The 70,871-nt window shown below is 53.5% G+C and overlaps 1 protein-coding gene across 1 annotated transcript; it reads right to left on the reverse strand.

Annotated features, from left to right (window-relative positions):
* Positions 1–13,642: 13,642 nt before the first annotated feature.
* On the reverse strand, positions 13,643–38,730 carry PXDC1 (PX domain containing 1). The gene is made up of 5 exons (XM_057700227.1): positions 38,469–38,730; positions 25,614–25,705; positions 25,144–25,261; positions 18,590–18,701; positions 13,643–14,642 (listed from the first exon to the last, which is right to left on the reverse strand). The coding sequence occupies exons 1-5, from the start codon at positions 38,722–38,724 to the stop codon at positions 14,525–14,527; spliced, it is 696 nt and encodes a 231-aa protein (XP_057556210.1). The 5' UTR covers positions 38,725–38,730; the 3' UTR covers positions 13,643–14,524.
* Positions 38,731–70,871: the final 32,141 nt, after the last annotated feature.

Raw genomic sequence — 70,871 nt, forward strand, 5'->3', positions numbered from 1 at the left:
TACTAAGTTCACTAACCACATTATCATCCGTCTCTCCAAACTCCAGCATCCACAAAGACGTAAAGAGAAGCTTTGTCTTCTAGAAATCCGAATGGTATGCCCACATCACTCCCCTCAGCTGTCAGTTTCCTAATGTTATCCACGTGGGTCGGTGGTTGGTCTGATCTTCTTGTTCTTGGGTGAGACCGGGTTGGCCGCTGTGGTCTTAGTTCTCTCTGTAAGTGTCCACAGACCTCTGATGTGATTGTGTCAGCATTTTCCCTTCGAGCCATATCAAGCCCATGGTCTGTAACCCGTGGCACCCGCACCCTCCTCCACAATCTGCTGCTCCCATTTTCGTTCTTGTTCTAAACACAACGCAGGTGCCTCCATCTCAGCTTGCCAGGGCACAGCGCGTTCTAGGATCAGACCTCCTGACCCTGTGCTCAGGGATCGTGGCTCTCTCTCACGTGCATCCTTGGAATATGTCCTTCCTCCATCTGCTCTGTTCATTTTCTTTAATAACCTGGCATGATTTTAGATTTACAGAAAAGTTGCAACTGTAGTAGATTGAATTTCCATGTACCACCGCCCCCTCCCCCGGCAACCCGGTCTCCCGTGATGGTAGCATCTTATACAACCATGGCACAGTTATTAAAATGAAGACATTAACGTTGGCATATGACTGCTGAACTGCAGACTGTCGTTGGACTTCATGAGTTTTCCCACTAATGTTCTTTCTCTGTCCCAGGCTCGAGTCCAGGACTCCATGCTGCATTTCGTTGGCACTCTTATTTAATCTCAGATATCAAAGTCCCTTTAACAACTTTTTCCTTCCTCATCACAATTATTTGATTTGGACCAGAGGGAGCCCTCTGTCTTCCTTGTAAGTAATTTTGTTTAATTTGCCAGGCAGTAGAGTTCTTTCTTGAATGCCATTGAGTGAGATCTAGAAGTTAATCTGTTAGCACCAGGGTGTCCACCTCTGTGATAACTGAGAAGGTCCCTTTTGGCTCAGAATTTGTGCCAAAATGGTCAGCTTATCCCAAGTTTCTTTTCAGCAATCGTTCAGCAACTCTTCCGCCCTGTTGGCTAAAAGCAGGTCTTGAACAGGCATCCCTTCAGCGAGTCCTAATCTTCTAATAAATTGTCCTGAGATCATTTGCTCTGAGCGGGAACTCCGAGAGACACGGAGATGCCTGCATGCAGCCCAGCTGCCCTGTGTGCGCGGGGGGTGGGGTCCCTCAGCGCCTGGGGACAGGTGTGCGTTCTGAGGTGTCCGAAGAGAGTGGCCGCTCTTCAGACACAGCACGTGCATCCCTGGGCTGCAGGCTGATTGTCACTGAAAGAAAAATCTTTAGCCTCACAAAGTTGATAAAACTTTAACTCGGTTAAAAAGTAAACCAAGTGGTGATGAGCATGGCTGGGGGGTCTGATCCTGTCAGAGGCTTGCCGAGCTTCCTGCCAGGACAGGTGCCAAGTCTGTGACTGGATGGGACAGTCTGCCTGTGTGATGGTTTCAGCAGAAACAGAGCAAGTTAGCGCAAAATTGGTGCAGTTATTAGATGATAGCTTTAATGTTAGTTAGGGAGTGCCCGGTCACTTCATATGACATTTCTTTTTAATTACTTAATGCTATGAATGTACAAATTGTTGAACATTTGTTTAAGTATTTTTCTCTATTTAAGGCTATCTCTGTACCTCAAGACAGGTGGAACTCTGAACTGGTTACAGCTCATCTCAAAATACAAATAGTCTCACAGACATAGAGAACAAATGTATGGATACCAAGGGGGAAGAGGGGGGGTGGGATGAACTGGGAGATTGGGATTGACGTATATACACAATTGATACCACTATGTATAAAATACATAATTAATGAGAACCTACTGTACAGCATAGGGAACTCTACTCAGTGCTCTTTGGTGACCTAAATGGGAAGGAAATACAAAAAAGAGGGGATATATGTACATGTATAGCTGATTCGCTTTGCTGTACAGTAGAAACTAACACAACATTGTAAAGCGACTATCAGCCAATAAAAAGAAAAAGAAAAGAAAAAAAATACAAATAGTCTCAAACTGAACTAAACTGAGTTGAATCTCTAGCACCTAAGATTCTTGGTGGTGACTTTTAAAGGCCCCTAATGACAATTTTTTTAAGTGAATGTAAACGTCACTTGGTGACTGGGAGTGGCCACAGTCCCAGCATTGGAGAACAAAGCCTGACTAGTGGACAATTTACCAACTGACTAAGAGTGTGTGCGTTGAAGACTCGCACCATTAAATTTCTATGCACGGTTTCTAGTCCCGGTAAATCATCCCATAATCATGAACAGTTGGTTCAGGAGTCATATTTGTTTGAAAATAAAAGATTTTGATGTAAAGATGTCAGAAAAATTTCAGGATCCTTTCCTAGGATTTAGGTCCACCTAAAGCTATGTGGATTTGCCTCTTCTTTTTTAAAATTAATTTTTATTGTATACGTGTAACTGATTCGAATCTTCTTTTGAAAAACAGAAACCAGAACCAGTTGGAATTCAACGAAGCCTGGGGGTGTGAGGCCAGGAGAAGGCTCTCTCCTGCCAGGTCACCCAATCAAACAAAGCAATTGCTCCCGGCACCCGCGTAGCCCCTTGGGGATTCCACGTGAGCCTCAAGTATCTTCTGTCAGGGGTGGGACAGCCCTCTCCTTTAGCAGCGACCCTGAAATGTTACCATCCGTGAAAGTGGAAAATGTTTTCCTAGACGCAGACCTTTCAGGTAGCTGGTACCTCCAAGGAGCCTTCAATTACCTGTAATATCAGCTTCTAAGAACATCACACCCAGAGTTTGGGCACTGATCTTAGAGAATAAGTTGAATAATCATACAATAAAGATGAAAATAACAGTAAGGGGGAACACTAGGCATATTAGTAATTTTTTCGCTGCCGTGTCAAAACAGATACAGTTATTCATTGAAGAAATTTTTAAAAATTGAGATATTTGTTGGGATATTAAATTATTGCTGGCATGACTATTCAAACAGTGTTAAGAAATTCCAGCAAAGGAAGAGACATTGGCCAGGACTTTAATTCTCCTTTGGAATGTGGTTCAAGAACAACAACAACACACACATTCTCTTTATTTTTATAGCAAAGATGATGCAGAAAGTTGGTCCCAGGCAGGTGAATGGGATGAACACACAGTTTGGCAGGTAGGGTCCAAAATCCACAGCTGAGAAATATTCAGATTCAAGCATTCATAGCGGCTCTTTAGGGTCATATTTAGTTTATTTCTTCAAACTTATAACATCTTTATTAAATATTTAAGATGATGAAATTATTAACTCAACCTAAGAACAAAACATACAGTAAAAATAAACTGCTTAATGTAAGTCAAGCATATCAGTAAAAAAACAAAGAGAGAGAGAGAGAAGAAAAGAAAAGAAAAGTAAAGAAAAGCTGTATGTTTCACTTCTCCAGGGATGTCATTGTAACTGCCATCAGTTAAAGCCTCGGCCTCTTTCCATCCTAATCGCCCCCCACACCCCTCTTGTGGGGTGAGCGGGGTGCTGCGGCATTGCTTGGAGGCTCTGAGGGAAGCTAAGCTGGGATTCGTACAGTTTAGTCCGGACTTAGTATAATACAATGGACAAGGCTGGCAGCTACTTCCGTGTATGGTTAAGATGCTGCTCGCCGCCCAAATGCAGAGAGATGGCTTCCAGAAGGAAATAGAGAGGATTCCATTTAGAGCAAGATTTTAAAAGATGTGAACACTAAAATATAAACAGTTACCTTGAAAAGCCTACGTGATCATCTAGACAGTAATGACCAAGCAGTTCCATCCTGTTCTCTCAAGGCCTTTGTTCTCCAGCCTCACGTGCCCTGCAGGGCTCTTCCGAGTCACTTGCTTGGCTTTCCTAGAGGAAGGAACGTGCTTCTCTTCCTTTCTTTCCTCCCTTATTGCTCTTTCCAACCCCCGCCTGGCCTCTTTGAGGCGGTGGGACTTTCTTTTATCGCTTTACGTGTATTCTCTTTAAAGTGTGCTTCTTATCATTCAGCCACGAAAAAGAACGAAATGATGCCATTTGCAGCGACGTGGATGGACCTAGAGGTTATCAGACTAAGTGAAGTAGGTCAGACAGAGAAAGACAAATATATGATAACACTTACATGTGGAATCTAAAAAAATGGTACCAATGAACTTATTTACAAAACAGAAATATAGTCACAGACGTAGAAAACAAACCTACGGTTACCGGGGGGAAAGCTGGGGGTGGGAGGGATACATTGGGAGATTGGGATTGACATATACATATGACTATATATAAAATAGATAATAAGGACCCACCATATAGCACAGAGAACTCAACACTCGGTAATGACCTACATGGGAAAAGAATCTAAAAAATAATGGATACATGTGTATGTATAACTGATCCACGTTGCTGTACCGCAGAAACTAACACAACATTATAGATCACCTATACCCCAATAAAAGTTAATTTAAAAAATGTGTCTCTAAGTTTATGGGCTTAAAAAATTTGAATACTATGTTTTTATAGTATTCATATAAAAATATTTTTATTTTTTTTGACAACATAAGACTGTTCATGCTCGCTTACTGTACGAAGAGCTTCTGTTTCTGTTTGTAATAAAAGTACGATGAAGCTGAAGAGTGGGCCAAGCCTAGTTGAACAGATAACGTGAAGGATGGAGGCCTTTACCTGAGTATGTAAAGGCCTTCAGTTCTGCTCTGGAAAGAGGGTGCATTAGACCAACAGCCAATCTCACACCACGATGTCATCAGGCTCCACTGTGCTGTCTCCTATTTTCATGAATAAACGTCAATATGTTTCTTAAATGTTTATATGTTTTCAATGTGTTTCCACATTCGGCTTGGCCGTCAGCAGGGGTGCTGGAAGCCGTGACCTGAGCCTTCATCCGTCCCCCCGGAGGACCCAGATCCCTCCCGGCAGCCCCTCCTTCCCCTCTGACCACCAGTGATACTTTGCAGGCACCAGGCTCATTCCCGACGTCCCATGCGGGCCCCAGCACTTTCCCTCTTCCTCCGCCTCTTTTTTTTTTTTTTTTTTTAAATCACATCTCAGGCTGTTAAACATGAGAGAGATAAATCTTACCACCTTTTGTATTTTTGGCCCTTTTCCCTGACTTGGAGCAAAGTCACACCCCGCACTGCAATGAAGCCATGAGTCACCCACCCGTTCCTGCCCCACCCCCACCCCCAGCCCCGCCAAGACTTCATAGGACCCTATTGCAAAGGGGCTTCCGTGGAGCAGGACCCTGGGTGACTTTACAAACCTTCCCGGCAGTTACTGAAATGAAGGGCGAGAAAGGCTGGAAACATGCAGGTCACGGAGCACGGGGGCCTGCAGTTCTGGCCCCGAGAGCCTCCCTGGCCTCACGCCGCACTGCGCGTGTGCTTTGTAACCATCTAGTGAGCAGACCTGGGGGCCAGGCATCGAGCATGGGCCAAGGTCACGTCCCAGCGGGAACAACAACCCCTGCCCGTGCGGAGCTCACAGTCCAGTGGGAGGAATAAACGGTAAACCCTGGGCCTCCCCGGTGCTCCAGGGGTTGAGACGTCGCTTTCCGCCGCAGGGGTGCGGGTTCCATCCCTGGCTGGGGAGCTGGGATCCCACCTGCCTCACGGCCAAAAAACAAAACCATGGAACCCAAGCAATGTTGTAACAAATTCAATAAAGACTTTAAAAAAAATGGTCCATATCAAAAAAAATCTTTAAAAAACAAACAGTAAAAACTGAATTATGTAAATAATCAACTTCAGTCATGGAAAGGGCTCCAACAACAGTGCTGTAATGAAAACCATACACAGTCCGTCCCAGGCCCCAGCAGAGTTTTAAAACCCTCTGGAATTTCCTTTAGTGAGGGGAGGGTTTCTGTTATGCTAATGAGGTGATCCTGGGGTTCCCTAGAGAGCTTCAGGTTGGGGTCTGGTCACCAAAAAGACCCACCTCGTGATTAGGGGCTGGAATATTCCGCAGCCCAAGCTGGCAGGGGTGGTCCACACTCCTGAGGGCCGCTGTCCTCACCTGAACACCAGGCTCTCCCAGAAGGGGATGGAGCCCAGCACCTGCTGTCCTGTCTTCAGAGACTGTCCTGCCAGGAATCCCAGGACAGCGTGAGGGCAGCGAGGACTCCAAGGTCTGCCAGACCTCGACCGCAGGTCCAGGTGGAGTCAGACAAGCCCTTCCCGGCCCTGTCCTCCAGGGACAGTGAGAGCTCCCTCCAGTTCCAGGGCGTTTTTCTGAATTAAAAAAAAAGACAAAAACAAAAAAACACCCCCCCCCACAGAGACTCTGATGTCCACGTGCTGAGTATCTGCGTGAGTGTCCGTGTCCGTCGGTGTGTGTTGGAAGAACGAGCAGGCACAGAAGTCACCTATTTGGACACGTTCCCCTCCAGCTGTCCCTCGAGTCCCTGTCTCTGGATACACCCATGTGGGGGATGACTTGACAACCCCGGCAGGCCCTGCAGCCCGGGGTCAATCCACCCTTCAGAGGAGGATCTCTCCTGGAAACAGACCCCCAAGTAAGTTCCTCTTGGCTGTTCCCCTGGACCCCTGGAGGTCCAAAGCCTCAGGCAGCCAGCCACTCAGATCAAGAGAAGTGAGTTTGGAAGCATTTAGACAAGCTTGGGTTAAAAACTCGATTTGATTCAGATAGAATAATCCAGATTCCCAGCAAAGAAAAATCTGCTCTATTAAGGGGCTTTCAAGGCCAGGATGGACCCTGGCGCCCACTCCCACCCCTGCCCTTGGTCTGTGACGGACTCCTGCCGTGCTTGGAGGGGGCATGGCGGTGTCCACCCGCTGGGAGCCAGTTTGTGGACAGAGGTGCCTGGCTGGGGCTGAGCTCAAACCCTGAGATCCAGCGGGCTGGGACTGGGACTGAGACTGGGACTGGGACTGGGACTGGGACTGGGACTGGGACAGGCAGGTGGCAGGTGGCAGCAGGGACGGAGTGAGAGGTAATTTGGAGGTGGGGTTTCACGACGGCACGAATGTAGGTGTGGGGACGGGGGGGGTGTCAAGAATGATTCCTGTGTTTCTGGACGGAGATCGCTGGGAAAGAGTGGGTTTAGAGAAGGAGAGAGATGGCTGTTTTGGACGTGTGAAGCCAGAGGAGGATGAAACAAGGGAGAATTTGTAGGTGGCTGAGGGGCCTGGACCGGCACGGGGACCAGGACGGGAGGCTCTGCTCATCCTGGAAGGATGGCTCAGGAAATCCCACCACCTCATCAGGCCAGGAGTCCACATTCATCTGGGACCTGAGCTCTGTGGATTTTCAACCTCACACCCTCCACACTGGGACGAGGTGTGCCAAAGGTCTGTTTCACGACTCCTCGCGAAGACATTTCACAGCAGACGATGGAGAAGGCAAACACAGAAGAAGTCTTGGCAGAGCTCGGGCCACTCTGAAGTCAAATGCAACCTGGCTGGGAGCCAGGCCCGGGGACAGGGCCTTGCCACACTGCCGGCCCTGCACCTGTCCGGGGAGGGCCTGTGGGGTCCCTGCCCCCTCCTGCGCGAGCCCTGACGTCGGGGCGAGACACGGCGCCATCTGCGAGGGGCCGGCGGGGCCTGTCTCTCCCGCCGGGCACTGTTCAGGCCTCTTGTTTCCTAGCAAACCCGCACCGCACAGGCCCGTTCATCACCCTGAATAATTGATCCAGCAGGCGTGAGCAGCTCAGGCTCCGCTGGGACCCACGGCGGAGAAGCCCTACGGTCCTTCGGCTTTCTCACCCTGTGACAGAGCAGGGACAGAGCAGGAACCGCCCCCGGGAGCAGCCCCGCGGGGACCCGGTGACCCCCCCCCCAGCCCCCCCCAAAGCCTGCCCGCGGCCGGATGACAGCGTCTCCCGCTTCTGTCACAGGCCAGGCCTGGGGTGAGTGGCGCCTCCTGCTGTGCGGGGCGTCTGGCTTCCTGGATCCCTGTTGCTGCAGAACAGTCCCTCTTTGCGAGGGGAGCAAGAGTTTCTAGGGCTTTCCTAAGAAGATGGGCACCCACAGCCTTGGAATGGGCGAGGCCGCCACGTGCCAGCCCCGTGAGGTCTCACTGTTTCCCTTCCCTCGTTGCTCTCGGACAATTTGGGGAAGAAGCTGGTTAACAGAAGCACCCGGTCGCTCAAGGCCAAGCTCCTGCTCAGGGGCTTGGCCGTGCTGTTCCCTCTGGGCTGCTCTTCCGCACGCCCCTCCCCACGTATCCTCCCTCCACGTTTCAGCTTAAGCACCACCAGCTCAGGAAAGCCCCTCCAGACCCCTGGGCACGGTACCGGCTGGCTGACTGCATGCAGGCAGCCGTGCGGATCTCAGCCCACATCTGTCAGCCTCCAAAGCCCGGACGCCTTCCTTCAACCCACAGCAGAAGGAAAGACGGGGAGGACGGAGGGCTTCGAAGGTGGTGGCCACAGCTCATACCACCTTATATAAACCCAAATCTTAGTGTCCTAACACTTCCCAGAGCTGCAAGCTGGGGATGAAGCAGAGCGAGGGCTCTCCTAGCCCACTTGCCTCCGGCTCACGGGCCCCGAGGCAGAGCCTGACACGCCACCACGGCTGTGCTGAAAGCAGTCAGGGTCCGCACTCGACCCTCCATCTCAGGGCAGCTTCTGGATATTATCCTGACATTGAACTCCATCCTTCTCCCGCCCACAGCTGAGTCCTGGAATTCAACCATCAGAGCCCTTTCCCTGGGGCCGAGGTTCTGATCCCTGGTCACGGTTCCGGTTCCCAGGGAAGGGATGCCTTGTTACCTGTGGTGAGGCTTCTGTACCTCGGGGTAAGGAAGCGGTCAGGTGGCAGGTTTGATGGGAGACTCACTCTGCCCGTGAGAATGTCTGGGGGGGTTGGGTGGGGGGTGGGTCATACGGCAGCTGAACTGCCAGGTGGAGAGACGTGCAGCCAGCGTTCACCTGCGAGGCTGCAGTTCTGCGCAACCCCGAAGGCCGTGCTTCTGTGGGTTTGAATAGTGACGAACAACGCTGATTAAATCAAGTCAAAGCGCCCTTCACCCTTTTCTCACCTTATTTCTCTCTGTCCTGTTCCTCAGGTGTATTCCTCACACACCTACTGGGCACTTTCATCTGAATTATCCGTGAAAACATGACACGCCCGCCGGTCAGGCCAGGGATCCGTCCAAATTGCGGCCACCAGCTCAGAGCCCAGCAACGCCTTGTGCCTGTTGGTGAAGCTTCCCTCTGAAACCAGCCGCGGACGCACCCACTGCAAGTCGCTCCAACCCTCCTTGTCCTCACTCAGAACAGAAACGTGTATCTGGGACCTTGAACACGAGCAGCCTGCTTCGTCTTTAAGGAAACAAATAAGTTGTTCTAGACCAAACTCTACTATAAATTGCTCCAAAAACGGACGTCCAGTACCAGAATCCATCATGTATTGAACACATTGTTTTTCAGACGCTGCTAAGCATTTCCCATCCCTTCTTTCATTTAATCCTCGTAACAGAGTGTGAAGGACTTGTGATCCCTCCTGCTTCCCGCTGAGGAAACTGAGGCGCAGAGAGCTCATGTGACCGGCTGAGAGCTACCCGTTCGGTGGTGTAGCTGAGATCTGAACCCCCGTCTGTCTGGCTCCAAAGACAGCACAACGGCTGCACTCTACTGCTGCCTAGTGATTTATCACGGCTCGGACCCTCATCACTAATACACAACGATCAGAGGAGAGTTACAGCCAGAACCACTTCACTCCCGAACTGTAATAACAGTTATGAACAGTGATTAGCAATAGTAATAGCACTTGAACCTATTCTAGGTGGATAATCAGGACAGAGAGTAAGCGCAGGACACCGTGAGCGGGCTTGGCTGCTTCGTGGAGGAGCAGGAAACAGCCAGGCTCCACAAAGGGCGGGTGATTCCCCAGCATCCTCCCAAGACCAGCATAAGCCCGGCCCTGGTCAGAGCCAAGAGGATAATAAAGTAAATGCTGAATTCTAATCAGGCTCCTTAGATTTTTGGAAAAGATTTGTGAAGAGAGAACTTTCTGGGATGTTCTCTTCAATTCATCACCCGACCTGGTTTTTACCTCCCTGGGAAGAGCCAGCCACGCAGAATGGATCACGTGGACTCTGAGCTGAGAGTCTGGGGGCTGGGGAGACAGTTCTGTAAACAAAACTTGGAGGAACCGGGTCTGCTGGTAACCGGAAGCCCCCCTGGTGATGGTGGAGGAGGTCGAGACTCTGGGGCTGGGAGTGGACGGAGCTGCAGCCACAGGTGGGAGCAGGGCCCTGCCGGAGGAAGGCAGCTGTCAGGGCTTCACAGGGAACGGGCGGGATGAGGAAAAGCAGACCTGCCAGGGGCCTGGGTGCTGCAGCAAACCCAGACTCAGTCCAGGCTCCACTGTGCGCAAACAGGGCAGGGGCGGAAGCAAAGCCAGCAGTTCTGTGGGCACCCAGATCACAGCCCACCCGCCGTGGGGAGCCCCCCCAAATCCAGCTGTTCCACCGGATGAGCGGGGACCTTCTGAATCCAGACGTCCCCCGTGCTTCTAGGGACCGAGGGACCCAAATGACGCCTCCTCGGGGCCCCAGGAGAGCACGGCCGGGTGGTCCTCGGGGCCCCGCCCCCACTGTCCTCCTTTGACACATGCTCCAGACTCAGAGAAAGGGTCGCTCACACTTCCTCATTCTTTGTTCTTATTTTCTCCCTGGGGAGGGACGGGTGCAACCACCCCCACTGCCGCCCTGCGCCTGAGGACCCGGTGGAGCCTGACTCCCAGAGGGAGGGAGCACTGCCCGGGCTGGGTGCGGGGCGCTGGGTGCCGGGCGTGGGGACGGACCTGTCCAGCTGGGGGAGCAGGCCCTGCGCTGCATCTTTGCAGGGATGGGACGACGGGGGTGACCACGCCACGCCAGGTCTCCGAGCTCATCTGCCCACATCCCAGGGGCCCTGGAGGAGCGCCTGGTCCCCAAACGGCTCAGCTCCTGTCCGGAGGCCGAGCCCAGGCCCGGGGAGTCTGGCTCTGAAGAAAACAGCTCTAACGTAAGTCCGAGCTGGGACCGGGGTGGATGGCAGAGGTCACCCAGGCCCGTGCGTCCCGCCCCACAACCAGGCACGGACCTAGACGGTCCCGTGAGCCGACAGCCGTGCCAAGCTCTGCGGGGACTGAAGCAGCCGGGCCCCGTGTCCGCAGAGTCCAAGAGGACCCGCCGGTGCCCCCGCGCTGTGAGCCTCACGCTCGTCTCCCTGCCCTCACTGCCCTGTAATTCCTGTCCTTCCTGCTCACCCCCCGCCACCTCCTCGTCCTCCTTCACACGCTGTTTCGTGTTTCTCCACCCGCTGGCTGGTGTCTGCTCAGGCCCCTCACACAGCCCTGCACACGCAGTGCCCCCACGGGTGCTCGGTGAAGGCCACGTCTCTTCCTCCTCCTGCTGCCCCCCGTGCCTGGTCTCCAGGCCTGCACCCTGGTGACACCAGTCCCGTCCCAGCAGCACATGCCTCAGGGCTGGGACCTCTCGGCAGTTCTGCCTAAGCGCTCAGAGGACTAATTTCGTGGATTTTATTGCAGGCTTCTCTCCCCAAAACAGCAGCTCCCCGGCTCACTCAACCACATTAACTCCACTCATGAAATGGAAAAAACAACAGTGGGTGGAGGACAAGGGTCGACCCGACTGTTCTCAGTGAGTCAACACTTCAAGTCACTGGAGGACTCTTCACCCCCGTCATCCAGCGGTTCTGGTGCGTCTCTCAAAGCCCTCGTTTTGATGTTGTCTGTTTCCATTAAACACTTGAGCAGCTGAAGTCGGCAAAAACCAAACCCTTCCTGCTGGGTGCGGTCGAATGCCAGAGGGGTACCTGGTCATGGAACTCCCTTTCAGGAAAGGAAAGCAAACAGTTCCAAAAATAAAAACATATTTTCAAAACCACAAGAAGGGGGTGCGTCCCGCGTCCAGCAGCAGCCCTGCCCCCGGGTCTCACAGGCCCGTCCCTCTTGCCAGACCTGCTTCTCTTCAGAAGAAATGAACTTCAGTGGAAAGACGTTCGTGTTCTGGACCCGAAACTGCGTGACCTGCTGCTCCAAACCCCACCAGAGGCCTGGAGACCGTAACTGCCCTGCCCGTCCCACACAGCACCTGGCTTTACCACCAGGAGGGACTAGGTGATAAGCCCAGACTCTTCAGGCAGAGATGTAAGATCAGCCCTTTATGGGACGAGACGGATTGAGTGCAACACGGCCCCAACTTGTCGGTACCTCCCTCCCTGTACCCGTGTCCTTGGTGGCGTCTTCTCACACTGACTCTGGGCTTAAGCCTCTGGGACAGTAGCCGACGGGGATGGGAGGGAAACACACGTGAAAATCACCTGCACGTTGGGGCGTGGCCTCTGTCTGCCCTGGAATCCCCAGTCACCGTGGGAAAAGCCTGGCTTAGCCGGCGGGAGGATAGAGGGCGGGGGTGCAGAGATGACGGTCGCGCCCGCCAGGCCTCCCACACCGGCTGTCCCCCAGCAAGCCCAGCCAGCACCACCAAGCCCGAGCCCGACAGCGGAACCGCCCAGTTAAGCCCAGTCGACGTCGCTGACCCCAGAACCCGCAGCTAAAGACAGCTTCCAGCCACTGAGTTTGGAGCCTGTGTTAGGCTGCAGAAGCTAAGTGATAAGAAGGCCAAGTTCCTTCATAAAAAGAGCTCCTATGTATCTTTCACGTCTAAAAAATCAGTAGGGACTTTATTCTACAAATTCATCCCCATTCATAAGGAGTTTTGTGTGTGTTCAGAAATATCCTTTGCTTCTTGTTTTGCAAAAATAGTTGAAAGGATCTCAATTTGCGTCAATAGAGGCCACAGCACAGACACTGCTGGTGGGTAGGACTCCCCTGGAAGACAACTTGGCAGCATCTTTCAAGTATGGGGACATAACAAATGGGTCTAGAAGATCATGTTTTTCCAGAAAAGAAAAAAAAACAAACCCCCAAATAGAAGCCAGAGAATGCTGTGGTGTGTTTTATAGGAAAACAAGTATCCAAACACCTGACCCCTACCTTAGAGATCTCACTGTGCACCAACCGGAAACACTGAAGCTTCTTGCATGAAAGCTGAGGGGGGACTTGGGGAGCCAAGCTGGGCCCTGAGTGGGTAACACAGCCCCCATGAGCAGATGAGCTCAGGGAGCTGCCCTCACTGACCCCAGAGCTGGGGAGAAGCCCCCTGTGGAACGTGGGTAACCAGGAAAGCCCAGGAATCGGCTGGAACTTGGATGGTGATTAGCTAAGCACAAGGCCCCGTCTTACACAAATGTGAATTTTACCCCCAAGAGAAGAAGGCAACTGGTCAACCCCATCAGCCGCCTGACGGCCTATTTGGAAACAGGCTGCACCCAATCAAACAGCTGGAGGCAGAGGCAGATGCAAAAGCCACGGAAAGTCCATCTGCTGTGCAGCTGGGTCACAGAAGGCGCTTCCCATGGCTGCCAGCAAGGAGCACGGAGAAAGGGAACACTCGAAGTCAAAAAAACCATGCTGTCTGTTTACTTTGCAGTTTGGACAGATGATGCCCCAGGGCGAAAAGCGCACACTTCCTAAAGGACACTGAGACGGGAGTGCTGGGGGCGGCCAGGAAGGGCAGTGTGCGGGGCCCACCCGCCCCGGGCAGGGAGTAACAAGAGCCACACCTTAAACCGAGGAAAGGAGAGTAATGTGTTTTATTTAATTAAAATAGATTAAAAAACAGACTGTGTAAAAGAATTAGGATTCTCAATAATTTACTATTATTTACATGAGCAAATTCTGGTCGTTAGTAGACTCTGTGAGGAGATGAAGGCGCAGGACCCTCCTTGAGGGCAGAGGGGGACTCGCTGGGGACGCTCCGTGGCCTCCTGACTCCCGTCCTCTCAGGTTGATGTGGCGATTACACCATCGAGAGCTTGGTGACCACAGGAAGGGGGACCCTCAGCTGCCGGGGGCCACCATGCTGTCACCCCTTGCAGGAGGCCGGGGGAGGGTGCTCCCTCCTTTCGGGAGAATTGTCACCTCTCAGTGTCCGTCACACAGGCACCTGGGCAGTGGTTCCCCTGTGCCTGCAGCCAACACCCCTATTCACGACCCGCCTTCCGCAAACACCCCCTTGGCTGACACGAAGCCCATCGTTTCCGGATAGAAGGTAAAAAACAGGAATGGAAGCTGCACGTTCTGGTGTTCAGGGAAATCCTGGGTGACAGAACACAACCTCCTGTGTCGTCCAGAACTCGGCGACTCACCAAGATGTCACGGGAAATGTTCTGTGTGCTTGTCGAGGGAAGGAGCGTGGCAGGCGGAGCAGGTGTCCAGCCCTGGCCCGGGACATCCTGCAGGCACTTGTGGCCCCTCCAAGCGCAGAGGGGGCATGTCCCGGGGATGCAGACACAGGCCGGGAAGACCCCTGGAAGCAGCAGGGGCACAGGACCCCCATGCTCTGACTCCTGGTTGTCGGGGACTTAGGGTCTCCACTGGTGCGGGTGGCTGGGTGACGTCCCCAGCATGGTGGATGGCATCAGAGCTGCAGTCACCGGCTGGGGAAGGAGAGGCCCAGCGGAGACTCAGTCCAGAATGTCTGTCTCGAAGGGCACGAGGTGGTAATAGGACAGGTTGGTGACATAAGCTGCGGGGTCATCCCCGTCCTCCAGCTCAGAGGCAAACTCACTACCGTTCTCAAACCTGAAACGGGAAAGCACAGAGGTGAGGCTGGGGCTGGCTCCCTGGACCTCGGCCCCGCTGAAGTGGACAAAGGCAGACGGTCACTGGCAGGAGGGGCTTCGGGTCAAACAGCATGGAAGGGCTCTCCACGACGCCAGTCCATCCACCATCAGGCTGTGTGTGGAGCGAGTGTGGAAGGCACCTGATTACAAGTTGATCAGTCACACGGGCCCAACTCCAACGATGTGACAGCTCTAGTTTTCACCACCTTAGAGACTGTTATCTACTCTCACTGCAGTATTTATTGAGGCATCCATCCACCCATCCTTCCACCCATCCATCCTCCATCCACCCATCCATTTATCCATCCATCCATCCATCCACCCACCCATCCATCCACCCGCCCATCCATTTATCCATCCACCCATCCATTTATCCATCCATACCTCCATCCCTCCACCCATCCATTTATCCATCCATCCATCCATCCACCCACCCATCCATCCACCCATCCATCCATCCACCCATCCCTCCATCCATCCACCCACCCATCCATTTATCCATCCACCCATCCATCCATTTATCCATCCATCCATCCATCCATCCATCCATCCATCCATCCATCCATCCATCTATCCACCCACCCATCCATCCACCCATCCATCCCTTTATCCATCCATCCCTCCATCCCTCCATCCATCCACCCATCCATTTATCCATCCATCCATCCATCCATCCCTCCATCCACCCATCCATCCCTTTATCCATCCATCCCTCCATCCCTACATCCATCCACCCATCCACCCACCCATCCACCCATCCATTTATCCATCCATCCATCCATCCATCCCTCCATCCATCCATCCACCCGCCCACCCATCCACCCATCCATCCCTTTATCCATCCATCCCTCCATCCCTACATCCATCCACCCATCCATCCACCCATCCACCCATCCATTTATCCATCCATCCATCCATCCATCCATCCATCCATCCATCCATCCACCCACCCACTCACACAGTGAGTATTTCTCTCTCCCTCTGGGGATTGTTCTGGGTCGGGCTCTGGGGACACAGAGTGGACCAGGCACAGGAACCTGCCGCATGCTGGGCCTGTGGACGATGGCGCAGACAGGTGAGGAAGGCCATGCAATCCCGGATCCCAGCCTGACTGCTTCCTCCGCCATGTGCACACGTGACCAAGGAGGCAGGAGGAGTCCAGGGAGGGGTTGGGTGAGGGCAGAGAAGGTTATCCGAGGGATGGGTCCTTCATCTAGGTGATGCGTTCAATGTGGGGGGTTACACAGGGGAGGGGGTGGGAAGAGCTTCGAGAGGATTTGTGTCCCAAATAGGAGGTGACCCAAATATCTTCCCAACATGAATTCCCCAGGAACGGAAACCATTTCCACACCGTGCCTAACCCAGCCTCGGCTTAAGCAGACTCCCTTAAGCTGGGGAAAACAGACCACAAATTTTACAAGATGCCTCACAGAGAACACAGTGCATGGAAGACCTTCTCCACAGGAGGGGAAACACGGTGTCTGTGCCTTTTCCATGGTCCCCTGATAAGAGCCGGTCCAAACAAAGGGGAGTGGCGAGGGGGGGAGGATGCAGGCCCTGCCCCGCGCTCACAGGACAGCAGAGAGGACCTGGGGCCACCGAGCACACTGTCCGCACGGCCCCTGCCCTGACTCCCAGTGACGGGGACGTCGCAGGGGCTCAGCTACAGCGGAAAGCGGAGCAGCGACGTGCGGGACACGCGCTGACCGAGCCACGCAGCGCCTGTCCTGGGCGCCCCCCCACCCCCGCCCCCACCACCGGGGCACACGGGGCAGATCCGCCTGCAAGCTCAGGCTCCCAGGGAGGCCTGCTGCCTCTAAGGTGAAGTGAAAAGCAGAGAGGAGGCAAAGACAGCTTTGAAATCAGACAGGAAGGGCACAGAGCTGGGCTTTCCTCTAACTCCACGCTGAGGGGTGCTAGTGGAGCGTGTGGGGTCCCTTGCATCTGTGCAGGGAGTGAGACCAAGAGGGAACCCTTGTGTGCAGGGAAAGGCTCAAGGCAGGTGAGGGACAGGCCCGGTGGCAGCCACGATGCGGCCCTGCCCCGCAGCTCCTGCCCTGCTACCCCTCCTGCCCTCAGATCCCCTGAGAACCGGGGCAGGAAGGGGATGCTGGGATGCTCGGTGGAGTCCGGGGTCCCTGTCAGCGCCCACAACCCTCAGAGGCCTGGCAAACACCCCCGCTCCTAACCGGTGAAGACAAGGTGGGGGCTCGCCCCAGGCCTGGGGAGAACTTTCCGGGAAGCTGGCAACCCCTCCTGCCAACCAGGTGGTCACCAGGCAGAGGCCCAGGTGTCCCACTGTCACACGCCCGCCAGGCACACGTCCCCACCACGCACACCCACCTGGTCCCTGAGTGCAGTGGGGCCTCTGGTCGGCGACTGTAGCTGCCCTCCCTGGGGACAGTGCGGGGATGGACAGGTCCTAACGGCAGGCCCAGCAGCACTGATCCACAGCCTCGGGGCCGCACGGTCACCATCGAGGACCACTGGGGACAGCTGCGGCCGGGAGGTAAGGCCTCTCTGTGACCTCCCGTCCCCTGGAGGGTTCGGACAGACTCTCCTGAGAGACGGACAGCAGCAGACCTTTGCTGCCAGGCTGCCCGAGGTCAGGCGCCTGGAGAAATGCCGGGCAAGCCCGAGTTCCCTGGAGATGCTCCAGGGCCTCTTGGAGGCCGTCACCTCCTTGTTAAGTTCTCCTGCGATCTGAGGTTTCCCTGCACTCCTTCTCTCCCGCCAGCCCAGCGTCCGATTCAAGTTGAACCTCCTTCTCAGATCTGGCCTCATGCTGTGCAGAGGGCCTCTCGGGGCCTCTCGGAGAAGGAAAGGGTACCCAGGACGCCACAGAGCCAGAGCCAGGATCCTGCAGGCCCTGGTGATGGGGAGGGTCCCCCGACGGCTCCACCAGGACAAGCCCAGCCGGAAGCTCCTCCCGTGAAGCAGGACCCTCCTCCCATCACCATTTAATCCACGTCCGCCTCATACCCACGATGCCAGCCCGGCGCTAGCTCAGAGGACCCGCGGGTTGGGAGCTGTCTGTGCACACACAGTGCGTACAATGCGCGAGGGTCCTGGTGGGACACACGGGGGACGGCGGCAGTTGCGTCGGTCCTGGTCCGTTTTCAAGTGGGGCTGACAGGGTGGGGTGGGACCCCCAGACTCTGAGAGGCCCCCGAGTCCTTGGCTCGTGCTGGTCAAGTGCCCACAGGAGACCCTGTGTGTCCAGAGCTGCCTGTGGGCCCCGAGTCAGGCGTCCAGGCTCATCACCTGAGCCCTCAGGAGATCCTGCGAGAGGGCGGGGGTCCCACCCGGGAAGAAGAGGCGCCGGGGGAGGGAGACTAACTCCCTGAGCTCACACAGCAGGGATAGCCCTGGCGTGGCCTGACCGTCACCGGAGCCAAGTCCTGCCCGTTAACCCCGAGGAGCCCCCGTCGTGGTCCAAGTTCCGTCGTCCGGAGAAGGAAGAATGGAGGGCAGGGGCTCTGTGGCCACCCGCCTTCCCTAGGCCAATGCATCCTCCCTCCCCGCAGGCAGGCCCATGAGCCACGCAGAGGCCACCTGGGAGGTGCCGAGAGGCCAACGTGCAGGTGATGCCCCGCCCCCGCCACAGGGGACCAGACCCCCGCGAGGAGGCTTGTGGCCCCGGACCCCTCAGGGCCCAGCACAGCCCACACCCGCAGCCGGGCAACTCCTCCGGAACGTCCGCCCTGCCAGCCTCTCAGTCAAAGGAACTCTGGCCCCGCAGTTTATGAATCAAGGTCGCCCTGTCCTGTGACTTCGGGTACGTCCCCAGGACTGGTCTCTTCCACCTCCTTCCTAGAGCGCCGTGTGGGCGGGGAACCCAGCCCAGGCGCTGGCTGCCAGCTCAGGACCCCGTGTGTAAAACGACGGTCCCATCAGTGCACTTACAGGTGGTCTGAGGGGTCCACGGCTGCGTGCTGGTCTTTCCCGTTAGGTAAACTGTGGTCAATAACAATTGTTTCCGTATTTGCTAAACAAAATCCATTGGACCTCATGATTTCTGAAAACAAAAACAATAAGGGAAGTGGTCAGAAGGGGGTCAGATTTTGAAGTTTTGACGTCTGGGGCTCGCACTGGTCTCCTCACGTCCCCCTCTTCCCGCTGTGCCGCTCCTCCCCAACCTTCACGCAACGTCCTGCCGCCCAGACGCGGGCCGCGCCTGCTGACCCGACGCCAGCCAGGAGGTGCACCTGGCTGTCCGAGCGCCGCCCCACGCGCCCGCCCGCCCGTGAGTTTGAAGCTGGAGCGGACGGAGGCCAGGTCCACCGCACACGCCGTGGGCTCTGCCCAGGTAACCCGATCTCTCTGCGTTCTCACCTGCGTCTCGGATGAGGGTGACACTCTGTATTGCCTGGGGTCTCCAAGAAGATCCGTGTGCACTTTCAACCAAATGGGCGATTTCACCTTGTATTTTATATAGTTCTGTATATAAATTGGCTTCTTACCAACAAGCACAATTTGGGGTAATTTTAAAAGGCCAACAAAGAAATTATCTCTGTGTGTTTACACTGGCTGTGTGGTGAGATTCCAGCCGCGGTCTGGTGCTCCGTGGGCTCTGGAAGTGGACCGGGGACGGGGACGCCGGGGCAGGTAAGGGCAGCCGAGGCAGCACCACAGCACAGCCCACAGGGGGACCCGAGACACTGGACGCAGCGTCCTGACCGGAAACTTCCCAATTGTGCTGGACGGTCTCCAAGGACCCTCCCGACTCTGAGCCTATTACCTCCCGGGCGTCGTCACGCCGTCCGGTCCATTTACGCATAAGTGCGCGGGACTCCCTTCTCCGACGTGGGGACTGTGTGACCGCCCCCTCCCTCAGTGGATCGCCGACGCTCCAAGAATAGACGGGGAGGCCGTTACCAGGGCTCCAGCTCACCCCAACCTCAGCCCCTGCTCAGCGAGCACCACACCATGGTCAAGGCCTTGTTTGTCCTGCCAAATCAGGCCCGCCACCAGCCTCACCCTAAAAACATGCTTAAGACAGACTCCAAATTCCTGTTGCGTCCTCAGATTCAGCGACCCCCATCTCCCCATCCAGGGCCTGGGGCACGGAGACAGCTCGGAACAGCCCTCCTCTGGCCCCAGCACGGCTGCCCAGCTGTCGGGCAACTGATGCTGTTGTCGTCTGGGGGACCGTTTTATTTCTTACATCGTACCATAATTTAGGTTATTTTATCCCCATGTGTGGATTTCCTTTTTTTTAAATAAATGAAATTGTAACTTCCTATTTATTTTTAATCTTTCTAGGTATTTGGTTCTCAGTTCTTTGAATTTCTCTCCATGTGAAGAGACTCAGGGAAACGACACAAAAAAGAAGAAAGAAAAGCAGATTTCCTCCTCTCCCTCCCCACTCCCAGGATAGAATGATGATTCCTCAATCGGATTTGCCAGGTAACCGCTGAAATTCCCACCTGAGTTTCGGGAGCGGTGGCAGCTCACGTCTCACGGGCCTCTCACGGCTGGTCACGTTCCAGACCCGCTTTCTTTACTGCTGTTATTAACTGACTCAAACCTGTCCCAGGAAGCACGTAAAACCCCAGGGACCTCAGGACGGCCAGCTGGCAGCCCCCAGACCCTCTCGCCGCCCCCTCCTTAGGGAATCTGCGGGGCGGGGGCGGGGGCGGCGGCGGGGGGAGGCCCCTACAAGTGAAAACAAGCCTCGGTGCTGCAAAACACGTGTGAGCATCGCCAGGGGCTGCCTTGTGGAGGAACTCCTAATCCTTCTTAAGTGTGAGATCTGGAGCTCCAGAAAGTGGAATCCGGAAAATGGAACCAGCCCCCAAAACAGATTTGTCACAAATCCTTCCTTAATTGTCTGTGCAGAGAAGCCAATCGTTTGCAAGGCCAGGGGGGCCCGGTAGGAAAGTCCGCGTCTGCCACGTGAGCCTGGGAGCAGGTAAGCCTTGCTCAGCTTTTCAGTCTGTAAAATGGGAAGAAGAGCATCGATGCTAAGGGGCACAGGTGTGATTAAATGAGGTGGTTTTATAAAGAATCTAACACGCGCTGGGCTCAGAGATGGTGGCGATGGCTCCAAAGGTGCTTGTATCTGTCGCATCACGCAAATAAAAAGAACCGAAGGAAATGTTGATTACGGAGAAACCACAGCATCTGAAGCCTGTCTGCAACCATACTGAAAATGTGAGTTTCTTAGAAGTCAGTTTAGTACCAACAGCCAAAATCACTGGCCCATTAAACGACTTTAACCTCATACACGACCAGTTCCACGAAATAGTTCCCTTTCAAGCTACTCTCTTGCATACACAATTTTCTCATGTGAAGAAGAGTCCTGTTTTGTCATTTCTTATTTAAAACTTTTCCTTGGAGCTCATTCTAGAATTACAGAAAAGCTGCCGAAACCTCATAGCGCTTCCATGGATGGCTCCCTGGCTTGTCCCGCTGTTACCATTTCACGTAACTATGGTTCAATGAGCAAATCCAGGAAATGAATGTTGGCACAATACTTTCAACCTGAACCTCCTGCACTTGAGTGTCACCAATGTCCCTCTGTTCTGGACCCGGCCCGGATCCCGTGGGGCAGGAAGATGCCATGGCTCAGCCCCCCGTAACCCCTGACGGCCTCGAGGGCCTCTGTCTGGCCTCATCTCTCCTGGCTGCAGCACTTGGGACGCGGACGGGTGAGTCTTTTAGTGACGGTGCCTCACCTGGCCTGGCGTTTCTATGCTTGGACCGAGGTGGTGCGGTCCGGCAGGAACCTGCAGGGACGCTGCCCTCCCTCGGGGCATCAGATCAGCGGTGCGAGGCCCACAGGCCTTACTTATGCCTGGGATGTCGTCTGGATCTCTTGGGCCAGAAGTCTTCTGCAAAGGCAGGTCACTGCCTCTCTCTCTGTAGCTGAGAACTACCTTGGTGGAGCTGCAGGTGCAAATCCTGTTTCTCCTTAAACTTTATGCACTAACCTCAGCGCCCACCCAACGCTCAGTGACCGTTCCCCACAACAGTGCCCGCTGTCTGCCTGGGGGCAGTCTGCCGTTGTTTTAGCTGTAGACCTGTTTCCACAAGCCCACATGCCACCATGACTCAGTTCATTAATTAATCTATCCCTTCTTTCCTGCCGTCTCAGCCCTGAAAGCATTCACACGCTTTCCGATCCCCTCTCCTATTCCACTCTCAACGTCTCTAGCAACGGAACAAAACCCAGAGCCGTGCCTTTTCATTAACTGGTGAACAGGACTCTCCCTGTGGTGAAAATTCAGGTTGAGACTGTACAGATGCCTGGTTAATAAAAAATGAAATTACATTTCTAGCCTTCCCAAACCTAAATAACCTGATTTTTGAGGCTGATATCAATTAACCCAACTAGCCAGACCAAGGCTGAGGTTTACGCTTTTTCTTAAGCTGCACAGACACAGCCACGGTGTAGAAAACCAAATTTAAGTTTTCCTAGACTTGGTAATAAACGTCTAGATTAACCTGGGATGGAGACTGTTTAAGGCCGCACTGGCCCAGAGCATCACCAAAGAGGCCAGCGCGCTCGCCAGGACACGCGGGAGGTGGCTGGTTCTCACGCCACGAGCGCCTGGCGCCACCTAGTGGCCCCTGACCCAAAGATGGCCCACCACGGCAGGAGGCCCTGTGAGCCAAGGTCAGGGCTGTCCCCCAGGGCACCGCCTCCAGTGACGTCATATCAGAGGCTTGAGAAGGCGCTGAGAAGTCTGGGGCGAGGGGGTGGCCGCGGGCGGGGCGTTTTCAGGAGCGAGTGGAGTTCAGCAGGACGGGCGTGGATGTGGACGGGCAGGGCTTGTGGGGAAGGAGAGGAGGCCAGCCGGCTGGAGGCCGAGGGCCTGGAGCCGAGCGGTCTGCGGTGACGTGGAGAGCCAGAGTGGCCACACCCCGACATGCCCAGGGTGACAGGAAGTTAATAAATTAACGAGTCAGGAAGACAGACCCGGGAGACCCAAGTCGGTAGTGAGAACACAGCCTGGGGCCGCTGGAGACTCAGTCCTCGGGGGCCCCAGCCTCTCCAGGGCCTGAGGCCCAGCGCCTGGGCCCCCGAGTCCATACACACCCCCGACACGGGCGGAGACTGAGGAGCAGGGCTCCCCAACGTGGGACCAGACCCGGGACGGGCGGGGGGGGGAGCACGGCACTCCTGGGAGGAGCAGCTTCATTAAGAGGATTTCTGAATTGACTGTATTCTTGTCTTAATATACCTCCTTCCTCCCTCAGGGAACCATGAAAGTACGTCCTACCTCCCCTGAGAACACCCCCCACACACACACTAATTCACGTGGGAAACACCAGCTCAGGCAGAGGGAGGGCCGGCGAGGCGGGATGGGGGGCACAGATGGGCAGGCGGCGGGGGGCGTCAGAGGGAGAACCCCTTCGGTTGATTAGGGCAGATGAAGAGGAGGGGCCCCAGGAGTCGGAGACTCTCAGCTCTGGAAGGGGCCACCCCGCCTGCCCCCCAGGTAGGGCTGCCTTCAGGCCATGGCCTCCGCCCAGTCTCCAGGCTCCCTGCAGGTGACTCGCAAGAGACGTTCACCAACCTCACTGTCAGGCAGCCCCGCTGTCACCAAGTGTCCCGCGATGAGCCTCCCCCGTGATGTCCCCAGGTGGGGAGCACACGCCCCGGGCCCCGGGCTCGCGGCCTGCACAGGGCGGCCAAGCCCCTGCCTTTCCAGACCTGCGCCCCAGGCCTCCTGAGCTCGGGGCAGGAGGGACCCCAAACCTCTGTCCTCAGTCCTCGAAACGACACAAGAACGTAGTTAAAACTTGGACGTGGGACCCAGTGTTACCCGTTAAATCCCATCCCCTTACTTTCAGTGCTTTGGGATAAACCTGGCTCATGCGTTTATTTGAATCAGCGATACAAACAAGGCACCAAGACAGAGGGGCCTGGGGACTCCACGCTGTGGCCACCAGAGGCACCCGCCCGCAGCGCCTGCTGGTCCCTCTCACGCCCTGGGGCCTTTGGGGTCAACCTGCGCCTGCCACCAACCCCAGGCCCTGAAAGGATTCTACGACTCTCTGCTCTCCTGTTCGCTCAAAACAGAAAGAAAGAAAGCAAAACAGAGATGTCAGTGCTGGGGCTCTTCTACTTGGGGACTCAAGGACAGGGGCCCACACCCCAGGTGACAGCACGCACAGCTCAACACGCTCTGGAGCCTCTCTGAACCTCGGACACTGGGGTCCCCGGACATCCAGCCGGGAGGGATTACCGCCATTTTCACTCTCCTGTAGAGAAGGTTCTGGACACGAGGCGCCAGGTAAGGAGGGGCCCCCAGCCCCCTGCTCATCTTCCTAAGGACACACACGAAGCTCCCCTGGGAAGATGACAGGAGTGACGGACATGCAAATCCGGGCTGAACCCCGTCCCTCTCACACACAGGGAAGAGCACCTTTTCTGTCCCGGGTTCCCGGAACCTTCCCAGCCCATCTGCCTCGCCCCAGCACACAATTAGGAATCTCATCCCTGCCGGGGCACACCACTCAGTAAGGACGCCTTTACACCAGCGACGTCAGCCGTCACTCCAATGTGCCGCCCCCCCGCCCATCTCCCCATCACCGGGACCCAGTTCCTTCTCAGGCGACGGCTCCAGGCTCAGGTCCCCTCACCTGCTGGCGCTTCCCCATCACCTTCCTCTGAGTCCCCTCCTCTGCCCCCTCCTCTTTCCTTTTTTCCATTCAGGAATGGAGCTGGACACAGGACGCCCCCCGCCACACACACACACAACCAAGGTGGTCTGCAGGATGTCACCACCAGCAAAGGCCCGCATAACCTCACTCAGACGCCACCTCTCAGGCCACACAAGTTGGCTGGGGAAGCCCAGTTCCTGGGCTCCCAGGACAGATCTCTTTTCCCAGAAAATGCTCCTCAGAGCCTCCGCCAACAGCACTGCAAAAACAGAGTCTAGTGTTTCAACGACAGTGCAGCCCAGATCTGAGGCTGCCAACCGGATGCGCCCAGGCTCCCCTCGCTCCCCTCTGACCCGCAGGACAGCTGACCATCCCCCCTTAGCGCTGCTGACACTCGCCAGAAGGCGCAGCCCAATGTCCACGCTAAGGAGACCCACCCCATGTGCCCCTTCCCGTCCCGCCTGCCCTAAAGCCGAGAACACAGTCCGGGTCATGCTACGCGAACTCTTATTTTTGCGGGCTGCACGACAGGTTCCAATAATTCACTTCAAAATGCCTCATCGATGCCTTTCATCACAGACTATGCAACTAAGCTCCCACTTATGTGCTAAATAATTGCTTTGCAAGTAGGAAGCGTGTAAACTGCAGGTCAGTAGGCAGAAACACACCAGTTCCATAAAATCAGGAAGCAAACGCTGCCCCGCTACTTCCATCCTTCTGTTGGGTCAGCATTCTGGGTCCCAAGGGTGGAAGGCCTGCCCAGCACGTGGACGACGCGCTGGGAAGGTTTCTGGAAACCTCGGCGCCCTCCCCCCCACCCCCCATGCCTTCCCTGAGGCTCTTACCTGATATTTTCACCGGACTTTGAAAGCTGGGCTGAATTTTATGGACGTTGTCATTTTTTAAGACCTGATCCAGGGGAGATCTCTCGAAGAAGGTGAGCACCACTTCTGACCTGGAATACTGGGAAAACACACGTTCGTTCCTACACATTTTCCTCCCGTGAGGCGGCCCGTCTGAGCCAGTGGCCCCGCGATGCTCGGACTGCGGGAGTGAGGGCGACGGGGCCGCGGCCCCGCTCACCTGTCAGGTGCCCAGGTGCTCCAGGCCCAGAGACAGGCAGCACGAGGACAGCGGTCCGCTCCGGCGTTTAACACCCCTCTCCCCGGCCCCGCCCCCTGACGCTTCCGGGAGGGCCCCGGCCCCGCCCCTGACGCTTCCGGGAGGGCCCCGCCCCCGCTCCCGGCACTTCCGGGAGGGCCCCGCCCCGCCCCGCCCCGCCCCGCCCCGCCCCGCCCCCGGCCTGCGCGCGCACCTTGCGCGGCATGCTGATGACGGCCTTGAGCAGCTTCTCCACCTCGTTGAGCCTGGTCTCGATGTCCTGGGCGTCCTTTATGGCGAGCAGTCCTGGGATGGAGGCAGAAATGCCTCCGTCAGAAAAACGGAGCCGGACGTGTGCTCCCAACTAAACACGGAGCAACGGGCATCCCGTGACGGGGACGCCACCTCGGGGCCCCCCACGGAAGACGTCCGGGGAGTCTCCTCGGCCTCTCGTGGGCGCCGCGCTGCCCTGGAGGCCCGGTTTGGTTCTCAGCCTCCTTTTGGGTTTCACCGGCCCGACGAGTGCCGAAAGCCACAGAGAGGCCAGCAAAGGCTGGACCCACTGGGCCCCACGGCGCAGCTGAGGTGACCACAGCGCCCGTGGAAGAGGAGCCGTGTTTAGACGACATTTGGATGCCGGGTTTGCAAGGGAAACATGTCAGCTCTTTGCCCAGAGAAAACCGACGTGGGTGTGACGCGCGGCACCCTCCGGGAATCCGAGCGCCCACCCTCCTTCCGGTTACCAGAAGTCTTGGCTGGCTATTAAAAGGTGTAGTGTTTTGTCTTGAAAATATGAGAGCTAACGGCGTGGACACTCGGGGTGCATTTCTGTCTCCCCGTGAGCACAGACCTCCCAGCACCGTTTCCAACATCAGCTTCCCAGGGATGGAGCGACTCAGATTCCCAGGGACATTTCCTATGACCCAGGAGGACGGTCCCTGTGAGCTACGACCAAACCACACAGGCTGAAATCCCACAACTGTTTTCAGGCCCTGAACCCCAGTTTTCAAAAGTTCTGGTTTTGTTTTACAGGAGAAAGTGTTGTTCATCTTGCAGGCAACTCACTGACTGTCCACATCGTGATAAAATTAACTTCCTAAACAATGGGATAGAAATTAAGAAGCCCCAGAACACACGGTTTATGGAAACCAGGGGTGCCCCAGACACAGGGTGAGGGTGCTTCTGAAAGCCTGGGCTGAGCAGGGGGTCCCTCACAGTGTTGGCTAGGAATGTCTGGTCAAGGCCAGGAATCTGTCCCTGGACTTCCTGGAGCACAGGCCGGGCGCACCTTCACCTGGCCACCTGGGGGCCCTGCTTGTCAGGGGAGTGTCTGGTCCTGCCCCCCGCCCCCCAACACGCCCAGGCAGCCAGTACTGGCACCCCAGCACAACCCGCCAGCCTTCGCCAGAGAGATGGGGCCGGGCCCGCTTCTCCCGGTCTCGCCCAGGCTGCCCGCCCACCCACCACCCTGCAGGCTGTGGCAGCAAGAAGGGAGAAAGGAAACACCCAGGTGCCAGAGTCTCAGCCCTGAGTTCCTTGTTCAGAATCACACACACACACAGACATTCACACAGCATACACCACACACACTCTCTCTCTCTCTCACACACACACACACACATGCACACTCACTCACACACACCCCTCTGTGACCTCTTGCTTGCTACAGACAAGTCTACGGAGGAAAAGAGGGACAATGAAAATCCTCTGAAAGGTTGTTTTTAGAGAGAAGACAGTTATGTAAATCATCCCCACAAAGAGCTTCCTTATTCTGAGACTAGCAAAACTACTGCCATGTTTCAACTTTATTACTTCTAGCACACTGGGGTTAAATCACTCGAGTTTATGGCGCAGTGGTTGTGTTTTTAGATTCTGTAAGGACAATTTATAGGAAGATTAGCCTCTTGTCTGGTCAATGCATACAGCATACTTATACCCATTTTCTAAGATGTAAAGCACGTTTTGCCCACAGTTGGGTTTACAGCCACCAAGGGTACCATTCGGTCAGAGAAATACATTCTGCTCTATGCTGATCTTCTTTGAGGGTTGCCAGAATTAGCAAGTAAAACGCAGGACACCGAGTTCAATGTGCATTTCAGATAAACAATGAATAATGCAACAATATGGATAGACACACTGAAAAATTATTCATTGTTTATCTGAAATTCAAACTTACTTGGTGTCCTCTACTTTATCTGGCATCCTTATCTTCTTGGTGACCTGCTTTCCAGAATGAAACAGAGAAAGGCAAGAAGTACCTGGTCAGGAATCTGGAAACACATCAGGGTTTAGGCTCGGCACACACCCTTGGGGATCTGACCCAGCGCCCCTTACCAGCTCCATGCCCTGTGACTGCCACACCCTCATCCCAATCCTGAGGACCAGGTCCAAGCCACTCAAACACAGCCCTGCTCCCACACAGTGCTGCCTCTGGGGGACCCTCCCCTCTGGCCTTCCCCCACCAGGTTCTCGTGGGAAAATCCCACCATCCCTTGAGGGCCACGTGGGACACACCTTCTGCTCTGAGCCTCCCCCTCTGGGAGGGACTCTGCCTGCTCTGAGCTCTGAGACTGCTCCATCCACCGCTTCCTCCCTTGTGCTCTGCCCAGGTCCACCTGTGAACCTGAGAGTAGTAGGTGCCCGTGGTCCCCCTCCCATCAGCACAGGGCTTGACACTGATACACACAGGGGAGTCACTGGTCGCTGGCCATTTGTTGATGGAACAAAGTTGCACAAGAGAACAGAGTCAAGGGCAAGCTATCATCTGTGTGTGTCTACCAGCCTATGGGTGCCAACCACATCTCGCACTTCTCAGCATCAGCCAGCAGGTTCAAGGTCACAGGCCTCACGGGAGAGCTGCCCAAGACCAAGGTGGCATCAAACCCACTGAGCTGCCAGCCGCTCTGGTTTGGTTCTATCTGTGGCAGCTGCAACCATATTGCTGCCTTTCACCTGCCTTTATGCTTCTGAGTAGAAGCCAAATGATGCTCTTTGGAAATGAAAATATGCTTCAAACCAAGAGGGGCTGAAGACAGTTCAGTGGAAGAAGATGCTGGACTACCTCCTGCAAGAACAGAGTGATAGGTGATAGTTTTTCAAGCTCTGGCTTTTGGTTGGGGGCACTTTTTCAGCATTTATTTTCCCGTGGCATCGTGGCTTCTGGGTGACAACCAAGGTGACTGAGATGAGCATTCCTGAGATACGTCCTCCCTTCTCCAAGGAAACCTGCTCACGTGAGTGACAAGGACACTGGCCTCTTCCCAGGGGAGGGGGGCTGCAGCCAATCAAAGGTGAAGATTCGTGAAGTGATGGGTTCAGCTGGGCTGCCTGGCATCCCCCTACCTAACCCCCGCGGAGCCCCTCCTCCACCCGGCATCAGGGCCGGGAGGGGTCGCCGCCGGCCACGGGGCTTCCGATGGCCCGGCCCTCTTCCAACTCCGGAGCCCACGTTTCCTTCCTCTCCTGGGCCTGGAAATCACCCTCCTTTAGTTGTTTTAAAAGTGCTTCCCATTAAACAGAGAGGTGTATTAGATGCAGAAGGAAAACGTGTAAACAAACAAGCACATCTGAAGCTGTGCTCTGGGGTCACAGTGTAGAAATGAAATAAATCTTTCTTTAAAATTTCTTATCTCCCAACCCATTGAGGTTCCCACACTCAGGTTTCTCAAGTTCACAGCGGTTGGAAGCCGAAACACCTGCTTGGCAACACCCATGGTCAGGATCAATTCTCAAAATGACACAACACCAGAGGTGGGGTGTGTGCAGAAGCCACATCTGGGGCCTGCATCGTCCCCCAGGACAGGTGGCGTATGGACACCCCCGACTGGCACATGCAGTCGGGGGGCTTTCTGTTCTACTGCTGTGTTCTTCCTTTGTGACCCAAGAGCTTTGGCTCTGGATGACTGGTAAAGCTCTTCCAAGTGCCACTTGCTTACAGTAACTATTTTAAACTTCGTTTTCAAAAACGTGCTTGTGTACAATAATTTAGGATTATCTAGAACTTTTAGCTTTTGCATTCCAAATATTGTTGATTGAGCAAAAATCGTGGGAATCTTGTTTGACTCAGTTTTACTGAGATCGAGATTCCAAAAACTGCAAGCAGATAAAATGGCTGTAAGTTTGCACAGTCGGACAGAAAAACTCAAACCCCTCTTGGTTATAAGGCTGTCGTCCCAGAGCCGGCCAGCAGGGGCGCGAGCGGTCCGCGGTCGGTGCGGGATGCAGCTGGGTGAGGGCGGGACGCGACTAGGTCCCCGCCGCACATCCAGGTTCTCGGGAAACTGACTCAGAAGACTTCACAGCCCCGGGAAATTTTCTGATTTCTGCTAAAGCATCATCACCAATATAATCGCAATTTTTAAAAATTTCACTCTACACAATTTGTGATGTGAGAAATTTATCCAGGTATAGCCAAGAACTGTCAAAAATTTGAAACCGAAAGATTTGATAGCATGACTGGATGTAAATTTCAGTGTGTCAGTTTCACATCCCTTGGGGGGTTAAAATTCAGGCTTAAAAAAAGAAAAAAAGAAAAAAAAATTCAGGCTAGAGCAGCCAGGGTGCCCTTTTTGTCTAAACTAGTTTAGCCTTGAAAGTCCAGAACACAAAATGAGCTCCTGTCAGTTCCAGGGTTGGGTCTTCACACAAACACAAACACCTGACTCATTCTCGGAACCCAAACTGAACATGCGGGCGTCAGCACAAAGATCAGGTGGAGAGAGAGCAAACTCAGGCCAGCGTCCTAACCCCAGACACCTGGTCCCATGTCCCTCCTCCGTGGGTGGAGGCTGAACACCTCTGGTGACCGTCCCAACCTCTAGGGATGGACTCAGGGCTGAATGTGGCGGAGCGCCTTCTGCCACTGTAATTCCGGAAGAGAAGACAGACGCTTCTCGGGTAAATTGGGAAGGAGTGTCCATTACCCAGAGAATGTAAGTCCCTTAAGAGGAGACTCCCACGACAGAGCCCCAGGGAAACCTTCTGTAACATGAACTTGCCAACTGAATCAAATAAGACATTACATTTCAATTCAAAAGTCCATCTACACTGTTTCCAGAGAAGCAGACAGCGTGGGTGAGGTGAGGAATGCAGGGTCACCTTGCTTGTATAAGAGACATGTATTCTTTAAAAGCTGAACATAATACAAATTCTGGAAATAAAATATTTTAAAATTTCCAGGAAAACTCTCAATGATTACTTCCTAAATACTTGCTTTCCAAAAAGGTAGTCAACACAAAAACAGTGGGGACTCACTCAGTGATGAGCTTGAGAGTGTAACCGAGGTGGTTATTCTTTGCTAAACTGAAGCATCCCAACCCAACCCTCACTCCCTGGGAACCCGTGGTGACTATGACCTCACAGGCTCCATGCATGGGCGAGGGGTCCCACGGGGGGTCCCACCCTGTCCCCGTGCCCACCCTGTTCCCGTGCCCACCCTGCTGCACACAAGGCTCGACCCTGAGCTCACAGGCTCCATCCACGGGAGTCCCACCCCCTGCCCCCGAGCCCACGCTGCCACACACAAGGCGTGGTCCTCCCTCTCCTCCCACCCCCATCACCCTCCCCTGGCCCAGCGATGCTCACAGCAACACTGATGGACAGGAATTTCTTCCCCACATTTTTACAAGGATGAGAAGCGGGGCAGGGAATGTAGGTGGAGGAGACAGAAGAGCAGAGACAAGATAACACATCTGGAGGCCCCAGGAAGGAGGTGAGGGAAGACGTCCATCCTTCACTTCTTCCCACGCCTGTAAGAACCCCACCTCACAGCGCCCCCCCCAAATCCCTCCTTCTCTGGGCCACCTCTTTCTTCTCCCACCACAAGCAAAGTTCCTTACTAAACTTCAGACCCAACACGTCTAAAGAGGGACTTCTCTGCTGGTCCAGTGGTTAAGAATCCACTTTCCAATGCAGGAGACGTGGGTTCGATCCCTGGTCGGGGAACTAGGATCCCACATGCCATAGGGCAACTAAGCCTGCGCCCTGTAAGTACTGAGCCCATGCACCTCAACTAGAGAGCCCGCATGCCGCAACTACCAAGCCCACACACTGCAACAAAAGATCCTGCACAACTAAGACCCAATGCAGCCATAAATAAATAAATATTAAAAAAAAAAAAAAAACTTGAAGAAAAAAAAAGGAGCCACTCAGCCTTAGTCTGTCTTAAGACACGGAAGGAATTTAGGGAATAAACAGCACCCGTCCCAGGCCCTCAAAACAGGATGCACTGCCCACGCTCGGCTGTGCCCGGCCTCTGTCTGGTGACGGGGCCCTGGGGAGACAAGACCCTGCCCACCCACCCCGTGCTGGCCGGGACGGTGGACATGAGGCGGACATGGACCGCAGTGAGGTGTCCCCAGGAAGACCCAGCAAGGAACCCGCCTCTCCAGGGAGGAGGCCAGCGGCGCGGGGGTGGGGGGGTCAGGAGCCCTGGGACAGCCGTGCACAGCCCTGGGGCCAAGGGGGCCAGCTTCCCACCCAGGTTCTGCCTCCGAGGCAGCTCTACAGCACACAGAAAACACACACACAGCATCTGCCCTGGGAAGCCGCCCCCAAGCCTGCCCCACGCCAGGCACCAAGTCCTAATTTCTGGACCAGCAAAGCCTCAGGCCTGGTCGGTAGGGGTCCCGCTGAGGTATCCTGGTGACGCCCTCCCTGGGCTCTTGGGGGCCATCACCGTCCCCACCTCCCCAGGACCGGAGGCTGGAGGCCACACCAGGGGGCTGGCAGCACATCCCTGCCGGGAGGGCTCTGGGTGAGGGGACACTGCGCGTCCCACAGTGCTCGCGTGTCCCGCGAGGCTCTGCCACGGCTTCAGCGCTCACGGCGGCCGGCCATGCAGATGCCACCCCGCCAGCTCATCAACCCCGCAGCAGCGGCCTGAGCCGAGCACCTGCCCGAAGTCACACGGGAGGGAGCAGGGGACTGAGCCAGAACCTGCGTCCTCACCTGCCTGGTGCCAAAGCCAGGGCTTTCCACCACTTAGCCGGACCTCCTCCCGCAGTGACCTGGTGTCCCAGGTGGACATCCTGACCCTGACCCCCTCCTGCTGTGACCGCGTGTCCTCTGGCGGGCCCCCCAATCTCGCAGGGCCTGGATTTTCTCTTGCGGGAAGCAGGGGGGGTGCTGGTGGTGAGGATGCGTAGTAAGAGCTTTCATCCCAGGACCGTTCCTCCCCTCCCCCGACCCTCTGTCCAAATGCTGCTCACGAGTTTCCTCCTGGCTCTAGTCACACACCAGCAGAGGACGACGCAGGTGTCTGTTCTCCCGACGAGCGTGCAGCGTAAGTCAGCAACGGGGCAGGGCGGTCACATCCACCATCAGGACTCATGGGGGGAGGGGGGCGCCCCGCAGGGTCTGCCTGGAAGACAGACGTCGAGGCACGTGGTCTGTGCTTCCCGGTGACACAGGACACGTCTGTGCTGCCACGGTTTAAGGGAGGCCAGGCCCGACCAGAACAGACAGGCGCCTGGCCCTTCCCCTCAGCCCCCTCCCTGCCGCCCATCCTGGGGAGGATTCGGATCTAGGCCCTGGGGTGAGGGGGCTGGGGGGGGCTTCTCAGGCTCGTTCAGGGACACGGGGGACATCTTTTTAGTGGTTAAGACCAAAAAGTGCACTCCTACTGTCACCCAAGAAAGTAAAAGTGAACGAAAACACCAACAAAAAGGATTTCAGTGGGACACCCCCAACCCCTGGTAACGCAGGGTCCTCACTCACCGTCCGCGATGTACTCTGACGGCCGCTGCCCCGCAGGACGCCCGCGCGGAGGGGCCGGGGCCTGGGCCGCCGGTGGTCACCCGTGGGGTCATCACTCCCGGCAGCCCCGCCCCGCAGCCCCGCCCCGCAGCCCCGCCCCGCAGCCCCACGCTGAGCACGCCCAGCGGGGCACACCGACCCCTCCTATCGCAGCCGCTTTGCGGTCACCCTTCACTGCACGCCCATCTTCCCTAGCTGTGACTGCTCCCAACCAGAAACATCTTCTGCCTTTTGGAAAAGTGTTTATAAAAACACACAGTGGAGGCACACCGGCCCAGACTTGTTTTAAAAAGAGCCAAGGACCACGTCCCTGGGGCCAGCCTGAGGGCAGCCAGACACCATCAGCTGGTCCCCGAGCTGAGATGCAGAACTGAGCTCCCCCCTGGAAACCTGGTGGGAAGGAAGCGCGGCCTAGAAGCTCCAGGACGAACAGCCTCTGTGAGGTTCTGGCCAGCTCCTTGCCTAACTGGGTGTTAGCTCAGGTCACCCGGGCCCACCGCACAGCCCGAGCTCTGCCGGATGAGACCATGGGACCACGGAGCAACTGTCACTTACGGAGGAAGGAGAGTCTGGGGCACTGGACAGGGAACTCGGAACGCAGCCTGAGCGACAGCAGGGCGCGGGTTTGGGAAAGAAACATAACATTTAGGAAGAGAGGAGTCACTGGCTCCCAGGGGGCGGATGGTGCCAGCACAGACCCGGGGGGACAGCAGATCCCGGCAGCCCAGGAGCCCTATATATGGAAGAGGCTTAAAAATAGGTCCATGAATGAGAGAGATCACCCAAAACGCCCCAGAGAAAACTGCACCCCCTGCCCATTAGAAGGGCAGGACCCCAAACAGGGAAGCCTTGCACAGGGGCTGGGCTGTGAGGGGGGAGGGCGGGACCCCAGCCCCCACTGCAGGGCCCGTCAGGCCGACGGAGGTGGCCTTTGTGCCCCAGATCTGCTGCCCAGAACCGTGCACACCCTCGGCTCTTTTTTCAGCTACTTTCACAAAGAAAGTAAACTCGGGGCTCTGCATTTCTCCCCCAAATCAGATAGCCATCTCCTGCCTTGTTGCAGGGAAGCACAGAGCTTCTCCCCCGTCCCCGTGAGAGCAGGGCCTGGGAGCAGAGTGTGGTCCCCTAGAGCTGTCGGGGGTGGGGGTGGGGGTGGGGGTGGGGCGGTCCTGGCCGGTGGACCTGCATCCAGGCCTCTCTGGCAGGTGCCAGACGCCTTCCCTCCTGTTCCTCCATCTCACATCTGACAGAGGGTCTACGAGGACGCAGGCAGATCCACGTCCCCAGTGACAAGGGTGAACTGATGTGACCCCAGCACACACACAGGCTCTCAAGGAGGGGACTTATTTGGAGAAAAAGCTAAAATACCGTGTTCAAAGCTGGGCTCTCCGTCAGCTCCTCCTGTGCGGGCTTTTCGCATCACCCGGGGCTCCTTACACTCATGTCTGGTCTCTCAGTAAACCCTGTGCTCTCCCTCCCAGACACACGTGTGTCTGACCACTTCTCGCACCTCCCCTGTCTCCCCGGCTCCCCTGGTCCTCCTCCAGCCTTGCTCAGCACAGCAGCCAGAGTGCTCGTCACAATGCGTCACTCCCACTCCAAGCTCTCCCTCTCCGACAAGAGCCCCATGCTGAGTGTGACCTGCCCACCCCCTACCCCGGTCTCCCATTGCTTCCACCCCCTTCTCTCCCCTCCAGCCACAATTTCTCTCCCCTCCAGCCACAATGGCCCCCTCAGGACTCAGAGCCACTGGGCACACACCGACCTCAGGGCCTTTGCACTTGCTTTGGTCACTGCCTGGAAGCTCTTCCCCAGGCACCCACATTGCTTCCTCCCCGCTTCCTCCCAGTCTCTCCTCACTTCCTTTGAGTCCTTCTGGACCAGCCCATCTGAAAGTGAACCCCTCCCCTGCCCCTGCAAGTCACAGCTCCTCTCCTTCCTTCCTTTTTTTTCTTCCGAACACGTATAACCATCTAAGATATTTTTTAACTTATCTTGTTTATTGTTGGATTTCTCCCACCCCAAATATAGAATCATGAGGGCAGGGTTTGTCTGTTTTGTTCACTACTGTGTCCCCAGCACCTAGAAGATGCTGGTGCAGCGGAGACACCTGGTAGATACTTGCTGAGTGAATATAAAACCAAAGTGTTGATTTTACAGTAATTAGGAATCAAAGGTCACCTGGCTACTTTGGAAACAGAATCTGTTGCTGCAGTGATGACTTCGTAAGGCCTAAAATAGGTGTTATTTTTTTAAATAGGATCAAAATAATCCAAGAGCCCCAAACAGTCATTGGGGAAATGCTGCATGTTTGTCTTTTAAAGTGTAAACCTTCCCAGATACGAGAGAAGGCAAGAGACCTTCACACATCCGGTTAGGAACCCTGAACCACATTAAGTGTCACGTTTAGTGTTACGTAGAGGGGATTTAAGTGAAAGACTCAGCCTCATTGGTGTCAGAGTGTGGAAAAAGCAAAAAGGGACACCTCGGTCACCCAAAGATAATATGCACAGGAAGCAGCTACCTCCCTCTTCCAAGCTGGGGGGCAAGAAAGGAAGGATGAGCACCTCAGATCCAGGGGCAGAAGAGTGTCAGGTGAGAGGCCAAGATGTCAAGGAAGAGGATAGAAGAAGCAAGACTAGTCTCGAGGGCAGCCTCGCCCAAATGGAAGGCCAGGGAGGCGGGCTAGTGAGCCCCGTGCCACCTCTTCACACAGGGGTTTAAATATCACTGCACGTGTCACCAGGAAACATATACATTCCACGGACAGATGGCCGAGGCCAGCACCAGTGTGTGTGCAGAATGAAGCAACAGTACATTCTCTGCACAGAAACACTCTCTCACTGCAATATTCCAGGGACCAAGACAAAGGACTCAGGCATCCCCTTGACTGCATGCAGAATCCAAGATGCAAGTCGGACCCAAGGCTTTCCGACCCTCTGGAGGCGTTCAGTCCCACATTTACAAGAGCCACAGCCTGCTGCCAGCATGCGTTTGCACACCTAGACTTGCAAAGCTTTTTGAAGAAATGAGCGGGCCAACGTAACCCAGTCCAGAAATACACAGTAAGTGTAAACTGAGGGCGCCTAATGGGGAATTATGCTGAGAAAGCCTGGCATCTCTAGTATGACACACATCTGGATGCCTTCTGCGTGTATGGTTTGTATGTCCAGACAACTTGTTTATGCCAATAAGAAATCTGCCTGGAAATAAGGTGTACTCTTCTTTTGCATTATGGTAATGTATTTTACTTAGCAAACAACTTCCCCGGACTTAAAAGGATCTAAGGAGGGAAAAGGCCTTCCCTTGGGTGTACAACAAACTCCGGTGGTGCTGCAGGAGGGGCCAGCTTGCCTCCAAGCAGAGAACCAAGGACCAGACAGAGGGTTCATGTCGCGCCTCCTCTGGCCCCAGGCCTCCACCTCCTCTCCTCCAGGGGTGCTGAGCTGGCCTTGCAGGAGGCCCCTCTGGTCAGCAGTCCATCATGGGCTGTAAGAACGTCCTTCACACCCGAACTGATCCTCACCTAACTGCCCCTGCACCTTGCACCACACGTAACACCCACTTCTTTCTGATTTTTCCCCCCTTTAGACACTTGGAAGTAGCTACCATCTCCCTTCTGCATCTTGTTTTCTCCCTGGTGATCACCCTCTTCCTGTCTCCTTGTGGGTGGCCCACGCCGTGGAGGCACTTAGTGTGCTGACACCTCGCGAACCCAGAACTGACCCAGCACAACCTGCACAGGGGGACAGAGCCTGGGGCATGCGTGTGCACGGCGGGGGTGTGAGTGCACGGCGGGTGTGTGTGTGTGCACGGCGGGGGGTGTGCGTGTGCATGGCGGGGGTGTGTGTGCACGGCGGGGGGCGTGTGTGTGCATGGCGGGGGTGTGTGCACGGTGGGGGTGTGTGTGCATGACAGGGGGGCGTGTGCACGGCGGGGGTGCGTGTGCACAGCGGCTAGAATGCCTCACACTCACCTGCCTTCTGCTCCGGGGCAGGTGGTTTCCTCACCAGATCCCAAGGTGACTGAAGCTCTGCCCTCCTCCCCACCTTCTACCACCCTCACCAGAAGCCCCTGAGGGTGACAACAAAAGCCACATTTGCGGAGGGCTAACGATTGCTGGACATTGGGCACACACTCCATCCTCACGAGAAAAGTGGGTGTCAGGTCCTAGGTTACAGGGGAGGAGCCAAGTGGGGAGCCCGAGTCACAGCTGAGCAGGGGCCTCTGACAGAGTGAGACCTGGAGGGCAGGGGAAGGTGTAGGGAAGTATGGGGGAGCGCAGGGGGAGGGCAGAGGGGAGGGTAGAGCTCTCAGGGGCTCCTGTTGATTTATGCCCTGCCTTGTTCCAGAAAGGATGTAAGTCATTGAATAAACTGCTTCTCCTTCAGCTAAGCTTTACGGATTTGCGCATCCTTTTGATAAATTAAAAACACAATAACACACACACCCAAAGAGCAATTCAAGGAAAAGCGCTGCCATGCTGGTAGCAATACTAAACTCCCTCCAGGAGAGCCATCACCCTGAGACTCCAGGAGCAGGGCCTGCAAACTCGCTGGCTTTGGGAGCGTTTCCAAGTGAGGCGTCTGCCAGAGGATGGGCACCAAGAATGAGCTACTTATCGACATAATTCACACGCTGGGGTGGGAGCTGTCACCAGCGGGGAGTGGAGATCATCAGCCACGGCCCTTCAGTAAATGTCCCCAAAGATGCCCCAGGGCTCTGCTTAGAGGAAGGTGCTCGGAAATGTCACCAGATTCCCAGCGCTGCAGGTGGTCACGCGTGTGTGGGGGGCGGGGGGGCCCCAGTCCTCCCTCCTCAGCGTCAGCCTCTCGCTTCCTCTCCTCCAGCCTCCTCTCCCGGCCTCCAAAGGCCAGCCCGTGGGCCGAGGAGAGGAAACGGGAAGCCACCCAGTCCCCGCGAGCCAGGAAAGTCACAAGGCCCGGGAGGAGGCGGCCGGGTTCGTCAAAGCCGAATGCAGACCCCGCCTGGTGGCCCCTCCCGAGGACGGACAGGCCGCGTGGCACCTCGCACTCGGGTCACCGGGGACAAGAGGCGCGGCCCCAGCTGGACGCCGTGCTGACCTCCCCCCCACGTCCCCCGCCCCTCGGCCGCGGCTCGCCCGTGCGCCCACTCCTGCCCCTTCACCCACGGCGGACGTGCGGGGGTCTGAGGGCTCGGTCCCGGGCCGGGGGCCGGGGAGCCGCAATCCCCGCTTAACAATCCCCTGCGCCCTCCTGCCCGCACTTTAAAGGCGCGTACACCCTGCCCCCAGCCCCTCGGTCCCCAGCCCCCAGGCCGGGCCCGCGCCCACCTTGGCGCAGCGGCGCGCGCGCCAGCTCGGGCCGGTCCTCGGGGAAGGCGTCGCGGAGGCGCTGCCACAGGCGGCCCAGGTCGGCCAGGCTGCGGTGCAGGTAGAGCACGCTGCGGTCCGACCACTCGGTGCGGATCTCGAAGAACTCCTCCTCGTCGCCGCGCCGGCTCACGATGAGCCGGCGGATGCCGTTCACCCAGCAGCCGCGCACGAACATGTTCACGAGCGACGTGCCCTCAAACACCGCCGAGGCCATGCCGCGGGCCGCGCATGCCCCGGCCGGCAGGAGGAGCGCCCGCCCGGGCCGGGGTCGCTCCGGAGCTGGGATCTCTCCGGGGTCGGGGTCCGCCCGGAGTCCGCCCGGGGCCGGGGTCTATCCGGGGCCGGGGTCTCCCCGGGGCCGGCGTCGCTCTGGAGCTGGGATCTCTCCGGGGCCGGGGTCCGCCCGGAATCCGCCCGGGGCCGGGGTCGTTCCGGGGCCGGCGTCCACCCGGAGTCCGTCCGGCGCCGGGATCGGTCTGGAGCCGGGGTCCGCGCCGGGCGGGGTCGCTCTGGAGCCGGGATCTATCCGGGGCCGGGGTCCGTCCGAGGTCTGTCCAGAGTCGGAGAGATCCGGGATCTGTCCGGAGCCGGAGTTGGTCGGGGGTCTATCCCGGGCCGGGGTCCGTCCGAGGTCTGTCCAGAGTCGGAGAGATCCGGGATCTGTCCGGAGCCGGAGTTGGTCGGGGATCTGCCCGGAGCCGGAGCTGGTCGGGGGTCTGTCCGGAGCCCGGGTCTGTCCCGAGCCCGGGCCGGGCCGAGGTCCTCCCGCAATCTGTCCGGAGACGGGAACGCCCGGGGTCGGCCGGGCCTCCGCGCGCTCTCCGCGGTGGCGCGGCGACGAGCCCAGGGGCCGGCCGAGCGGCGGCTTATAAGGCGCTTCCCACAGCGGGCGGCGCGGTGGGCGACGTCGAGGCCGCGGGCGCGCCCGCCTTCCCCGCCTCCGGCAGGGAGGACGCGCCGCGCAGAGGGGTGGCCTGGCCGCCGCGCCCCGCGCCGCCTGCCGAGCCCGCGCTGCTGGGGCCGCGGGGACCCCCGGCTCCGGGCGGAGCGGAAACCCGAGCGCCGGCCCCGCCTCCGCGCCCCCGCCCGGCCCGCGCGGCCCGCCCGCCGCCTCCCTCCGCCCCGCGCCCCGAGCCGCCCGCCGGCACCGGCCGAGCCCGGGCGGGGAGGCGGGCCGGCCTGCGCTCGCCGGGCCCCCGGGGAGACTCTTCTCTTTCGGTTTCTCGATCTTCGGAAGTTCTCGGCGGGGAGGCTGCGCGCGCCGCCCGACCCGCGCGGGTGGAAGCCGCACGTGTGCCGGCCGGGGGGCGAGGGGCGCGGCGCCGGGACTGTCTGCCGGGTTCTCGTCGGCGCGCCGCCCGCCCCTCCACCCCGGGCCGGGCCGGAGGCCGAAGCCGCCCGCCCCGCGTCCCCCGCGCATTCCAGTCGCGCCACTGCCCGGCCACGGTCCGGACGCGGCTGGGGACAGACGGGGACGCGGCCGGACAGACGACGCGGCAGGCCCGCGCCAGCCAGCCAGAGAGCCCCCCCCCAAAGGAGAGGGGACCCCTCGCTGAGAAGTGGGACGGACCGGCGGTGAGAAAGGGTCCCCTGGGAAAGAGCGTCCCCGCGTGACTGGGGCGCTTGGTGAGCCGGAGGGATTTCGGAAGTGGATCCGGGGAAGCTGCCCGAGTGGAGAACCGGGATTCACGGCCGCCTGCTTCTTAGGCTGCTCCTAATTGGGAGATAATCTCCAGCGATGGTTCAAGAATCGGAAGTTAGTGCAAGCATCGGAAGTTGGTTCCAGACCTCACGTCGCCCCGGGCGGGGGAGGCAGAGCCAGGGCGAGGAGGCCCTTCGGCGCTTTTGCGCTTCTAGAGAGTATCCAAGTCCAGCTAGGGCGCAGAAACGGTCGGGACCGAAAGCAGGTTGTTGGTCACGTGACTCAGTCCAGACCGAGGGATGTGTCCCCCTGCTACACGCACCGCCCCCCCCCCCCCCCGCCCCAGAGCACACACAACACACACACACATCACCACCACCTCCAAGTTTTACTCAGTCTGCTCCAGGGACTTGCCCATAGCAGATCTTCAAAGTTCGTCCAAGTTTATCTTTACCTCCCTCTTGCCTTGTGAACTGGGAAGAGAAGGTGTTTTCCACAATCTGGCAACAGCCCCCCCCCCCGCCCCCAACGTGGCGGCAGTCAGTCAGCGCTGGTGACTGATGGACTGACCACCTAGTCCGCAGGAGGGACCTGAGGGTAGAGGCTGAGGAATCGGGCAGAGCCGAGTTCCCCCGTCCCCCACAAAGCCCCGTTGGTCTCCCCCCACCCGCACCCTCCCCGGGCGCACGGCCCTGCTCCCACTGCCTCTGGGCTGAGCAGCCTCTCTCCAACCCGACCCGAGCGAAGGTGCTTTTACGCATCCAGTAAAACCCTTCCTAGGAGCAATCAGGTCTTCCTTTTCCTGTTGCCCGGGAGACCTGACTTCGTGAGGCTGCTCTTCAGCTCTGCCCGGCACTCAGGCAGCTAAAGAGAAGGAAGCTTTTTCCTGTCAGCAGTGTTTGTTTGTTTAAAAGAGACCTAGAACTGGAGAGTAAAAATAACAACTGCCCAATAGTCACTAATCATCATAGAAGTTCCAAGTAAAACCCAGTGAACTGCCACTTTTTAATCTATTGCATTAATATAGGTTTTTAAAATCTATTAAGAAAAATTATCCAAAATCTGGAAATAAGACCAAAAGGATAGTGCTCCTTTCAATGTTGTTTAAAAGCCCAAGGATGACTTACTTTTCTAGGAGAATGTACTGTTGTTTGATGTTGCTATTTACTATTAATGAAAGGCTGGTCTCTATTAGGCTATATACCAACCTGTAGATTTGTGCCCGGTAGAGATGCAAATATTTTCTGTCCCAAAGAAAAGCTAATTTCAAAGGTCATAATTTATTGCCCTGTAGGACATTAACCATTTTTATATCTAGTCTAGCAATCTTATTTTAGTATAGTTTAAGGACTCTATAAACCCACTTCCCCAAATGATCTTTGAATCAGCTTTTCCACCTTACAAATGTCCTCACTGATTAATGCGGTGAATAACTTTTGGTACACATGCACGCCATATTTGTAGAAAGGTTTGAGAGTCATATTTAATTTTGGAAAATTATACTTGGGCAAGGCTGACAATAACAGGAATTTTTGCCAGGTTATGGAGAGACATGTACCCTCTCACACTGATTTGGGGTGTCCCGGTTGGAAAAGTCTCTTTGGAAGGCAGTTTGGCGGTTGTTGTTAAAACCGAAAATGTGCAGCGCTTGTGGCCCAACAATCCCTCTTCTGGGAGTCCAGCTAGAGAAACATTTCCACGTGGGCCCTACAAGAAATGTGCAGTGTTTGCCGCTGTGAGAAAGTGGAAAGGACTTCAATGGTCATCAAAAGTGTAATGCAGCATAGACTGGATAAACAACAAAGTGCCACTGTAGAGCATGGGGAACTATCTTCAGTATCCTGGCATAAACCATAATGGAAAAGAATATGATAACCAATGTCTATATGTGTATAACTGGGTCACTTTGCTGTACGGCAGACATTAACACAACACTGTCAATCAACGATACTTCAATTAGAAAAAAACTTTTAAAAAGTGGAATGAATAAATTAGTAGTACATGCATGTGATAAAATACTATTCAGCCACAGAAAATGAATCAGTCCTAAAAGTATGAAAATGCACATGGGTATAGCACAGGTATATAGATACAGGTCACAAAACTGTACTAACTTTGGAAAGACACCTGCCGAATCCATCAAGGTCCCTGTGGGGTGGTGACACAGTCAAGACGGGAGGATGTCAACAGCAACTTCTGCTTTATCTGTGGCGTTCTTATATGCATTTCTGAATGACACGAATGCCCGTGTTACTTGTGTGATGTTTTAGAGGGGCATCTCTGCGCTGTGAGAGCCTGGAAGTAAATAGCCAGAGTGCGCCCAATGCTTGACTCTGGGAAGTAGGATTAGGTCCCAGTGAGGTTTCCTTCTCGGGCTTTTTCTGTTACTTAAACATGTGGTGATGCTGTTGCTGAAAGAACCTCTGACATAAGGACGAGAACTTCTGACTCCTGGTCCAGCCCAGCCACCAAGCCCCGTGCATCCTGTCACGCGGCTCACCTGAACTCTCGTGGCCTGGATTTGCCTTTCCGCTGTATCAGGAACTGAACACAAAACCGATAGAAGCCCACGTCTGCCGTGAGGACAAATAAAATGGCAGAGGGCAGAGCGTGTGCGGTTACGCCTCTGAGCGCCTGTGTTACATAAATGTGAGGAGCAGACACGGAGGAGGCGGGGTGGTTTCAGGTTGTAAATCAGGCTGATTGGGTAGCTGGGTGCCTGAGGCTACAGAATACACCGCTGACCGGGAACAAAGCTCTCCAGGGCACCTGCCTGTCTGCCAAGCTGGGTGGAATTACACAGGTGTGTCCAAGGAGGAGCCCTGGTTGCAGGCAAGCGCTTGGGAAACCAGATACTTTAATCTGATTCTTATGAGTAAAAAATGGAAATAAAAGACTTCATGAAATTCAAGGCCTTTGCTTTTGAGAGGATGATCGTTCTTCCATTTATTTTTCTTCTGTGGTTGCTTTGTTTGGGCTCAGGTTATTTTGTTAGGCTCTGTCCTTGCTCTCTAATCCTCACAGTTAAGAAAAGAAAGGGCAAAGGTTGGCGGTCACTCCGGGTCACCCTCCGTGTCCCACTTGTTCTGCATTGGAAAACATGGTAGGAGGCTGGGGTCTCAAGCCAGGAGGTGAAATGGGGGAGGTGGAGGCATTCTGGCCCCAAGGGATCCCTAACCCCACTGGTTCCGCAATTTGGAACCACCCTTACCCCCACGTTACCTCTACTATATGCAAAGTTAGAACCAAAGCGTCTCTTTCATCACTGCCTGTGCTTGCAATGAGTTGGGTAAACTAGTTATAGGGGCACCAGGATTTTTTTTTTTAATTTTTATTGGAGTGTAGTTGCTTTACAATGTTGTGTTAGTGTCAGCGTACAGCAAAGTGAATCAGTTATACGTATGCATATATCCACTCTTTTTTAGATTCTTTTCCCATATAGGTCATTACTGAGTATTGAGTAGAGTTCCCTGTGCTGTACAGTAAGTCCTTATTAGTTATCTATTGTATATGTAGTAGTGTGTACATGTCAATCCCAATCTCCCAATTTATCCCCGCTCCCTTTCCCCCTTGGTAACCGTAGATTTGTTTTCTACGTCTGTGACTCTATTTCTGTTTTGTAAATAAGTTCATCTGCACCCTTTTCTTAGCTTCCACATAAAAGTGATGTCATATGATATTTGTCTTTCTGTGTCTGACTTACTTCACTCAGTATGACATTCTCTAGGCCCATCCATGTTGCTGCAAATGGCATTATGTCATTCTTTTTTACGACTAATAATTCACTTTGAGTTCCACCTCATTGGTGGTTCTGGACACAGGAAGGTGGTTCAGCGAATGTCCCGCAAACACAGCTCTTCTCTGTTTCTCTTCACATGAACAGTGGTGGGGCCTCCGCGCTGTGAATGTTTTAGATGCAGTGACGGGTCAGACCCTCACAACAGCCCTCAGGGGCAAGGGGGAGGATAACAGTCCCTGCAGATGAGGAAACTGGGGCTCCAGGAGGGGCTGAAGCGCTTCCAAACCCGTGCTGCCCCACCTCCCGGCCTCCCTGCGGATCCCACAGCCCCCTCTGGCCGTGGTCCAGCCGCACTGGCTTCCTCCGCTGGCTCCAAGCATCTTCCTCGCCAACTGTGGGTGTCACGCTCACAGGCTTGGTGGGCCTTCCCCCTCCACTGCCTCCCTGGACCCCGGAGTCCCACATCCTTTAGACCAGTGCTTCTCAAGCCCTAATGGGCCTGTGAATCCCCTGGGAGCTTGTAAAAAACAGATCCTGATTCAGTGGGTGGGGCCTGAGAGTCTGCATGGCTGACAGGTTCCCAGGAGGCCCCAGAGCTCATTTTCTGCACGCCTCTCTAAGTAGCAAGGCTGATTCAAGCCTCAACCAGACAAAGCGAGTCTGGACAATGTCAGGAGACCCCGTTGTACCATCTCATGGTGTCTGCATCAGGCCATGATTGTAACTAAGTGTTAATTACGTTTTCCTGGCTAGAATGTCACCTCTATGAGGACGGGGACTGTAACTGTCTCCTTCATATTGGCACACCTGGCGCCTAACGCAGGGCATTTAACACGTGATAGATGCTCACTAAATATCTGCTGAATGAATACAGTGAGTGAGGGAAGCGAATGACTGAGCCACCACATCTCGTCCCACAAAACAATGCCGTCCCCCGATTCCCAACAAGGAGACATTTGGGGGTTTCATAATCTTTTCATCAAATCCAGATTTTCCCAGAGACCCACATGCCAGGCATCGAACCATCTAAAAGCGGGTCATAGTGGTCATCTCTTGGGAACAGGATTGCAGACTTTTTATTTTTCTTTGTGCACTTTCCATGTTTTCCAAATTTAATGCAAGAAGCGAGCATTCTTGCAGTAATTCAAAGGAAATTTAAAAGTGCGTCTAAGCAGATTCTCTCTTGGTCACTTCTCCTTTGTCACCGCAGATGCTGAGCTGGCTGTATTGTGATCAGTCACTTTGGTCAGTGTCTCCATTTCCTGACTATAAGGTAAGGTTGGGCTGCAGGTGGCCACTGAGACTCACCCGGGCGTGGTGGGAATTCTCCGTGAATTTATCTTTGCATCCATGTATTCCTTCTCATCCCCGTTACTCCCAAGGAATCCTAACCCATTCCCACTGACCTCATCTCTGCGGGTTCTCACCACCCAGAATACTGTTCCATGATGCTCCTTTCCTGAGGATGAAATTTGTTACTTAAGGCTTGAGTAACAGACTTCCCTGCTGCAGCTGAGGTGTTTGCATAAACTCGTCACCATTATTTAACGTGACACTGAAAAAACTCAATGAAAACCCAAGACTGTGGAAGACTATCTGCCTTAGTCACAGCACTAAATAATCTTGTTGCCAAGGGCTGCTGGAGTTTTATACTTTTTAGTGTAAATTTGTTTTACATTTACATACTGTAAAACCGTATTTACATTACAGTAAATAATGATCCTTTAACTGTAGTGGATGTTGGTTATAAAACTATTCATGTTCCTGCGGGTAGAGATGTTGTCCTGAGTATATCCGCACTGGTTGCATCACACAACACAGACTCTAGATTGGTACCCAGAGAACGTTTCATTCTGTGAGTGAATGAAAAGGAGATGGAGGTACTTCAGGCTTGTTCAAGAACTTGTGGGGGGAGCTTTGGATCGATGTTCACTTCCTTTGACATCTGCTTATGTCCATTCCGTGCAGGCTCCATCCACTCACACCATCAGCCACTTAGCACGAGTTGAGTGAGAATTCCTAGTCAAGAAGACCAAGGCTGAATTCCACTGCGCTTCCCTTTATGGAGTCGATGTAATGATGTGGACTGACTGAGTGTCTATAAATTTGATTAAAATGAGCAGAGATTTGTAAAGGGGGCGTGTATTTGGCTCTCAACCCCGCCCACATAGAGGGTCTGGATTTGTCCCCAGCAGCATCGCTGAGTAGCAAGGACCTGCTCTGTTTGGGGGGAAATTACATGATTTGGACCATTTAGGAAAGGAAACATGAGGCAGTTCCGGGGCTCAACGGGTGTTTGGAGAGGTGAGCATCCTGTCCTCAGCAGAGGGCAGGCAGGGGTCCGTGAGGCTCCTGGCCCAGAGGACAGGAAGAGCAGCTCCTCACCGCCTGTGATTCCACATGGCTTGATGCCCACAGGGCAACGCGAGCTGGCTGCCATCCATCCTCTCATTCCCAGTCTCCTTCCCACCCCCCTCCCAGAGCACCCCTGCCTCCACGCTCCCTGCCACCCCCCCACAGGTGACAGCCTCTTCCTTTCCTCTCTTCCCAAGGCATAAACTCTTTTTCCTGCCCCACTGTGTCCTTCCTTTTGGCATCTCAAGAGCATCCTTCTGGGGTGGGAAGCCCTTGTTTATCTCTCTTTGCCTTCTTGACACGACAATTCTAGTTCTTCTTGAGGGTGAGCCTAAGGAAATGGGGGGGGGAGGATGTACATCAAGATCATGTTTGGGGCTTCCCTGGTGGCGCAGTGGTTAAGAATCCGCCTGCCAATCCGCAGGGGACACGGGTTTGATCCCTGCTCTAGGAAGATCCCACATGCTGCGGAGCAACTAAGCCCGTGCGCCACAACTACTGAGCCTACACTTTACAGCCTGTGAGCCACAACTATCGATCCCATGTACTGCAACTACTGAAGCCCATGTGCCTAGAGCCCGTGCTCCGCAACAAGAGAAGCCACGGCAATGAGGACCCCGCGCACCACAACAAAGAGTAGCCCCCACCTACCACAATTAAAGAAAGCCCGCGCACAGCAAAAAAGACCCAACACAGCCAATAAAATAAATAAAAATTAATTAATTAATTAAAAAAAAAAAGATCATGTTTGAAGTTATCTTACACAGGAGTCCCAGGGGACCCTCCTTTCTAAGGACCCCAGGGGCCACATCCTGATTTCCTCTTTGGCTTTTGTGAACGTTTGTATTTTCACTCCCTAATGTGCTCCATGCAGGCAAGGTTATACTCATAAAGCCTCTGAGTTTAGTCTTCTCTCCACTCTCTGGTTGGCCTGGATATTGACTTCTGAGTGGCAGCCCCGATGACTTCATTCGGTTGTGTGCACGTCCCAGGTATTTCAGCTAATTGTCAAATTTCTGCTATCTGTTATCTCAGGACTATGAGTACCTCGCCAGTGAGGCTTATGCAGGCACAAAGCATTCAGTGAACTGAAACCAGAAAAAAGCTCAGGGCAACAGCGCAAATGCCCGCGTCTTGGTTCAGGGAGTTGACTTTTATAGAAATAAGTGCATTTGTATCCGCTGTTATGATGAATTGCTCTGACACTCACCCAGACAGGAAAATAATGAAAGTTTCCTTTCCCAAGGGTCCTTAACTCACACGTTCAAAACAACCTGGCCTCAGCTGGCCCAGAGCAGAAGTTATAAGACTGAACAAATAAGTAAATACATTTGTAAATGGAGGGACCACTACTTTGTGAAAACACTCGATTTGGGCCAGTGATTGAAAACGAGCTCAGGATACGTGGGATGTTTGCTTTTTCCTCACTTAAAACTCTTGAGGTTTCTTATATTGATCCTCTGAGCGAGGAGAGAGTGTATGTGTGGAAAGTCAATGCTTGAGGGACTTTCTCTCCACCACCCAGCCTCCATATATATATTCTAGGAAACCTGTGCTAGTCTGATGACCAGCTCTGGGCTGAGCTGCAGTTTAGAAGGTAAGCAATTGCAGACTGCTCTGTCAGGCGTTGCTCTTTGTTAATAATCTATTTAAAGTTCAGCAGACAGCATCTCCTTTGAGTCTGATTATACTCTTAAAACTCCTCCAAGTTCAATGTCAGCAGATCCTGGCCTGACAGTAAGTGAGATTGCTTTCTGGGTTTGCTGGTGTACCGCATTTGAACGACAGACTCCACCCAAAGCAGCTGCCACACCAGGGCCCACACAGCCCCTTGCAGGATGGTTTTATTAAAGGCCATCTCCCTGGGAGAACTGGTCTACCTGGTGGCGGTTGTGGACCTGCTCCAGGCAAACAGCCAAGGTCTACGTGATCTCCGTGTACTTCACCCCCATAACCGCGCCCTCCTGAAGTTAGGCAATGTCTAGTCTCCAATGATAACAGCTCTTGGTGATTAATTTTGCTGCTTTTGGTCGCTTTCAGGGAAACGGGTTTTGACATGTACTCAGTATCTTTCAAATTGAGAGAAAATGGAACTGAGGAGATTGTTTTCCATTTAACCCCAGCAATTTAAAGTCCCATGTTAGAAGAAATGCAATTCTTTCCAGAATACAAATGCACAAAGATGCTTCAATTACTTTTTATAACCGTTTCATCCCAAAAAGTGTTCGAAGTAGCTTCCAAAACAACGAATGAAAGAATGAAGTTGACAGCAAAGGATACTGGGCAGAAACCAAGCATATCTGAACCGCCCCGTTTCCCACTGCTCTGGCTGTTCATTTCACCTCAAGAGTCATAGGAAATGAGGAAGGATGACCGTTCGTGGAAAATGACTTGGAATCGGGGAATACCCTGTTTACGTCATAGGCTCACAGGAGAACAAATGGGCCTAAGGGTGTTATTTAGACCATTTAACTGTTATATGCAAATCTGGAATGAAAACCATTTTAATAAGGTAGGTAGAAACATTTACACATATTCCAAACAATCCTGCATTAGATACTCCACCTACAGGAAGCCTGCACCACCCGCCTCCTTCTGCCTGCAAGGTTTGTTCCTTAATAGCTGAACTTTCCCTCTGAACTGGCTCCCAGCTGGGAGGGACAGTCAGTGTTTTCAAACAAAAGCCACTTTCAGGAACTCTGAAGTCAAAGAACTGGTCCAGCATTCTTTCCATTGGGAGGAGTGGGCAGGAGGGGACTCTTCTGTCTTCTCTGGATTCAGTACTTGGAGGACCTCTGGTTCTTCAGTGAAACAACAAAATGACCGGAAAACACTTTAAAAAATGTTTCTATGACAACGTGGTATGAATGAGCACACTTCCTAAGGAAATGAAACTCCAAAAACCCTGTGACTTTATTGGTGATCTCAAGAGAGGGTTTTTTTGTTCGGTTAGTTTTTTGTTTTTTTCTTTTCAGTTCAATGATTATGAATCCAAGTTCAAAACATATGACTATTTACCCAGTTAACCAGTTGTTTTTAAACACGTCATTTTTTTTCATACCTCCAATATAATTTTTTTTAATATTGGTCCAACACAATCTCTCTCTCCCTGTAAAAGTCCCTCTTTATCACATGTCCATCTATTTTCACCACTCGTTCCTTTACTCATTCAACAGATTTTTATTGCCATGTTGTAAATTCCATGAGAGCAGCATCAAAATGAGCAGAAATTTTTCTGGACTTTTGGTGCTTGTTTGAAAAAAGACAAACAATCCCTCTGGATTTTGAGAAGTGAACAGGTGGCCAGCGCTTTCCTTTATGCTTTTTATTTATTTATGTATTTATGTATTTACTTATTTATTTATTTTAAAATTTTATTCAAATGTAGTTGATTTACAATGTTGTGTTTAACTTCTGCTATACAGCAAAGTGACTCAGTGATACATACATATATATTCTTTTTCATATTCTTTTCCGTGATGGTTCATCACAGGACATTGAATACAGTTCCCTGTGCTCTACAGTAGGACCTTGTTGTTTATCCATCTTACGTATACTAGTTTGCATCTGCTAATCCCAAACTCCGACTCCTTCCCTCCCCCACACCCCCTCCCCCTTGGCAACCACAAGTCTGTTCTCTATATCTGTTGGTCTTCCTTTATGCTTTTTAAATTTAGATTTGTTAGCCCAAGAGATCAGGAATTCCTGGCTCTTGAGGACTGTGAGAGAGGGAAGATGACTTTCTAGAAGCTGATCAGGTACCCCTGATAAGTTCATTTATCAATTTTTAATGCCACCACGGTTTAATTTCAGAGTAGAAGAAATTTGTAGCAGACGGAAAGCAGCAGCTGCCGCTTTCCTGACTGCAATCAGCGTGAGCTCTTTAGAACCGGTTTCGTTTTTAGTAGGCAGCAGTGCTCTCTACACCTTTTCTAGAATGCACCCTGGACATAAGGCTTGGGGTGCTGGCCACACACCCAGACATCAGAACATTCATTTCAGCACCAGTTTTTCTCCCCCATGTTAAGGGACTGTTCTCCGTGGTAATGAGCTCACTTACACATTGACATCTTGAGGGCCCGTGTCGGACCTCTCTAGCACATTTAAAGCAGCACATTCACTTTATCACAGCAAGTACCTCCTGTTCTCTTTACAAGAGTCGCATACACATGTCTTGTCCTGGATTTTGTTAGCCCGTTGACTAGGGGAAGAAAAACTCATCAAGGTGAGAAGCTGTGGATATGTCCCTCTGTGAGCAGGAATGTCCTAAACGTCCAACTTCAGTCTTCCAGTGAGAAGAATGGTTACCACGCGGTAAACCTTTGCGGTAAGAATTTTACTGAAATGCGCTGATAACGTTCAGCAGCTAAGAGCACTGTGTCTGAAAGGAAGGAGGAGACAGGAAGACACAATCAGCTCTCACAATAGGCTGAGCGTACCAGTGTGACGCACGAGGATAAAGGCGAGCATGTTCGTTACCTTCCTTCCCCTGCTTCTCGCCCTCGTGTCCGGTTTGTTTGCACATCCAGTGCCAGGCGGGGGTCTTTCCCGGGTGCCTCCCCAGAGCCAGCCGGGGGCCCAGGGAGGGAGAAGCATCCTTGGGGTGGCGGGGGAGGGGGGGCAGCTCTGGACCCTCCACGTCTTTTCTTTAAAGAGCAGAAAGGCCTTGACATTGCTTTCTTTCTATTTTGCATCACTTCCCTGACTGCTGCAGACACACTGTATTTGCATAACATATTTTCAGTCTGCGTGGGACCCCATCTCCGCCTTCCTACGTGTGCGTTTTATTCTGTGCGACGTCTGAATGTGGAGCCTCTCATCTCATTACCAGCCTGTGTGAGTCCACTGAGTTATTCTCCGGGCTTTAGAACCGCACCTCCGATCTGTAAGCCGGGCTAACAATTGAAAGATGTTAAGTGAAAGCGTGCTTTGTGGGGAGAATAAATCAAAGACCTCAGAAGGAGTGGTTCCCACCCCCAGCCTGGCTTCTCTGCTTGCTCGGTGGAGGCTGGCGAAGAAACGCCCTTTCTGGAGAACGTTCATCTCCGCCTAGAGAACCTTGCAGGAACTACCCTCCAAATATAGTATTCTCTAGCCCCCTTCTCCGAGATGCCCTCACCGGATCACCCCAGAGGACAATCATTTCCCAGACTTGGAGACAGAGTTCAACGATTGAAGTGCCAGCCGGGTGAAACGGCGTGGGAGCCCAGGTTGTCGGAATCAATGAAGAAACCGTCCATCCCTGAAAGAAGAGGACAGCAGACAAGTTACAGTTGCAAAAATATAACAATAATTTCGCTGAAGAAGGTCAAAGGCAGAGTCAAAATCACTCTTCCAAGTCCTTTCCATTTCTTTGGGTTCTCACTTAGGTTTAGCTGCGTTGGGGCCAAATGTTTTGCCTAAATGATTTCTTTTAACCCTAGCACAATCCTCAGAGGTTGGTTTTGTGTTCTTTTTTTATCCTCATTATACAGATGAGGAGCTAGAGGCAAATGACTTTCCCTGGGTCCCACAGTAAGAGACGAATCAGAGACAAGTCGTTGGGTCTGTGTGTCTGCAGTAACATACAGCTTCAATTGTTACCCGGTCCTGAGTCTATCTCTTCAGTGCCTTCACGCCGATTTTCTAAGACCTTTCAGGGCAGGACCAAACTCCCATCAAACCTCCTTCTGCCATCTGTGTGCTTTGCCAGCAGACACTTTGCTTTTATGGCTTTTTTTTTTTTTTCATCTTAGGGACCTGCTTTCTGACAAGATGGGTGTTTTCTACACCAGACTCATCTCCAGAATCGTCTGGGGTGCTTATTAAAAACAGAGGTGCTTCCCCCAAAATAGAGGCGCCCCAGCATCTCTTGGAGATTCTGATTCATGGACCTGGGGGCAGGCCAGATGTTTCCTTGTGTAATTCTGATAAATAACCGAGTTGGGGAAGAGATGCCATGTCCCCAAAATTTCTGACCCACGTGCCCCTTTCATGTAATGTATAGTCTGAAAACTTCAAAATTAAAAATATATATATTTTTACATGGTGTTAGCCAAAAGTTGTTTTAATTTTAGTATCATTTCAGATCAATATGAAATCAAAGGATGTCATAAAGTATTTCTAATGTAATATTAATGATGATTATAATTTGTAAGATGCATTTTTACTTTTTCTCATTTCATGTGTGGCTCGTGCTATGTAAGATACTTTATACAAAAAAAACCCAGAAATTTTTGGCCAACGAATTTCTAATTGATTTTTTTATTGTGTTTGGTTTGGGCAAACAACAAATATTACAATGTAGCTTGAGATTTAACCATGTTAAGGGTATCAAAAGTGGACCACGGACTTTAAAGAATTTTCTTATTTTGTTTCAAAATAATAAGGGAGAGGGTGCTTCTTTTGTTAAATTTTAATTTCAATAAATGGAAAAGCAATTGGATACAATAATTACTGTTTTTTTAAGCTCTTTATTGGAGTATAATTGCTTTACACTGTTGTGCCAGTTTCTGCTGTACAACAAAGTGAATCAGCTCTATTTATACATATATCCCCATAACAATTACTGCTTTTTCTCTTTGAGACAATGGTTTGGAGATTCTGACTGACATCCTGTAAGAATTTCAGTGTATTGAATGTAACTGGTAAAATTTTGGAAGCTGACGGGAGGAGTGATGGTGACTTTCTTCATACACTTGCATGTGCATGTTAGTATTCCGCTGGCTTTGTTGATTTACCCAGTGGCCCGCTGCGGGCACGAATTACACACTGCGAAACGAAGATGAAGAATCACGTAAACACGGGTGGCTGTCAGGAGAGGCAGCAGCACGGCCAGCTGTCCTCAGCAAATCGGGGGACAAAGTCCCATTCCTCCTCCACGCCCCTCACAGGCCCTCGCTCGTGAGTTCTCAGAGCTCCAAGCTGCCAGGGGGTAAAGAGGAAATCTCTGAATAGTTATATGGTTCATTTATGATTTTAAAATGAAAGTAGACGTAGGTGCCGTCAGCAGCTCTGTGACATGGCCCTTTGGAACAGGTTCAGAGGTGCTCCCGGGAACCAGGAGGGGGGTTGGCTACCCCAGTGCGATTCTCAGTCCCCACCACCCACCAGCGTCGTCAGGGCGCCTTTCCAAAAACGGATGCCCAGGCCCGGCCCAGCCCATTAACCAGACTCTTTGGTGGAAGCTTCTAGGGTCAGGACCAGTCTCCGCAGGAGATTCTAATGTGTCGGGGCTGAGAGCCAGCACCCAAGGGGATGAATCGGACACAGTGACGGGCTCAGTGGGGGAAGGGGTTCGGGGGCAATTAGGCCTAAGGCCTGAAACCCCATCAGGATCCTGGCCCTCTCCCCAATGCTCTCCGTCTGCAAGCAGTCCACAGCGGCTTAAGGAAAGCGCGGCTTAAGGAAAGCATGCACACCCAAAAAAGCATTCTGCCTGAAGGAATTTGGAAACTTGCCAGCAAGTTACTGTTAAAGATGACACCTTTGCCAATGCAGGTTTTGGAGGCCACACCCACATCACTGAGCACACTGCTCCCCGCTCCCCAGTACAGAAGTGCTCCCCGGGTCCTGCTTCAGGACAGGGTCTTGTAGGAGATGCAAGCCCCGCCCACACTTGTTGCTGAGAGCTGGCTCTGTGGCCGGCCTGCACTGACTGCTGACAGCAGCAGATGAAGCTGCGGCCCTGTCCCCAGGAAACTCCATCCAGCCGAGGTCAAGCAGATCAGGGGTTCCAGCCACCGTGCTGAGAGCCGAGACCTACGGGGGTGCCGACAGCGTCCTCACCCCTGCCTCCACCCCAGAGGTAACAAGGGTGCGGAGCTGGCCTTTGAGCAACTTCACCTCCTTTGTGCAATCAGACATATTATATATAACCCTACATAATATGTAAAATATATAATAAATCTATTTCACGCATGTCTGTGAGTGCGTACATGTGTGAGTGTGTATATACAGCTTTTGTTGTTGTCTATAGAGCAGACGAACAATCGCAAACTATTCTGTGGAAACTTCTTTCTACAGCAAGTGATGAGTTATTTCAAGCAGCGCCTAACGTGTCATCTGTGAGGCAGGGGCTCGTGGGAGAGGAGGCTGCGTGAGCAGGTTTGCGGGGACACGGGAGCTTTGCATGCCAGGGTGGGCCTTGTTTAGAGGTGTTATTCTGATGAAGAGGGGTGTGTGTGTGTGTGTGCGTGTGTGTACACACGTGTTGGGGGATGTGGTTGTGTGTATGTGTATACACATGTGTTGGGGGCTGTGGTTGTGTGTGTGTGTGTACACATGTGTTGGGGGGTGGTTGTGTGTGTGCACACATGTGTTGAGGGGATGTGGTTGTGTGTGTGTGTTGTGTACACACATGTTGGGGGGTGGTTGTGTGTGTGTGCTGTGTACACATGTGTTGGGGGGTGGTTGTGTGTGTGTGCTGTGTACACACATGTTGGGGGTGGTTGTGTGTGTGTTGTGTACACATGTGTTGGGGGTGTGGTTGTGTGTGTGTGCTGTGTACACATGTGTTGGGGGCTGTGGTTGTGTGTGTGTGTACACATGTGTTGGGGGTGGTTGTGTGTGCGTGCACACATGTGTTGAGGGGATGTGGTTGTGTGTGTGTGTTGTGTACACACGTGTTGGGGGTGGTTGTGTGTGTACACATGTGTTGGGGGGTGGTTGTGTGTGTGTGTTGTGTACACACATGTTGGGGGTGGTTGTGTGTGTGTTGTGTACACATGTGTTGGGGGGTGGTTGTGTGTGTGTGCTGTGTACACATGTGTTGGGGGGTGGTTGTGTGTGTGTGTTGTGTACACATATGTTGGGGGTGGTTGTGTGTGTGTTGTGTACACACATGTTGGGGGTGGTTGTGTGTGTGTTGTGTACACACGTGTTGGGGGGTGGTTGTGTGTGTGTGTAGTTGGTGTGTGTTGTGTGTGTGTGTGTGTGCGAGCGCGTTGCCCGGGCACGTGTGTTGGGGGCATGTGACAGGAGCAGACCTGTCCCGGGGGGGACCCCAGGTAGCAGCCGTACTTTACACTATTGGGGGGCAGCCTCCGGTGGGGCAGGGCGTGCAGGTAAGACGTGGTTGCGTCAGGAGGTTCCCGTGGAAACAGGCGAGGGGCCGGAGAGGGAACATGGGAAGGGGACTGATGTCAGGTTTGGCGCCAACCAGAGGCAGGGCTGGGGGGTGGCAGGGCTGTGAACTTGCTCCCGCCGGACGGCACCTCTGACGGGGAGGGGCACCCGAGGGGACAGGAGAGGCCCGGGGCTCAGCGAGGCGCGGCTGAGTCTGCGATACTGAACGTTCTGCTCAAGGGGAACTGGAGCTCCGGTACGAGTGACGATATTGTCTCAGCGAGAGGACAGGCGGGAGGAGGGGAGCAGGAGGGGGCCCTGCGGGGGGATGCAGACCCAGGAGGGGCGGTGCCCAGGGCAGCGGGTCCGGCTCTGGGGCCCCGTCGGGCCAGCTCGAAGTCCTGTCAGCTCACTGTCCTTGGGAAGTGACAGAGGGAGCACTTGGGACCCAGAACCGGTGGAGAACGTAAGGGAAGATGCAGAGCCCCTGAGCCTCCCGAGGACCCCCAGGGTCTGCCCGCCTGCGGGGCCTGCTGGGGTTTCTCTAGGCTGCGAGCCGAGCCACGGGTGGGGTGGGGCGCGCCCTGCTGCTTCCCTTGAGGGCCCGACGGTGGAGGCCGAGGGTGGAGGCCGTGATGCCCTGAGGGCCGCCCCTCCTCTTCCTCTCCGCGGGGCTCTGCTTCTCGCCCGGTGCTGATCTATTCAACATAGAATTCATTCAGGACACAGCTTCTTTTGTCAGCTCTTTTCTCCTCCAAGTAAACAGATCAGTCAGTGGCGACTGCCAGACTGCCAGTGAGGCGGGAGGAAAGCTTTCTCAGCCCCTCCGCCTCCCCGCCTCCCGCAGGACCCCCTCCACCACGGAAAGCTGGTCAGGAAAGCCACTTTGGGGGGTTTGCTTCTTTTTCCAGCCACCAGCATGTAATTTTCATGCAGCAGCTTGACGTTCCTTCTAAGAAAACAGAAGGAGGTGGAGTCAGCAGGACGTGTGACTGCACCGCCAGACGGGGCGGGGGTGGGGGGCAAAGCCTCAAGAAGTTCGTCCCACCCTGGCCGCCCGCTTGGCACCAAAATAGAGCCTTTCTTTAGCAGAAAAGCAGTCTGAGTCTAGTTAACCCAGTTCGGCCAACTCTCATCCCTCATTCAGAGCTGAGATCTGCGTCTGTGTTTGAAACCACCTTCACGTTACTTTATTATGGCCAGAGGACGCCCGGGCAGGAACCTCTCGTGGCCTCACAGTGAGTGAATGTGTGTGTATAGGTGTGGGTGTGGATAGGGGTGTGTGTGCGAGACACTTCCTCTCACACTGCCTGCAGCTCTTGACACGAGCAGGCCTGTCCTGCTGCACGAGCTGAGCCTTAGGTGCTAGTTCAAGGCCCCGGACTGCGTGCCCCTGAGGGTGTGGCGCAGATTCTGGGTGCCACGTTCCCCTGACCCCAGCAGTGGGTCTCGGTCCCCAACTGCCACCGCCCTGTAAACTCACCGTGAGAGGCAGGACCTCCGTATCTGACAAATTGCACTGATTCGCGTGCTAAGTAATCCTGTGACCCACCGTCGCTGTTCTCTGCCTCCCATCCGGCGTGTCCAGACCAGCCCACGCTTACTCAGGGTGTCTGCACTCGATGGTACACAGCGGTGCGCTCCTTCTTACGACGCCGAGTACGCGTCCCTTCTGTGCTCGCCACTTTGACATGAGCCGAGAAGCACTGCGGCGAAGGAGGCGCGTCTCTGCAGGGTCCGCACAGGCGGGACGAGCCTGCCCTTGGCCGAGCGGCGAGCTCCCTCCACCGCCTGGCTGCTCTGGCTCCAGCCGGCACTGAGAGCGTCCGTCCTAGGTGGTGTTGGGCAGGAAGCTCTCCAAAGCCCTGTGTGATTCATCGCACCGTCTCAGAACCAAGCGCACTCTCGGGCCGGGAGGCTGCCGCCCCTGTTTGCTTATCACCGGGGTGGTCTCACTTCTGCAGCAGCGGGGGGGCGGCATCTGAAACTGCTCTGCCAGGGCCCAGGGCTCCGCCAGGCGCTGGTGCAGGGGCCCTGAGAGGCTCAGGCCAGCGAATCCTGCACCCGTGGCTCTCCTAGCTGTGGTTATTTTCTCCTCTTCTGTTTGTTCTCACCTGAAACCATCAACACAAAGGGAACTTGTACCACAAAACATATGACAACGTGCAAGGCACGCACACCCAAGGGGCAGCTTGGGCGTTGGCTGGGGAGGGTCCCAGAGGCCCTCAGCTGTGCCGGGTTACCCTTTACGTGCAGCTCATGGGGAGATCTGGGGTGCTGGGGGAGGGGCCCTGGGCTGACGATCCACCAGCCGGGAAGCTCTGCGCTGTTTAACAGTCTCTGTGGCCTTCTTGGAACGCGGTGGGAAGCTTCAGCATCAATAAAGATAAAGGGGGCTCTGTCCCCTTCACTCCCTGACCCCTTCCCATCAAAGATGTCTCCCAAGCAACTGAAATGGTCCAGGAGCTCTGCACAGAGATCGAAGCTGTGAGCAGAAGGAGCAGGCCCTCACCTGCATGCACAGGTGAGCAGAGGGGCCCCTCACTCACACAGCAGGCACAGAGTGCCAGCCGGGCCCACGTTTCAGCTGTGGGTGACGCTGCTGTGAGCACGGGTGCACATACACCTGCCCAAACCCTGCTCCCCCTTCTTTGGGGCGCGTGACCAGGAGTGGAACTGCGGGATCCTGTGGTCATTCTGTGCTTATTTTTTTTAGGCTCTTTATTGGAATATAATTGCTCCACACACTTGTACCAGTTTTTGAGGTACACCAAAGTCAATCAGTTGTATTTATACACATATTCCCACATTCCCTCCCTCCCTCGACTTCCCCCCACCCTCCCTGTCCCGGCCCTCTAAGGCATCACCCATCATCGAGTTGATCTCCCTGTGTTATGCAGCAACTTCTCACTAGCCATCTATTTTACATTTGGTAGTGTATATATGTCAATGCTTATGCTTTTTTTTCCCTTTTTTTTTCTTTTTTAAGCTCTTTATTGGAATATAATTGCTTTACACTCTTGTACCAGATTTTGAGGTACACCAAAGTGAATAAACTGTATTTATGCATGTATCCCCATATTTCCTCCCTCCCGCAACTCCCCGCCACCCTCCCCGTCCTGGCCCTCTAAGGCATCACCCATCATCAAGTTGATCTCTCCTTGTTATACAGCAACTTCCCACTAGCTATCTATTTTACAGTTGGTGTATATATGGCTATGCTACTCTCTCACTTCGTCCCAGCTTCCCCTTCGCCCCCCGCCCCCCCAACCCCGTGTCCTCCAGTCCATTCTCTCTTATGCTTATTTTTTAAGGAAACTCCATACTGTTATCCAAAGCGGCTGCACCATTTTGCATCCCCACCAGCAGTGCACAACTTCTCCAGATCCTCACCAACACTAGCCATTTTCTGGATTTTGATTGTGGCCATCCTAACCGGTGTGAGGTGATATCTTATTGCGGCTTCGATCTACATTTTCCTGATGAGTTCTACGGAGACTCAAACTCCGTCTATTTTATTTATTAATTTACAAGAAGAGTTGAAAGAGAAAAGGTAGCCCCCATGTCCCACGGTCCCTCTGCCGTTGTGGCAGTGGTCCCCCGACTGTGCCTTCAGGCTACAAAGGCACATGGAGTGAATAGTTTCTCTAAGTTAAATCTATCACATGTTTCATATCTCCCATATTACCCCCCCCCCACCCCCTCCTTGGACTGAGTTGATGGGCAAAGGAGAGAGAGTAATCACTGCAGAATTTCAGTCAGTCAGGTAACCCCCGGGCACAGTTCTGGGAAATGTGCTGTGAGAGGGAAGTTCCGTACCCTTGCCCACGTGGGAGTGATTTCAGTATGCCTGTTTCTCCCCCTGGGCAGTGGCAGGCCGGTTCTGTGTCTTTTTGTTCTCACTTACCCTGGGGTGAGTCTGTTTCCCCCTTTTTGCTTGTAACATCCTCAGCCGACAGTAACAACCCTCGTGTCTGTTTAGAGCCAGTGGGGTGCAGGGGCCGGGTGCTCCTCTACGCGTTACAGACCAACTCGCTCATTCCCTGAGTCTCAGTCTGTCTCTAGAACACTCTTCGGTAACCATTGAGAGCGTGCCTTCAGGAGGATGATCTCATTCAGCCCCTGATTCATCCCGAGTTCGAGTCCTGCCTGAGCTGCCTCCTGCTTTCATCACTTAGGGACCCACCTTTGCACGGCTCAGTGTTGCTCATGGTCATTTGGAGGCAGAAGCACCAGCCTTGCCCACCTGGAGAGTTGGGTGTGTGTCCAACTAAGGATTATCTCAACAGAAACGAGTGGGTTGAGGAGGCAGGTAGAAGGCGAGCAGATGGGGTCCTGCTTTCAGTGGAAAATCAACGGGCGAATGGGTAACTGTGACATGGTACGTGGGTGAAAGAACGTTGAAACCTTGAAATGCTTTGTATGCAAAGGGACTATTGTTTGACATTTGTGGGGTGGATGCAACTTGGGTGGTGGTGCCAATCTGGGAATCTCAGAAGCTGATTTGGTCCCAGTGGAAAATGCTTCGGTACCAAGACTAGCTCACGGTTCATCTGAGAGCAGCTTCTGGAATTGCAGACAATGTTCCCAGGTAGAAATGGCTTCTAAGAATTGGCTTTGCAAAAACAAATCCATTCAGTCACGGTTTTCCCAAACTGTGTTCCATACTCTTTTTGGAGATGTTAAGAAGTGTGGTGGGAAGAAAAAAAAAAAAAAAAAGAAAGGTGATGGGCTCCAACATGACTGGGAAACGTCACACACCACATGCCCCTGGACATTTCATGACCCGTGTGGGCAGATGAAGACTCCCCAGACCGAAAAGCATGAAATCAATCTGTTTAATTTTAATTCCGTTTAAATTTGTGCAGCTAGGACTTTTAGGGTCTCATTTTGCAATACCTGCTTGACAAGTGTTCTCTAAGGCACGCGTCTGGGAAACGCTGAGTGCTAAAGGTCACGGCCAACGTCGCAGGGTGTTTACAAGAAGAAACATAAGAAACAGTGAGGATCTATTTCTGGTCTAGAAAACAAAACAACCCAAAACACACGATCAAAAGACTGCAGAGAATAAATCACAGCACAGATGTGCTGGGGTTTTCTTACCTACGGTTTGTGGGGGAGGCAGGTGTGCTTACTCATCACATCATTCCCTCTACCCTTCTTCTTCATTCACTTGCATATTTCTTATTTGAACCTACTCTTCTGAACCTGAACCTTCACGTGCCTGCTCTAACATGAAGATAAAACCCAGCTTCGCCGGCTCTCACGAGGGTGGGGCGGTCACGGTGCTGGGCGCACAGTGGGGCCTTCATAAATGGCTGCTCTGTCTGCCCTGCAGACTGTGGCTGAACACGCCCAGAGCAGACGTACGTGAAGTCCGTGGGATTTTGAAGTGAAGCTGTTGCTAACTGCCTGTTGCAGAATGGAGGGAAGTTTTATTTCATGCTCATTCCTCTTGTATAATCAAAAGAGAAAAGCCTAACATGGGTTTCCTGACTTCCGGAGCCACTTCCTTCTTAACCCCAGGACAAGAGAGCAGGCGTGAGCGTGAACGCCGCAGACAGCTCAAGTGGCCCTGTCGTCACGGCGGCTGTGGCCAGCTGGGAGCCGGGGGTTGTCCCTCCCCAGGCGGCGGCCAGGACTGATGTCATCCCAGAAGCTCACTTCCTGTCTCCAGTGTTTTGTTTTATGAGTCGGCTTAGATGACTTGAGAGGGAAAGTTTCTGCCAAAAACCCAGAAGGAAGTGTCACCTGTTTTTGTGCCCCTGGTGTCTCAGGACTGGAAGGAGGTCTCCTTTCTACAGTTGCTCCACCTTGAGGAAGTTGGGAGTGTCCATCCACCCATCGACATTTACTGGACACCCCTTCTGTCCCAAATGACAAAGCACCGGCCCGCAGGGAACCCAGGGTCTAGAAGGGAATGATGTTGGCATCTGGGTCCCTTGATGGAGGGAGGGTCCCCACACAGCTGTTTGTGGGCTCCCGTGAGGGACACGCCCCTAAGTCACCAGCACCCTGGCAGGAGGCATGACTCAATTGTAGCTGTCACTCGAAAGTTTCAGGATCCACTTCCAAGAGACTCAATGAACAAGATTTGACTTTCCCTTAACAGAGGTGGGCACTTAGTCTTTTGTCTTTATCTACCATGCAAAGTCGTGGATTTGAGACCCTCTGATACTTAAGAAGCCATCTCTGCTTCCAGACATAAGTGAAATTGTTAGCTCAGACTTGATCCTTACTGCAGTAGGAAGACAAGGGCATCTGAAACAAGACGTCCCTGGTTTACAACGCCCAAAGCTCTGTGGGTGCATTTGGTGCCAAACAGACAAGGTGCCAAGGTTTCTGGTCAATCCCTGTGGGAAAACCCGGGACCAGGGCACATGGTCCTCCTGAAGCATTCCCCGATCAGGGTGGAGGAAGTACGAACTTCTGGAAACAGGGAGAAAGAAGACAGGCATGTGGGGACGGCAAAGGATGGTCAGCATATTTAAGTGTCAGACACTGTGTAGATAGTTCATGAAACAGCTCACGTAATCCTCCCAGCAATTCCATAAAGTAGGTTGTATTTCATGAATAGAGAGCCTGAACCCCCTCAGAGGGGATCCGTAATTGACCAAGACTCCAATCTGGGTCTATCCGCCTTCTAGACTGTGGCCTTGCAGCCGTGCTACGTGGAATTCAGTTTGGGGGCTTGGGTGAGACGGTGGTGTCCGATGAGTCGGGCAGTTAAACAGTGGACCCCACTCCTAACTTCTCTTTTTCGTGGCAGTAGCCTCCTGTCTACAGCCCTTGAGGCAGTGGAATAAGAAGCCTCAGGTGATCCCGCCCTTTGCCAGCTGGGTGGCCTTGGATGAGACCACTCCCAGCCGTGACTGGACACCAGCTTCTTCAGCCCCAAATTCCCAGCAACAGTGATGCTAAAATGATGCTAAATGAAAAGGGGCGCTAGATTGGGAGTAAATGCTTAGATTTTACAGTGGGATGGACACGGATTTGAACCCAGGGCCTACCATTTACGAGCTGTGCGGCCTTGGGGAAGTCACTTACATTCTTTAGGCTTTGCTTTCCTCTTCCGGCAAATAAGGAAAACAATAACGCATCCCTCATGGTGTGGCTGCAGGAATTAAATGAACACGTGAAATATATGCAGCTAAACACTTTGCGTGGTGATTAGAAGGCTGTGAGAACTCAGTAAAAGTTAGCTACTGTTATTACTCACACTGACTAACCCACAAGACTGCCATCACTCTTGAAACTCAAAGCCACAACACGTACAGGAAGGTGTTTTGTAAACTGTCAAGTTTCCTCACATGTTACGTATCGTTAGCAGTGGTAGCAGCTGTGGTAAGTGCTTGCTGTTAATACTTCTCTTACGCTCATTCTTAGATTGATGGTCTAAGAAAGGCCAAATGCATCAATACTTCTTACCCTGGAATCCAGAGATTCGAACCAAATATTGCTGCGTCTCAAGCAAAAATACCATGTGAGATAAGAGCGACTTCACCGGCATGGCCGTGGCGGGTGAAATAGCATTGGAAGAAGCAGCACTGGCTCCTGCGCATTACACCGCTGGTCTGCCCCCCGGGCAGCGCTGGTGCCCACCAGGCTTCAGGATTCCCAGCTGTTTCATCTGGGAAGGCATGACAAGCAAAGGGACGGCCCGGCCACCAGGAGGAGAACACGCAGGCAGACGGCTGAGTGGACGCAGGAGTGCCGGGCCCACAGCTGGTGCACCGAGCTCTCCGAAAGCTTTGCAAGGAAATGAAGAGCGTCCATGCGACAGGCTGGCCCCTGCCCAGAACGGGTGTGGCACCTGGGAGCACAAGCGGTGACGCTGCCTCTGCCCTTCCCACGGCAGGCAGAGCTGGGATGGCATCGCCCTTTCCCGCTGAGCCCGGGCAGAGCTTCGCAGCAAAGCCCATCAGCATGTGCTGCTGAAAGATGGAGTTTCCGTGCAGGGTGAAGCCCGGCGCACATCCCACCCCATGACATCAGCCCAGGAGGCACCAGCATCTCTAAGGAGGGTGGCGACGGCAGACCCTGTGGGTTGTCTGACTGCTCCTCCCCACTCCTCTTTCTTGGCAAAGTCCACCCCCCACTGCGGAGGCTGAAGGCGTCGGGTACTGGGTTTCCCAGCCTCCTCTGCATCAAGGACATAGGGCTGTGTCCTAATCCTGGCCAAGGGGACATGGGGAGATGATGTCTGTAGAACTTCTGGTGGAATTTTTCCTTCCTGGTAAAAAGAGATTTGCAGAGAGAAACCCCACTTGTCATGCTTGGAACTCGCTTGTGTGAAGATGTAACATTCAGGGCTGTGGCCCTCGTCTCGTAACCATGAGGCGCTGGGCCCAGAAATGAAGGCCAGTGCTCTGTGGATGGTGGCACGGGGAGACAGATAAGGTGGGTCTGTGATAAGGTGCTTGATGGCTGAATTTACCATATTTGGAACCACTTACTTCTGGGCTCGGCATAACACGAGACAATAAGTCCTTGTGTAAGCTGCTTACAGTTGGATAGGCTAGTACTGTAGCCAAAAACATCCTTCCGGATCTGAACCCTTCTCTCGTGTTTGCGGCGTCTCCTGCCTTAAACAGCAGAGCACACCCCCCAAGCAGAAGCTGACTATGCCGACTGCTGGGTTCCCAGCTTCCTGTGCAGTCAGAATGGACACGTTACCCTGGGCTCCACCCATCGTGCTCCCAGGCCAAGACCTGAGTCAGAAGCTGGTGGTGTGACGAAAGAGAGAGGGTGCAGAATCCACACAACGGAGGAGTGTGTGGACAGCAGTGGCCATGGCTCTGGCTGTAGCAGTACCTGGGCCCGGTGACATCCACGTTGGGCGCGCGTGTGGTGCAGCAGTAGTGGCATTTTTTTTTTTTTATTGAAGTATAGTTAATTTACAATGTTGTGTTAGTTTCAAGTGCATAGCAAAGTGACTCAGTAGGTTATTACAAGATATTGAGTATGGTTCCCTGTGCTACGACGTAGGTCCTTGTTGTTTGCTTGTTTTCTGTATAGTCGTGTGCATACTTTAATCTGAAACTGCTCAGTTGTCACCCCTCCGCACTGCCGCAGCAGTGGCATCGCTCGGTGCAGGCGGGGAAGGCTGTTCCTGGCTGCATCGCTTCCGAGCCTGACTCTCCATCTTTTAAGAGAGTTTTTGAGCTTCTCAATACCTTTTTAATCAATTCCCATTTTGCATAAAATAGCAAAATTGGTTTCTGCTGCTTACAACTAAAAACACTGACCAATAGGCAGTGGTCGCCACGGGGATACTGCCAGCAAGAAACCCTGGGTCAGAAAACCGCCCACTCGCCACCTCCTGTGAGCACATAAAGCAGATGCATCTCAAAGTCCTCGCGTGTACAAGATCCAAACATTTTCCATGTATATGTTTGGATTTCCATGGTGAAGGAGGCATAACATTCAGTTAAATCATTAAAAGAATCCTCCAAAACCCCATACTGAATATTCGTTTTTACTTCCTGGAAGGAAACATGAGCTCAGCTCTTCCAGCCTTGTGGTTGCTCGGAGTGTCCAGGGTAACCCAGTTACCATGGCGAGAGCTTCCTTTTCAAAGCAGAGCAGAGACACAGCCAGTTCCGAATGTGTCCCGACAGTCACATGATTCCTTCCTGCTCCCGTGGACACCAGCTTCACTGTGAGCTCCATGTACAGTTGCTGAGGTTCCCGAGGCCTTGGTGTGGGGCCAGCTGAGTAGGCTGGGGTAACAGCTGTTTCCTCTCTTGATCCTGTCTTGAGTTCTGTGATAGATGAGGCTCTGAGTGAAGCCTGAAGCCACTGGCAGAATCAGCCTGAGAGCCAAGAGCTTCCCCCTTTTCATGTTCTAACGCTACATGGGCCTCGATGGTAGACTAGATGCCTGACACGGACCCTTTACCTCTTGAGTGTTCTGTGGATGGAAACTACTACCACAGGCTCACTTGCTTCAAATCCTAATTTTTTGCCACTCTCCTCATCTCCAACCTCTTCCTTCCTTAGTTAATAATAATGGTGATAATAATAATATCCACTTTTTATTAAGCACATGCTGTCAGCCTTGCTACATGCTAGATGCTTTGTATACATGATTTAATTTAACCTCCTATGTCTGCTGCAAGGTATTTTACAGATGAGAGAACTGAGATGCAGGGTGGTTAAAAACTTACAGAGGTCACTTTGAGAGGTTGACCTCTCAAATTAGTCATCACATTAGTCATCATTAGTCACTAATTCGATTATTAGTCACCTTTTCATATGTCCACGTTTTATCTCCCAGACAGACCCCATGAAGGCAGGAACCAAATAATATTGATCTTTCTAAAGCCCATGGTTTTAGAAATAATGCGTTGGGTTGGTCAGCTGCTCTGTCTTTTAATACATCCCAGTGTGGGGGATGAGAAGACCTGACTTGACATGGGACTCAGTGGTGCAGTGGACCCGCTCCGTCGTGTTTGCCTCCTTCCCTCGCGTGGGTGCTCCCCGCCCCCTACCCTGGCCGGTTCAAGCGGCCCGTGTGAAGGCACAGGGGAGAGATGGCTGCAGCTGGCTCTCGCGGGCCATGGAAGGGGCTGCAGCACCTCCCTGGTCCTGGGCAGGGTGTCTAGCCCCGAAGCGGCTTTGTTTGGAGGTATTTTGGGTCTGTGATCCTCTGTTTCTCAAAAGCACAGTGCCTTGGAGGAGTCTGCTGATGGGGCTGGTGGATAATTTACTCAAATCTCACTCTGACACAGGGGTTCCTTCTGGTGGTGGCTGTACCGCCCGGTAGAGGACACACGAGCCTCATGCCGCCCCAGGGGCCCACCTCCACCCAGCACGGAGTTGTGTTTGGGCAGAGAGAGGCTGTGAGACCCGTGGCAACCCCTCTTCCTAAGAGCAAACAGTTAGAGAAAAGCCTTTACCCTGTGACTTAGAGGAACAAGGTGAGGAATTTCTTCCAAGAATGATTAACCCTAAAGATAAGCAAAGCACGCCTGACCAGCACCGGCTTTAGTGATAGGACGTTCTTCCTGCCAGCCAGCAGCTTTCAACATTCACCTGTGTCTGAGATGCTCTTGTTTAAACAAAAAACAAAACGCCTCTCATCTAAGGCTTGGTCAAACTTATCACCAAGAGGAATGTGTTTTAAAGGGCTTACAGTTAGAGATTTCATGTTTCTGAAACAACAGTTCATAAAACAACAAACATGTAATTGTGCTGTTAGAAGGTGAATGGATTCCTGATTTTTAGTAAATCTAAAAAGAGTCCAAATCTTTTAAGCTCCTGAAATTGAAATCGTATTTGACAGCTTGGTAACAGACCGCCATCCTCAGCACGTGTGCTGAGGCTGGGCTCTCAGCAGTCTCCCTGCAAACTTTTATTGCATGTCTCTTAGGTGCCAGACACCCCATCAGAGCCTGGGGATACAAAGACGAAAAACACACAGGCCACTGATGTTGGGATGAGGTGGCTGAAGAGGGCTTTCCAGGGCTTGGCGAGCTACAGCCCGAGGGCTGCACACAGCCTGCAGTCTGGGGTTTATTGGACCAGGGCCACCTCCATTCACTGACGTGCTGTCTGTGGCCGTTTCTACTGTGGCAGAAACAGTAAGCCCACAAAGCCTGAATGTCTATTATCTGAAAAAGTTTGCCAGTCTCTGGTCTCGGAAGAGAGAATGCAGACCTAGACCACCGCAGTGGTGTCGGGAATATAGACAAGGACACAGAGCCTGGTGAAACTGAGGAGGTGGGGTCTGTGGGCCAGAATGGAGCAGAGAAGGCAGGCCCGATGGCGGATAACACCCAGGTTCTCTCTCTGGAGCCAGGAGGGAGGGACGCCTTTCCCACCCCCAGGTGCCTTTACGTGCACACCAAGCCTAGCATTTCCTGGGACCTACCAAGAAAACCACATGTTTCTCCAAACACCCCTGTATGACAGTGAGTGGCCTCTTGTCCCAGAGAGCCTGGGACAATATGTCTAAAATAAACACCTCTTTTATGAGTTACTCGTTTGTTGGAATATTAACTACTTTATCTAATGCTGCTGTAGGACTCAACAGGGGGTCAGCCATCTGTATGAAACATAGTAACATTGAACTCGGCAAGTTAAAGTCTATGAAAGTGTTTTTCTTAATCTTTATCGTGACTGAACTAATTCAAAATAAAGCCCTATCAGATAATTTAATCGTCAGTAGATAACAATTTCACAAAGTAGCTGCTTGGTGACTTGACAGTAAATCTTTGCTTTACTTTTTTTAATCTTAATTAGAGAATTAAGGACAGCTTCCGAGTGGGTAAATAGATCTGCTATGGGGGAAAGGTGACCTTGAGGAACTGTTCACTCAGCCTCCTCCTTCACCCCCACAGTTCAATGAAAATATGCAGAGACCCTAAATCTTACAAACTTCATAAATCCTGTTACATCAAGTCTATCCCTGCAAAATAACTGTATTCATGACTATTGAACTCTGCAAACATCATTGGGGTCCCCTGGCTGTAAGGCATAGTGCTGTGCTGCTCTCGGGACCAGAAAGATCAGAAAAACCAGGTGCTTTCCCTCGATGAGCTCTCAGTCCAGAGTGAGAGCACAGAGGTTTGGTGTGTGTCCAGATGTATCAGATGTGATCTTTTTTTTTTTTTAAACTTGACTGAAGTATAGTTGATTTACAATGTTATGTTAATTTCTGCTATACAGCAAAGTGACTCAGTTATACACATATATAGACATTCTCTTTCATATTCTTTTCCGCTATGGTTCATCACAGGATGTTGAATAAAGTTCCCTGTGCTCTGCAGTAGGACCTTGTTGTCATCCGTTCTACATGCACTAGTTTGCATCTGCTAACCCCAAACTCCCGCTCCTCCCACCCCACCCCGCTCCCCACTGGCCACCACGCGTCTGTTCTCTACGTCTGTGAGTCTGTTTCAGATGCGATCTATTCTTAACAGAGGCAGAATCCTCCCGTGACTGGTGGCTAATGTTCCGTCTTTCATCACCTTCCCGGTTCTTCTACCAATAATGTGGCCCTCGACCCTCCTGCCCCCGCCCCCGCTGTGGTTTGAGTGGAAGCTGACACCCCAGCCCCACCCTGGCCCTGACGGGGGGCCTCTCACTACCAGCCCCGGTGAGGGTCCCAGGGTCCTCCCCGGGACTTGCTGAGCTGCTGCTGGGAGGACAAAGCCCTTCCTTCCTGGATGGGAGGCCGTGGGCTGGAGTTGGAACACGGCTGCTGTGGGGTCTCCCGTGGACTGGTTTGGGACACGGGCTGATGCTGTTCACAGAGAGGCTGGGAGAGCTTCCACCTTGGCCCAGGCTCTGCTTCCTGGCACCTCTGTCCTTCCCACAGTTTGGCTTCAAAATCAGTAAATTGCCCCCTTTTGCGTAAGTCAGTCTGAGTTGGGTTTCTGGGCCCAGGAGGACAATTTCAACAGATAAAAATGTGGCCAAGGAAGCAGGGGAGAGGGAGGGGCTGGTTCTCGCTGGGGCACCAGGGAGGCCTTCACGGTCAGGAATGTCCAGCTGAGGCCTGAAGAATGACCAGGGTTTCTCCAGGCAGAGGTGGGGGGGGACCACGTCAGGCAGCAGCCCGGCAAGTGCAGGGGTGCGGCCCCCGGGCGCTGGCCCGGGACCTAGGCCCAGGCCTGATGGGAGGCGTGGGCCGGGCTGGAGAGGACGAGAGAAAGAGAGCCCCTCAGAGGCAGGTGGGGCCAGAACACCGGTGATGCTGATTCCTAAAACCCGGGGCAGGGGTGCCATGCTTTTCGCCCGCCCCTGAGCAGAAATTGCTGCCCAGCAAGCAGCAACCTGTAGGGCAGCGGAGGCCACGTGTGGCTGGACTTTGTCTCTCATTATGCCAGCGCGTGTACTGGCCCCTCTGTAATTAGGGCTTGCTCTACTGTGCCGATGACCAGTGTCAGCCACGAACTCTCTGGAAGGAGTAAGCCGGTTAACACACATCCTACTGTGAAATACAGTATTTTGGTTGGGTTTTAATTTGCCTGCAGCTGCTGCTAAAAATTGAAACGTACGTATTATGAGTCTGGCTCTTGGAATGTGGAAGCTAGGCTTGAAAAGAGCGGTTGTGTGCATGGCTCACAAGTAAACGTATGTTCATCGCTAAGTGTGAAAACCCCTCAGGGTTCTCGTGGGAGCTGAGCCTCTGTCTTTGTTGACAGAGACCTCAGGTGAAAAGCAGCTTATAATTCTCCCAGGCATTTTCCAAAAGTCTGGGAGTCTGACAGACTGCTGCAGCAAAAAATAAAAACAAGAAGCAAACCCAGGACCTCTTTGGGCAATTTCTGCAGCTTCCCGAGAGCCTGGAATCATTTTATAAGGAAGGTTTTTGAAATGGGGCAGGGTCTGTGGTTAACACACTTGGGAAGGGCTGGGCACAGCGTCCTTCTGTTGAGGGTGGACCAAACTCACCATTTTCTGAAGGTTCTGAGAAGTCCCGCAGCAAAGTAACAAGATTCCTCTGGGGGCCTGGGGCGACTTGGGACCCACTTCCAAATGGCATAGCTACGCAGGACGTGGCTTGAGTGTGGGTTTCCGTAAGGGTCCAAAACAAAGCTTGGAAAGGCCGTGGCTGGAGGTGAGAATTCACAGGGCCCTCGGCCGTCTCTGCCGAGAAGCGCGCTGTGAGCCGGCCTGTCCCGCAACGTGCCGGGCAGAGACCATCGCAGACTCACACACCTGGCATCCTTACCCGTCACGAACATGCTGCCATGAGGCCCCAGGACGCTGGTGGCCTGCTGAGCCTGTGAGGACCAGAGCCAGAGCGAGCATGGCATTGCGGGGCGGCGAGGAGCCCAGAGTGACCCGCGGAGGGGGCGATGCTCTCACACATCAGACCAGCAACCAGCGATGTGTCTACACCACGGAAGGTACTGCCGTCAAGTAAGATAGCTCCTGGCTTTAAGAAGCCTGACGTCTAACAGATTAGGACACAATTAACTATATTACAAAGATACTGGTACCTTTGGAGGCATAAAACACTACAAGGATTCAAAACGGAGAAATTGTAATCGTTTGGAGCAGAACCACCGGGAGGAAGTCGTATTATGGAGGATCTCGGACAATGAGTGGCATTTCCGAAGTGGTGTCCACCGCTGACGTCCGCTAAGAGGGTCGTCAACCACGAGGGGTGGGAAGCCCAGCTGAGAGCAGGGGAAGCATTAAAGACGGTTCACTGTCCCATGTGGAGTATGGAGGCCAGTGGACGAATCTCAAAAACCTGCTGAAAGGAAAACAAAGCCGCATCCAAAAGATTCCGTTCTGTGTAATTCCATTTATGTGACATTCTAGAAATGGCAAACGTGTGGCAACAGAAAGAGCGGCAGTTGCCAGCGGCTGGGACAGGGCTTGACTACAAAGTGATAGGGGAGCTTGTCAGGGGATGGGAAGGTCCTGCTTCTTGACTGTGAGGGTGGTTGCATTACTGTCAACATCTATCAAAACTTGAAGAACTGTGCACTTCAAGTGGGCTCAATTTTTTGTGTAGGCTTTAGTCAATCTGATTTGTTTTATTTTTTATTACAAAAGGATATATATATATATATTCATTGTCGAAAACTTGAAAAATAAAAAAAGCCCAGAGGACGAC

The sequence above is a fragment of the Hippopotamus amphibius genome, chromosome 11, assembly GCF_030028045.1.
Source record: "Hippopotamus amphibius kiboko isolate mHipAmp2 chromosome 11, mHipAmp2.hap2, whole genome shotgun sequence".
Classification (NCBI taxonomy): domain Eukaryota; kingdom Metazoa; phylum Chordata; class Mammalia; order Artiodactyla; family Hippopotamidae; genus Hippopotamus; species Hippopotamus amphibius.

What these genes read in the sequence shown, in the direction of transcription:
- PXDC1 (XM_057700227.1), bottom strand. Translation starts at nt 38,724, where the DNA reads ATGGCCTCGGCGGTGTTTGAGGGCACGTCGCTCGTGAACATGTTCGTG. An exon ending in GCGCGCGCCGCTGCGCCAAG is followed by an intron (nt 25,706 to 38,468) that starts GTGGGCGCGGGC and finishes CCTCCATCCCAG; the next exon opens with GACTGCTCGCCATAAAGGAC. An exon ending in TCATCAGCATGCCGCGCAAG is followed by an intron (nt 25,262 to 25,613) that starts GTGCGCGCGCAG and finishes GTGTTTTCCCAG; the next exon opens with TATTCCAGGTCAGAAGTGGT.